The sequence below is a fragment of the Castanea sativa genome, chromosome 8 (assembly GCF_040712315.1).
Source record: "Castanea sativa cultivar Marrone di Chiusa Pesio chromosome 8, ASM4071231v1".
Taxonomy (NCBI): Eukaryota; Viridiplantae; Streptophyta; class Magnoliopsida; order Fagales; family Fagaceae; genus Castanea; species Castanea sativa.
The window spans coordinates 54460893-54532981 of NC_134020.1; the positions used below are offsets into that span (position 1 = coordinate 54460893).

At 33.1% G+C, this 72089-nt stretch overlaps 6 protein-coding genes across 11 annotated transcripts; 3 read left to right on the top strand and 3 right to left on the bottom strand.

Moving 5' to 3' along the window:
• The first annotated feature begins 3105 nt into the window (after window positions 1–3105).
• LOC142607750 (sulfhydryl oxidase 2) lies at window positions 3106–12844 on the top strand. Of its 2 annotated transcripts, none has more exons than XM_075779360.1 (12): window positions 3106–3570; window positions 4061–4085; window positions 4177–4269; window positions 6846–7027; window positions 7910–7979; window positions 8086–8154; window positions 8245–8318; window positions 8401–8551; window positions 10256–10296; window positions 11338–11484; window positions 11775–12209; window positions 12420–12844. In XM_075779360.1, exons 1-12 carry the CDS (start codon window positions 3308–3310, stop codon window positions 12439–12441), a joined length of 1572 nt encoding a protein of 523 aa, XP_075635475.1. In that variant the 5' UTR covers window positions 3106–3307; the 3' UTR covers window positions 12442–12844. The 2 variants fall into 2 exon arrangements, with proteins under 2 accessions (XP_075635475.1, XP_075635474.1); XM_075779359.1 differs by having other exon boundaries at window positions 11775–12257; window positions 12420–12696.
• Window positions 12845–13691: 847 nt separating this feature from the next.
• Window positions 13692–18113, bottom strand: LOC142606764 (uncharacterized). Of its 5 annotated transcripts, none has more exons than XM_075778096.1 (8): window positions 17856–18113; window positions 16903–17276; window positions 15393–15464; window positions 15160–15227; window positions 14895–15045; window positions 14551–14631; window positions 14372–14461; window positions 13692–14238 (listed from the first exon to the last, which is right to left on the bottom strand). In XM_075778096.1, exons 2-8 carry the CDS (start codon window positions 17152–17154, stop codon window positions 14146–14148), a joined length of 807 nt encoding a protein of 268 aa, XP_075634211.1. In that variant the 5' UTR covers window positions 17155–17276; window positions 17856–18113; the 3' UTR covers window positions 13692–14145. The 5 variants fall into 5 exon arrangements, with proteins under 5 accessions (XP_075634211.1, XP_075634214.1, XP_075634215.1 ...); XM_075778099.1 differs by having other exon boundaries at window positions 16903–17220; window positions 17856–17987; XM_075778100.1 differs by lacking the exon at window positions 17856–18113 and adding an exon at window positions 17750–17840 and having other exon boundaries at window positions 16903–17220.
• A 9987-nt stretch (window positions 18114–28100) lies between these two features.
• LOC142605517 (putative fasciclin-like arabinogalactan protein 20) lies at window positions 28101–29292 on the top strand. The gene has a single exon (XM_075776914.1). The coding sequence runs from the start codon at window positions 28101–28103 to the stop codon at window positions 29097–29099; it is 999 nt and encodes a 332-aa protein (XP_075633029.1). The 3' UTR covers window positions 29100–29292.
• Window positions 29293–31876: 2584 nt separating this feature from the next.
• Window positions 31877–37657, bottom strand: LOC142607748 (uncharacterized). Its single transcript, XM_075779357.1, has 9 exons — window positions 37321–37657; window positions 36522–36709; window positions 35390–35568; window positions 34487–34771; window positions 34333–34391; window positions 34194–34230; window positions 34012–34083; window positions 33396–33717; window positions 31877–32480 (listed from the first exon to the last, which is right to left on the bottom strand). Exons 1-9 carry the CDS (start codon window positions 37445–37447, stop codon window positions 32058–32060), a joined length of 1692 nt encoding a protein of 563 aa, XP_075635472.1. The 5' UTR covers window positions 37448–37657; the 3' UTR covers window positions 31877–32057.
• Window positions 37658–51989: 14332 nt separating this feature from the next.
• Window positions 51990–56248, top strand: LOC142606565 (LEAF RUST 10 DISEASE-RESISTANCE LOCUS RECEPTOR-LIKE PROTEIN KINASE-like 2.3). The gene is made up of 2 exons (XM_075777882.1): window positions 51990–52692; window positions 55083–56248. The coding sequence occupies exons 1-2, from the start codon at window positions 51990–51992 to the stop codon at window positions 56246–56248; spliced, it is 1869 nt and encodes a 622-aa protein (XP_075633997.1).
• A 6528-nt stretch (window positions 56249–62776) lies between these two features.
• LOC142607790 (putative ribose-5-phosphate isomerase 2) lies at window positions 62777–64409 on the bottom strand. The gene has a single exon (XM_075779420.1). The coding sequence runs from the start codon at window positions 63944–63946 to the stop codon at window positions 63092–63094; it is 855 nt and encodes a 284-aa protein (XP_075635535.1). The 5' UTR covers window positions 63947–64409; the 3' UTR covers window positions 62777–63091.
• Between the last annotated feature and the right edge of the window lie 7680 nt (window positions 64410–72089).

The window sequence follows — 72089 nt, forward strand, 5'->3', positions numbered from 1 at the left end:
TAAGCTCCTGTTTAATTTTTTCCTGTTAGTGTTGGATTTCAGAACCATTCCCCCCCCCCCCCCCCTTTGGTACTTATTTTATCCGACTCCTGAAGTTGAATTTTGTCTTTGCTCTACAATTCCATTACTTAGATCAAAATAATAGGCGAGTACAATGTTAGAGCGCCCAATCTAGATGCCTAAGCTAGCAGTTGGAGTGGCCCAACTAGGTAATAACCATATGTGCCCCCTGAAGCAGTGAACTTGTAAGGATGTGTGTTTTGGGAGCTGTAGTAATTGATTTGTGTTTCTTAGCCACGGACTTTAATTGTTGAATAGGTAGTCTATTTTTATCTTCCTTTAGGAGTGGGGTAACACATTTGAGAATTGATAACATAGAGAGGGTTTGCTTACAGAATTTGAAAGGGTTACCTCCCAGGTAGTGAAAATCATTGAAAATAATGCACTCTGACTCATTTGGTGTAGACCATTCCAGTGGGGTGGCCAAAGTTATCAACAATGTTTTGGGACTTCCATTTTGTTTCAATTTTCATTTATAGTTTATTAGAAAAATGCTCTTATCACAACAAATTACCAACCAAGTACTGGGGAGATGATTAGGGGCACTTAACATTTTTTTTATATAGTAGTGTGAATTTTAGCTTCAAGTGTTGTTCTTTCTACTAATTCTAACGTGCTTTAAACTGTGCAGCTCCTTTGGCTTGGATGATCAGAAATTTGAAAATCAGCATCTTTCATCAAATGTGTCAGACCCTCTACAGGTCGTTTAGGGAGCATTAGAAATAAATTTGTCTGCTTCTATTACAAATTAAAGTTTCTTATCTATAAATTAAGATATTGACTCTTGCAACTTGTAAGTTTTGTAAGATTGCACAAGCTTTGTACGATGTTGAGGAGGCACAAGGTATAAACTTTTGCTTTCTGGAATAAATGTATTTGAGGTCCAGATCATTTCTGTTACGTAGACTGTTTGAAGGAGAAAACAGCCAACAGTTATATCATGTGCTTGCTCATACTTGGCTTTATCTTCTTGTTTGATTCATCAACTTCTTTTTACTTTTATTTATGGGATAGATATTGTAGCTTTTTTATCATTAGCACAGGATCAGTACTCCAATTAGTTCAGCTAAAATTTTGCCAGCTAACCCAGAGAGGTAAAACCAGTACTGGACCAAACTATCTAGGACCAAACTAAATGCGAGCTATAATGTGTAATCAAATCTGACTAGCACTTTAGATTAGCGAAAGGCACTTTATTTTTTCAATGCCTCTCATTGTCTCTTCCTCATTAGTTTCTCACTCTCATCCTTGATGCTAATTTGGATTGTGACTTGTGAGAGTCATAAGGAGGTGTGGATGGTGGCGTGGTGCCATAAGGCTTAGGGGTGTGGCCTTTCAATAGCAATGATCCTGAGTTCCTGACGAGTTTGGTGATGGAATGATATTTTTGGCTATGCAGTGATTTTGTTTTGAGATTTGCAATGATTTGTTTCTTGGTCTCTCTCATTTCCAATTGCAATAAGGGTGTAGGTTTTTGGTTAAGGAAGAGAGAGAAGAAAATAAGAGAATAATTTTTTTTTAAGTAAAAAATATCTATCCCAAAGAGCCATGACTCATGAAAACTACAAGAGGTCAATTGCTTCTTATATGTGGAGATGTGCATGGTTTGAGTTAGTTGGATTTAGTTTAGGGTATTTTTTCATCTCAACTCGTTTACCTCGGATTGAGTAATCTCCAATCTAATCTAATATCTCTAAAAATCAATTCAACCTAACTTGTAGAGATTGGGTTAGGACCATTTTGTCAAGACCAGTAAAAAGTTTAATTTTCATTTAATTATTTAAGCACATTTCCTAATTGATAACAATTTTATAGATTTGAGCCCACTATTCCAATTCCATCTAAACTTTTTTTTTTCCTGAGAAAAAAATCTATCTAAACTAAATATCTCAACATACCAAAATATATATCCAAGTAACAACATATTTTTAAATTATTAACATTTATGGGTTGGTAAAAAGTTTAATTTTCATGTCCATTTAGGAACAACTTATTTAGCTTAAACTGAAAATTTTTTGCTAAAAATAATATAGACAAAATTAAAAGGTAGCTGAAATAGTACAGTAAAATCTATGAATAGGACCAAAGTTCAATAAAACCTATGAATAGTAGCAAAAATAAATTAAATAGTAAAAAAACTGGCTTTTTAAGTCTGGCTTTTTAAGTCAATGCCAAATGCATATTTAAGCTCATTTCCTAATTTGATAACAATTTTATAGCTTTGAGCCAAATATTTCAATTTTAACTAAACTAAAAATTTCAACATACCAAAATATATCCAAGTAACAACATATAATTTTAAACTATTAACATTGTGGGTTGGGGTGGGTTGAATCACGTGAGTTACACATTTTTCCAACTCGAATGTCCTTACCCAACCCAAGCTTTACAAAAATTTACAACCCAACCTAATCCATCAAACCCAAAAAAAAAAAAAAAAACTCTAGGCATTGTGGTTACGAGTCTCAATTTTACTTTTGAGCAATGTTAGAAACACTAAAAAGTCCACAATTTTTGCCCCGACTTGTCACATAACAAGTTGTGAGTAGTGGATATAAAATAGTGAGTCCACTCTTTCACCACTCACAACTCACCATTTGGCAAATTATAAATTATTTTTGTATTTCTAGCATTTTTCTTTCCTTTTTTTTCTCTAGAAATATACCTTAACAATTATGGATTAAGGACAAAATATAGATTTTCTAGAGCCTTGTGGCTCCATTGATTTCTATTAACCAAAAACAACCACTTGCTTTGAGAGGAATTGTTTGTATTAATGATTTAAATTTGCATCTTTAATTTTCAGTTTTTTTTTCTTTTCAAGTATATAACTTTTTCAAACAGCTAAAAATAAATTATATCAAACGAACATTGAATAAAATTGAAAAAACACTTTTTGAGTTATAAACTTGTCCTTAAATTTTGTCCCCCCAAAAAAAAAAAAAAAAAAAAAAACCTCGTGCCATTACTGTGCATTCATTCATTCAGTCAAGTCCAAAGGCCAATGGAGAGAGACAGGGACAAGACAACACAAGCACAAACACAACACAACTCCTCCAACCGGAAATTTCACAATCCTCAAACAAACACTGATCGTAAAACACTAGCTAATTTGCTTCTTCACGCAGATCTCAATTTATTACAAAACACACACACACACAATCTCAAACAAAACTACATAGTACACAAACCCTAGTCCATAAACCAAAAAAAAAAAAAAAAAAAAAAACAAGGTTTCATTCCCCACATGTCTCAGCTGCTGGTTTTGAATCTGGTTCTGTGTCTCCTGCTCTTCTCGATCCCAAAAACGACATCGTCGTCGTCGTCGTCGTCGTTGGCTTCGCCGTCTCGGTCGCTCCTTCGTTCGATCGAAGACAACAATAAAAACGACAACGTCGTCGCTGATCTCCACCCTCACGATTACGCTGTCGACATAAACGTCACGAATTTCGATGCTGTTCTCAGAGACACCCCTGCCACCTTTGCTGTCGTCGAATTCTTCGCTCACTGGTCTGTTTTATTTTAGATCTATGCAATATTAAATCATTTGTATAAGGTTTGTTTGATTATTTCAAATGTTATTTGTTTATTTTTAATACTAGATTGCAACTAAGACATGTTTTTTTTTTTATTTTGAATTATGGTATAAAATGAAAGTGAGAAATAGTGTTTGGTCATTGGTGGTGTTGAAATTTGTACTAAAAAGTAATTATTTTGAATGGAATTGCGCTATCTAGGTAGCTTATGAAATCGGCAATCCATATAAATATATTAGTTGATTAAATTATTTTAAATGGGTTTTTCTTTAATTAAGAAATGGTTTACTACTTTTCCAATTAGTCTGTTGAAGATCCATAGCCGAGCTGACCCCATGGTTTTGGGAATAAGGCTTTTGTTGTTGTAATTACGGGCGTTTGTTTAAAAACTTAAAACGAATTTGGATATATGTATGTCGAGTGGAGTTCAATTTTTATTTGACATGGTTGAATTGGTCTGGCAGGTGTCCTGCTTGCAGAAATTATAAGGTATGATATGCTAAAATTTGTGATCGATAATTCATAATGAGACGCTGTATTATTATCTGTTGTTGTGTTGATTGAAAATAAATTTGTGCAGCCCCATTACGAAAGAGTTGCAAGGCTTTTTAATGGACCTGGTGCAGTGCATCCTGGGATCATATTGATGACGAGAGTGGACTGTGCATTGAAGGTATTTATGCTGCCACTTTTCTTGATTACTTTCTTCGCAGGGTGTCATATTTTATTATTTTTTATGTGTGGGAAATGGGAATTACTTTCTTGATATTTTCTTTCTGTAGAAGAAATTAGTGCCTTTTTCCTATCCTGAGAATGACTACTGAATTTTTGGAGGACACAATCATAGAAATCCTCCATCTCTTTGTAAACCCTTGATATATTTTATTATGTATCTAGGTATCCCATAATTTCTTCAGATTTGGAACTGATCCCGCCCATCTACAATTTCATTTCACTTTGAAATCCTATAAATTGCAAGTATGAATTACACAGTTATGCTATTGTTTGATTGCTAGAGAAACAATAGAATATTTTCTTTTGTTGCTCTGACCAGGAAATTCAGTTTTGTACTTATCTCCTTTTAAAATCCAATTACGAACACTATTGTGGTTATTGGATTTTACTGTTTTTTCACCACGTTGGAATTGATTTCATCCATTAATCATTAACTCCAATCTGATTCCCCAATTACATGGAGTTGATGAATCATAAATAAAAAATGGATCCTGTTTTACAGGGTGCTAAACTATCTTTTATAAATGCAAGGTTAATTAAACTCAAACAAGTCCGGGTTAAGTCATTTTCTCCATTTACTGGCTTAAATTCAATACCCCTTTGACTTTTGCTGCCTGTGCTTCTTGGATTTTAGTGTGATCTTTTCATTTGTCCTAATGTGTCTGAAGGTCTGTCAAATCTTCTGATTGTTTGGAACAGATAAGCTTATTGATTGATGGTTATGACAAGTTATTCAGACTTCTTTGCATGCTCATATCGGTAAAGCCACCAAAGGAACAGAATAACCCTCTCTCAAATTACAGTTGTTTTAATCCAGTTCTATCAGAAAAGCTGTAAAGAACCCTTTAGAGGATTAAGATTGGTTGATAATCCTGTGCTAATAACTAAACCATCTGATAGACACCGCTCAACTGTAAACTAGATAACATGGAGTGGATCTCTTCTAGCAAATAGGCAACGAAGGATGATCTGCAGTGGTATATTTTCAACAGGCAGAAATATATCCTGCTGTAAATTTATAATACTCTCAACAGGGTTTGTCATGATTATAAAGAAATTTTAGATTGAAATTAGGGATAAACTCCTAGGTCTATTAGAAGGCAAAACAAGTGGTATAGGGCTTTTGAGGAAGAAACTTTGTGGCTTCTGTCACGCTTAATGGATGGTGGGATATTTTAGGGGGTGATTTTTGTGAGAAACATGAGAATGATTTTTCTGAATATGCTGGTTTTGTAGGATTCTATCTTGCCTCCTATGCTACATAAGCTCCTGTTTAATATTTTCCTAAAAGTTGTGAATTTCAGAACTGTTTTTTTCCCATTAGGAATTTCTTGTCTATGACTCCTGTAGTTGAATTTTGTCTTTGCTCTTAAATACCATTACTTGGATCAAAATAATAGGTGAGTACAATGTTAGAGCACCCAATCTAGAAGCCTAAGCTAGCAGTTGGAGAGGCCCAACTAGGTAATAACCATATCAAGTCCCAAACACAACCAATGTGTGATAACTTAATACCCCTGGTCCAACCAAAGCCTAAATCGAGATAAATGGGCCTGATGGCCTAATTAAAGATGAAGCAAAGCCTAACAAGCATGGCATGTCAAGTCCAAGAACAATCAAACCGGATTTTGATATTATGTTAGAGTATCCAACTTAAAAGTTTAAGTTAATAGGTGGAGATGTTCAACTTGTACATGAGCCCCCATATCTAAGTCTCAGATAAACCAAAGTGGGAATGTGTTGTCCTATCATGTGAATCTAGATCTCACTTGAAGAATTTCCTTCACTATAATGAGTGGTATCAGAGCTGATGGTTGGCATAGTGAGTGTGAATAAGAGAATGTAGCTCACATGATGGACCTGACTTGGTAGTCACAGATTCACAGGTTGATTAACCATGGTGAGTCCAAAGTCATTAGCTTAAAATTTGGTTTTATGCTCTGACATAAAGAAGACAAAAACACTGTGAATTTTTAGTTTGTAAAAAATTGCGGTCTGGAACAGAAAGAAGTGGGGTGGCAACAATACCTATAGTAATTTGTAATGCCTCCCTTTCTCAATTTTTATTTTTGTTTTATTTTTGTTTTATTTTGGAAAGATATTTTCCTTAGTCATTTTGTTCCTTGAAAATTGGATAACATTCATTAATATCAGTTATCAAATATTAACTTTAATGTTGATATCACTTATTTGAAAAAAAAAAAATTCAATATTGATATGACTTATGCTGTCTAGGATTGGGCTCTTTTTGGGGAAAAAGAAGGGAGGGAGAGAGAGAGAGAGAGAGAGAGAGAGAGAGAGAGAGAGGGAGGGGGAGGGGGGGTTTAACCATACCATTAAAGAAGGTAACTGAGCTTCAGACAAGTAATCCATAACCATGATTGACCATCAACAGTATATTTTTCTATGTTTGATTTATTGCATCCCTCTTATTGGGTTTCTTAAATAACACTTAACTCTATATATTTTCACTTGGTGGTTAGTCATTCTCCTTTCACTTTTTTGGCAGCACAGGTAAACAGTAAACTTTGTGATAAGTTTTCTGTGGATCATTATCCTATGCTCTTTTGGGCCCCTCCTTCTAAATTTGTATCTGGTGGTTGGAAACCTAAACAAGAGAAAAATGAAATACGTATTATTGATGATGCTCGGACAGCTGATCGATTGCTTAATTGGATCAACAAGCAAATGGGCAGGTATGAGGTATTTACATCTATTTCTTTTTTGAAGGTAATAATTCTATTGCACTATATGTTTTACTTGAAACAAGTATGATGTTAGAATTTACTATTTCAATGTTTGATTTTTGACATATACATTTAACTTTTTTATGGTGTGTTTTTGAAATTTCTCATACTTTGTATCTTTTTATTGGTAAGTTACACATGCACCTGCAGGTGTTAAACCCATGACCTCACCCTTCATCCCACTACTATAGGAGGAAGTTCCAGTTGAGCTATAGCTCATTGGTCTCATACTTTGTATATTTGTGGTGCATACATTCAATGCAAAGCAAATTTGTCCTTTAACTAATGCCTCCTGCACAAAGATGAGTGCCTTATTTTGCCTAGTTAGAAAAGTTTCTCATGTGCTACTTGATGCTAAATAAGGAAAGTTTAAAATTAATGGAAACTTCAATAAGAGATCCACAATATTATCAACCTTTTATTTATCATTTCCTTTCTTTGTTGACATATCTGGATGCTTAACAATGGGGTTAAGTAGGTCTTGGTTTTTACTTTTTCAACTATGTAAATTGTCAAAGGAATGAGTATCATCAGTACTTGGCCAAATATTTTGTTTGATTTTTTTAACCACTGAAATGTGCCCTGTGCCCCCCCCCCCCCCCCCACCTCTCTCTCTCTCTCTCTTCTTTTCTGTGATTGTGAGGGGAGTCAGAATTCATTTAAGTAAAACAAAAAAGAAAAGTATGAGATATCTAGAATTACTTATGAAGGTCATTTTTATAACCAGATATTTTAAAAAAGGAATTGAACAAAATACTTGTAAAGATGTGTTCTTATTTACCTTCAAGAGTTGTTCTTGCTACTAATTCTAATGTGCTTTAAACTTTGCAGCTCTTTTGGCTTGGATGATGAGAAATTTGAAAATGAGCATCTTTCATCAAATGTGTCAGACCCTGGACAGGTCATTTAGGGAGCATTAAATATAAATTTGTCTGCTTGTTTTACAAATTAATGTTTCTTCTCTACAAATTAAGATACTGACTCTTGCAACTTGTGAATTTTGTAAGATTGCACGAGCTGTGTATGATGTTGAGGAGGCAACATCAACAACCTTTGACATCATCTTAGAACACAAGGTATAACCTTTTTCTTTCTGGTCAAGCTTTATTGATTGAGCTCATTGGTATTAAGGAATACTACCTCTCTATTTTATACATTTGTTGCAGATGATCAAATCAGAAACCCGGGGTTCACTAATTAAGTTTCTACAAATTTTGGTGGCTCATCATCCTTCTAAAAGGTATAAAACTGAACTTTGAAGTAAGCCACTTATCTCTGCCCAGCATGCTACTTCATTGTTTCACTCTAGATATATATGGCAGGTGCCGTATGGGAAGTGCAGAGGTCCTTGTAAACTTTGATGAATTGTGCCCGTTAGACATGGACTTGACTAGTAAGCAGGAAAATAATGATGGAAAGGGTGCACTGGGGAATATTCAGATTTGTGGAAAAGAAGTTCCTCGTGGATATTGGGTAGACACTCAAAGGCCTTAATTTCCTTTATTAACATTTTTATTATGCTATTCTATGATTATATATAATGTATCAATATTATCTGTTGTACAGTGGTTTAAGAGATGCTTTTCTACCTAGGTTTTCATATTGGCTGATATAATCTTGATTCCTTTTTAGAGAAAGAAATATGTAACAACATTTTTTTTCCCAGTTACTTTTTATGATTTCTTTTACAATTGTCAGCATCTGGTTTAGTACAGTGGCATTGGCCAAGCTTTTATCAATTTTAAATGTAATAAACAATAAATAATGCACTTCTAACTATAGAGTCCCCCCCCCCCCACCCTTCCTCTTTATGCGAGTGCAAATATCATAAGCAGTAAGATTGCTAAGCTTCATTCATCATTGATGCAATCATGAGTGATGAGCAAATGCAAGATGCAAAAGACGGATGAAAGCGCATCAAAAAAAGAAACTCTGATGCTGGTTCATTAAAGCTAGAAGTTACATTAGAGTTTAATAATTTATTGACTTTTGGTTAATTACTACTAGGGTCATTTGGCTTATTCAAGTTAAATCTAGAATTAGGTCAGGTTTATGGGTTTTACCATGAAGGACTTTAGTTTTATGTTATGGGTCTGGTCTAGTTTTACGTTGATGTTCTTATAATTAAGGTTTGTTTGGAGTTATTCGAGCTTGGTCCACTTCATGTATTATGCTCAGGGATCACTAATCAAGGTTTTAAGTTTGTGTTGAAGGGAAATAATAAAAATAAAGTCTTTTTTGTTCCGTTTTATTGCTTCTGGAGGGTATCAGTTTCAAGCTCCTTGGCTTGTGAAATTCTATATCTCACTGGCATTAAAGCCTTTCCGGAAATTGTAGAATATTGTATCTGCAACATTTTAATCCATATATGTCAGTGTATTTGGGTCCTCCGGTACTTCTGGCTGTTCAACTTTCAACCTGGCCTATTACTGTTATTATTGAATACTGTTTCTTGAACTGTTGTATTTAAGCCAATGCAATTCGATTGGGTCAAACTTTGAGCTTGCTTATGAGCTTTTGGCCAGGACCTTTAACATAAGATAGTTCAAGTTAGATTTATAGAAATGCTCAATGTCATTCTGGAAAATTAATCAATATTTCATGCATAAAATATGGTCTAAGCCTAGCAGATTCTGCTTCTGATGTATTTCTCATTCTCTTGTCTCAATTTGAAAAAATAAATGAGATTCGTGAGAATATCATTTCAGACAATTCAGTAGACGTAAAATGTGTCCTGTCTAGCAATGAGTTCCTTTGATTTTGTGAAAACTCTTTTCACCCACTTATATGAAATTTTATGTGGTTGCTGATTTGATGATATTGAACTTGAGGGGGTTGAAACTGTATACAAATTTGATACGATTTGAGTAATAATATTGGTGGATTTTATTGTTTGCCGAGCATCAATGCTTAAGCCATTTATTGAGTCTCTGCTGAGGTGAGTGATGTGCCAAGTTAGTTTGGAATACTTAAATGCCTTTATAGTAAGATTGTCAGTTTTCAGATGCCTATAACTAGCTAGTAGTCTAATACCTTAACTTTTTTAGTGAATATATCCATTCTTATGTTCTATGGTTATATGTTGGCTAGCTCGGTTCAGTTTTCTTGTGATTTTATTTTTTATTACTGGAAGCAAATCCCTAACCATTTATATTGTCTTTGCATGTTCTTTCGCAGATGTTCTGCCGTGGCAGCAAGAATGATACTAGGGGTTTTAGGTAGTGGTTTGTTTTGCATACTCCAAATTTTGATTAACGGTTTGGTTTTCTTAGCATGTATCTTTTTCACATTTTAATATTTAGAATTTTACATGTGGTTGCCTTTCACAAAATTACAAGATCTCCCAGAGAAGTGAAAAAAAATAAAAATCTGTACAACTGCCCTTTCACAGAATTCTTCATCTAGGACATACCTGATTTAATGTGATAGGCATATCTTTCTGAATTGCTGTTATAAGTACACTTATCTCTATTTGTGTTATACATTGGAAGGAAGGATTAAAATAGACATCATGTGTGGAATGTTTCTTTTAGAAGCGCATAATGGAGATGTGGATAGTTAAATTTATTTTCTGCTCACTTATTTGAATGATTTATAAGGAAATGCTGTGAATTCATATTTGTGAATAGTATATGGTGGGGATTAGTAGTTGGCTTTACCGTTGTACCATTTCTTGATGTGTCCTAAGATGAAGGTGACGCTACTGCTTATTGCTTTCTGGAAGTTTCTTCAGGAAACAAGAAATCCTTTTTTGTCTTTTTAATTTTTTTGTGTTTTTTTGGGTACAAATGAAACGTAAAAGTACTTCATATTTAAGATAAAGTAGTGTGTTGTGTGTGTAATGTATAAACACATCTTAAAAGTCAACTTTAAATTTTTAGTATAATTTTTTTTCTTTATCATAGACAAAATGAGACAATAAATTTCTTTTTGCTGTATATGTTTCTCTTCTCCTTTTCTTGTATATAGTAAATTTTGATTTTGAGAGTAAGAAGGTGCTTATGAGATTGAGATGGTATCCTGATGGTGCTTTCCCATGATGTCATACACAGTTTTGCCTCCTGTACTACAAGTTTACAATTCCACTGATTACATGTTAGTTATATGATTACCTGCAATCACTAGTGCAAGTACAAATTTAAACAATAGCTGCTGCTTTAATTTGGTTGTTATAGCCTCACCACTAAAGTCTCCTCGCAACTATGGGAATTATTTTCAGTGGTATTCTTTTGACAAGAAGCTTTCTTCTCTCTCTGTAGTTGTGGATTATGGGTTTTGCTGCATTCACTCTCTGTGAGAGTTGAGGATGGAGAGAGCCAGTTTGCATTTCAAGCTATTTGTGAATTTGTACACAACTTCTTTATTTGTGAGGAATGTCGCCAACATTTTTATGAGATGTGTTCAAGGTATGTGCTTCTAATAAATAATGCATATTTCGAAGGACAATTGTCCTCAAAACCAAAGGAATCTCCTACAAACCATTATGTGGTGATTCATATGACCATTCATGTATATTTTAGTTACATGATTCATTATTGAATGATTAGAAGTACAAATGGAGGGTCCTTTCAATTGCAATGTAGTGGGTTGGAAGAACTTGCCTCCAAACCAGTTTTAAGGAAAATTTGTCCTATTTCAAATCCTTTAAGCTTCTTTCAGCTAACTTAAGCTAAAAGTGAATAGTTTTGATTTTCAGTGTCTCTGGTCCCTTCAACAACACCCGTGACTTTGCCCTTTGGTTGTGGAGTTCACACAACAAGGTCAATGAGAGATTAAGCAAAGAAGAAGCCACTCTACGAACTGGGGATCCCAAATTTCCGAAGATGATTTGGCCTTCAAAGCAGCTTTGCTCTTCCTGCCGTCAATCTCAAAGCCAGGGAAATAATGGAATTCAGTGGGACCAGGATGAGGTGTTCAAATTTTTGACTGATTACTATGGGAAAAAGCTAGTTTCTATATACAAGGACAAGAATAATCATGAAAGTGATAAGTCTGGTGCGGCTCTTGATGATTTGGTGGTCTCAACAAATGCTTTTGTGGTGCCTTTGGGAGCTGCATTGGCAATTGCTGTTGCTAGCTGTGCATTTGGAGCACTTGCTTGCTACTGGCGTTCACAGCAGAAAAGTCGGAAGTATTTTCACCAACTACACTCTTATAAAGAAATATGATAATTAGGAGGGTAATGAGCTCTTTCAAGAGGGTTTAAAGAAGCAAATCATAAGGAAAAAAAAAGGGGGTTGAGGGGGGAAAAAAAAAGAGAGCGAGAGAGCTAGAGAGAAGGGGGGGGTTGTTAGGAGGTTTTTTCATTTGCTTATTTTGTTTTTGTTCCGCAACTTTTCAGGCCAAGAAAAAGCTGGAACTAAAGATTGTTAGGAGGAAAAAATACATACAGGCAACAGCCAGGTTAAATCAGTCTCTGAATAGGGGGGGAGTCCAGATGAAAAGACTTGTACCAAATACCCTGCTTGAGGTCCTCTTCTGTATCCTCTTTCAGAATTTTTTTTTGGTTTTCAATTGAAATGGACTGTACAGATTTTTATCACAATCATAATTTTGACAGAGAATCACACTAGATTTGTGCCTTTTTTTTTTAATAAATTTTTTGAAGTTTACTTTTTGTTGATCATACGGACCTAGTCAAGAGGGATTAGAAGAAGAGTAATGACCTTGTATGTACTCTATTTGAAATATGGAGTCATGATTAGCAACTCCATAGGATTTGGAGTTTTGGACTTATGCAGACTTTGACCTGATCGTTACATCATCCACTTATTATTAACACTTCTCTTTCTTTGTTTTTTACTTCTCTTTACTTTTTAAGTAATGGTGACTTGTATTGGCGGCTTGAAGAAATAATAATCAATTCGAAATTATGTCCCCCTTTCACCATCTTCTGGAACACTGAATAAAGTTAAATTTCAGTGCAAGTCGGAAAATAGGGTGAATTACACCTTTATAAATTTGGAGTTATTTTCATTTGGATTCTTATTGTTTTATTTTTATCTTATATAAATTGGTCACCGAACTTTCGGATCATGTTGTATGTAACCTTTTTATTTTTTCTTCAAAACCAATCAAACTCGTACAGTATCCATTTTGTCTCTTGCTAAGAGAAGTAGCAAAGAAAAAGGAGAAAGAAAAGGAAAAAAAGAAAGAGTCTAGAATGAGTGCGGAAATAAATTACAAAACGACATCATTTGGGAGTGTTTAGGTCTTAATGACAATCCAGCTAACAGAAACAGACGGAAGTTTAGGTATGTGTTGAAATAAAGCAATACTTTATAGACCAAAGTCGTAAAGTGCAAGTTGAAAAAAAGAAGATATATTTCCATTTGATGGTATGTGATAGATTTCTAGGTAAGACGTATCTTGAAAAACAAAAGAAGTTCGAAACTTGTAATATCAAATCATTGGAATGGATGGATACATCATGTTTGTGGTATTTAAATTTTCACAATTGTTGTTTCTGAGCTGTGGCCATCTTTGGCTGTTGAAGGCCTTCATAGAGAGAAATAAGAGAGGAAAGAGTGCACTGAATTCTAAGAGGAGCATATCCAAATTTTTTTTTGTCCATTTGTCCGTTAATAGGGAAATAGTGCAAAATGAGAGAAGATTTTAAAGTAAAAGATTAACTTATGCAGCTTGTCTTGCTTCATTAACTTGGTCTACTGACTAATATCAGTCTTTGAGACATGAATGCCAACTGGGGTATTTACAATACAGACATACAACAATGATCTTCACCTTTAATACAATATTGGCTTGTATTCTTTTGGTATATCATGTGTATATACAGTTGGATACTTTTCTGACTGTACAAAGTATTCAGATGATGTGCAGCAAGGGAAGTGCATATGTTAAAAGCTACATCCAATAGAAATTTGCTCTATAATTGCTTCAAGTTTTGCCTATTGGTCTGAGAGATGGCAAAGGAGAATCATACTTGTCCTTTGAAAGTATCTTATCCCAATTTCCATTCATTTCACCTTGAAACAAGACTAATATAAAGATTGGAAGATGCTACTACTAATCACAAGCCAAGACCAAATTTTCTTCAATTGCAGCGGCTACACTTGAACACGAATGATATGAGGCTGGAGCTGCAAGGTTGAATCCTCAATTTCATCATCAGATGAAGCGATTGGTGAAATGGAAGGCTCCTAATGTCACCCACCAGAACAAGGAAATTGAAAAATAAACTTCACTGAGAATTGGCTATTAGATGGTTTAAGGTTGCAGAAAACTTTTAAAATTAGAAAAGAAGTGAAAGGTGATACCATAATAGGAACTAACCTGTTGGTATCTACGGCGCTGGAGAAAAGTTACTGCTCTCACCATAACGTAGATTGGCAGGATAATTCCAGCTGTTCGTAGAAATAACAACTGCAAAGAATGGTATGCAATTGTACTTATTTACAACTGAGGTTTCATCTTTGTTTTCATGAAATGAAATGGCAAACGAAGAAGCTTACCATAGAAAGCGGGAAAGAATAACCATTGCCTCCACTAATTATGAGAGGAAGAGTATGCCGTAAAATCAGAAGAACCATGAACTGCAAACAAGAAGCGCATAAGTTTGGAAGAGGCATTGGTCAAAATGATTGCAATGGATCAATGATTCTTTAGAGGACTTGTTACAACTATATCTAACCTATATATAGGTTAGACGTTACCATTTTTTTTTTTAAAGTTAAGGTTACCATTTTAAAACGTTGAATAGAATTTATACACACACATGCGTGCACAGAGAGAGAGAGAGAGAGAGAGAGAGAGAGAGAGAGAGAGAGAGAGAGAGAGAGAGAGAGAGAGTATGTACAATGAGAGCAACTGAACGGAAACACATCAAACTTCTTGTAGTAGAAGCCGAGTATTCATCATAGTCAGGCTCCAGGAAACTACGGTTAGCTGAAACCATTGCTATAACACGGGGACTATTTGAGTCCCTTCGATATATCTCCCAATTTCCCCTGGGAAAACCACCACAGAAGTACATTGGTCAGGTTGGAAAATAAAATAAATAAAACTCACATTCCAAATTAAAGGCAATGAAATATATATCAGAAAGTTCATATAAAGATTACCTGAAGTTCATTGGAACACGCCCAAATCGAAACAGTGGGGGAGGAGCAGTATAATCAGGCTTAAATTGCTGAAATTCAAGAATTCAATCTTAGTAATTAGCTAAATTTGTAATGATTGGGGAAATGTAAAATAGAATATTATGCAGATAATGAAGTAGTCGAAACTCAGTGTTCAGTGATGGAAAGGTGAAAATAAACTATTAAGAAGCATGACTAGAAAGAGTATAAATCACCTGGTGGCATATCTCACACATAGTGTCACCTTTCTCATTACACCACCTTTGTACACATCTACGGTGGGCATACTGCAACAATCAAGAAACAAATATGAACAAATGAATATGACAGGGACATTCTGCACTAAAACCAATAATCCAGTGGCAAAATCAAATATATAAGAAAGGCATGTTTTTGAACAAATCATACTTTACATGGTAAATGAAACCATCAGTTGAGTCCTCTAGTACTCTCATTCTATTGAGGTGAAATGGGACAAGAATTTCAAAAGAAGACAAGAATTGCCAAAAAGACTGGATTGATGACTAAAGCTAAAGGAGCATTATAGTAGTCACAGTGTGAAGTCTTCATTACCATGTTAAGGAATATGCAACATGACTTAAAGATTCAGCCACACAGTTACAAAGATTAGAAAAGTGATCTCCAATTAAAAACTCCCAAATTTAGTCCTTTCTGTTTCATGATCCACATCCAGACAATGCACCTCTTTCTAGTTCATGCTGGACTGTCTTAATCTACATCCAACACAAAGGCCCTATCTGTGACTCTGTGTCAAACCTCCCACCCCCCCAAAAAAAAAAAGAGATTATTTGATGCTGGTGGGGTTGATGTGTACATGTTGATTATGATGACAGCGTGCTAAGTCACTTTGATAATTGCATCTTTTGATATGTGAACAAGCTTACTTTTCCTACATGTGGAGAGGACTATTAAGTTTTTTTCCCCTCCTTTTTCTCAACAAGCATAAAAAAACTTGCGCATGCAAATCCAGTCTTGTGAATTTCTCAGAATCATTACTTGCATTGATCAAAAGAAGCCAAAAGCATAGCTTAAGCCCATCACGTTAGGAATTTTAGATTTTATATTGGTGATTTTTTTTTTCAGTCACGTGTTACATGTCAAAAACTAATCAATAGATGAAGAGGATATATATATATATAAATATATTGTGTGTGAGTGGGTTGGGGGTTTGACTTGCAGTGTCAAGTATATATCAAGATAATGAAGGTCCATCTTTGCCAAAAAAAAAAACTTGTAGGGTAGCACTGAATCGATTTAGTTCTCTGGGTAAATTATATTTTGGTCCCCCAAATTTAAAAAAGGAAACAATTTAGTCCATTCATCTATTTTCCCATTAACTTAATTACTTAAGGGACCAAAAATGCAAGCAAGAAATGAACGGAAAATAGATGGAGGGACGAATTTTTCCTTTTCTGAAATTTGAAGGACCGAATTAAAACTTTTTAAATCTAGAGTACCAAAATCAAACTTATCCCAAATTGCAGGGACGAAAAGTTTAATTTACCCCAAATCTTTTTGAGACTAATACCAAATCAATAAAACAACTCTACATACAACTTTGTTGTTGACACTCAGTTAAATTCTGGGATTGTACAAATCAACATGAAGAACATAAGGGATAGACTAGGAAACCCAAAATACAAGTACTTAAACATTATAAAACAAACTAAAGGTTATCATCAAAGGAGAGGGCAACTGACTAACCTTCAAGCTACCACAGCAAGAGCAGGGTGTCTCCATATTTGAATCTTCATCCTCATCCTGGCATATCCTGCATTCCACCACTTTCCCAGGAGATGCAAAATCCACCTTCTTGGAAGAGTGATCAATTTTCATCTCGTCAATGATTACCACTGAGGAAGTGGCTTGCAGAGACTTGTTTCTGCTCTCAATTGCAGCTTCTAATGTGGATTCAGTGATCAATCGATCCACCAGCAACACAAAGTGATCCCCCATCCTCAAATTATCAATACCCACCAAAAAAATTAGAACTTTTCCAAGGAAGTATATCTGTATCCAAGCCTGAAAAAAAAAAATCAAAAACTCCTTGAATAAGCTCTTTTCCTTCAATAGAGTTCCTGGAAAACAAAACCAGTTCTTATTAAAAACAAAGCAAGCTATTTGAATAAGTGAATCACCAAACAAAAAAGAAGAGACAACATGGAGTTCTTTTTTATATTCAAAACAAAACAGGAGAAACTGGACCCCTCAAAGAGAGGACAAGGAGCAGAATTTAAGGCTCAACAAAATTTGCAAAGAATAAAAAACCAATAAATTCAAAGTTTTTGAAAAGGAGAAAGGAGTTTGAAAGTTAAGGAGGGAAGAAAGGGAAGGATTTAAAAAAGTGAGGAATCTTTATATATATGAACAATAAGAGGCTTTAATAAAACTGCATAACTTATAGAAAGCTGAACAATGAAAGAAAATAAAGGAAACCCTATATAGAAAGCTTCTCCAAAAACATTCCAAAGCATAAAAACAAGGAGGAAAAAGTACCCAGAAAGTAGAACAGAGAGGGAAAAGGAGAAAGACCCATGAAAAAAGAGTTCACCTTTTTATGAAACAAAGAACATAGAAGACAGAAAGTACAAGCACAAGGAAAGGAATTTATCCAAAAAGATGGGTATTAAAAAGGAAGGAATAGAGAAGAGACTTACTTGCAAGAAGGGGATCGTATTTTCTTAAAGCAAAGAAAGCTTTCTCTCTCTCTCTCTCTATTTATCTATCTCTATCTTCTTTCTAAGTTTGTGAGGGAAATCTCTGTTTTGGAATGAAGCAAGAGATGGAGTGTTTTGTCTTGTCAAAACCCGATTTATATAACCAAAAGAAATTTACATTCATGGATAACTATTAAAATCTCTGTGTGTGTCTCTCTCTGGCAAGAAATGTAAACGTGGGTGTGTCCTATAATACATGTCTTGTAAGAGAGAGAGAAAGAGAGAGATTCCAACGGCAAGTCCGCGAGTGACACGATTGTCCCTGTACATTACCGTTATTGCCGTTAAGACTGCCAGAGAGTTGCTCATCTATTTCACATTCCTTCTCTTTCACTGTAATTAGTTTTTTAATATGTATTTTTTGCTTTATTCCCAAACTTAGGTTCAATTTAAGTTGTGTACCATAAATACGTTCTAGAATGGATACAGGAACTGGGTACTTGAATTAGGGATGACAACATGGTAAAGTGGAATTGAATTATGGGCGTCCGTCCCCTCTTTAGGATGTGAAAAATCCACGAGAGTATGACAGTTTAGATATGACATGTTAAAGATATTTTACTATTTCTAATGAAGTGGTTTGACATAAAATAGTTGGAGCCTTAGAGACAATAAAAATTAGAAAAGCTTTTGTAAGAGTACTTTAAAAAAAAAAAAAATGTGCTATATGGGAATGATAATAAAACATATTAAAAGGATTATATATATAAATATGATTCCGAATTTGGTAAGGATGGGGTGTTAAACTCATATTTTACACCATCCAATAAAAGATTTTGACATTAGTATTTTACTTAAAATTTAATACATCCTACCACATCCTACCACACCTAATAAGATTTCAATAAACTCCCAATTTGGTTGGATTTATATATTAGTATTAGCATTGATTAAGTGTGGTTATGTTTATTCTTAAATATGTAATAAGATAATGTGGTATATTAAAATTGAAAGGGTAAAACACGGGTTATACACACAGGTATGTGTATGTGAATGCAAAATTAAGTAAAACCTATTCTCGACCCGCTACATTCTTGAGGTGGGGAATCAAGAAACCCCACCTAGTGTAGATTAGAGATGGACAAATTCTTACCTCAAATAAATACTGTTCTTTAAATACATTATATTAAATTCTTCCATTAAATTTTATATTTAGATTTCTTAATTAAATTTAAGCATATACTTTTTATAACTTTTTTTCCCGCCATGTTACATTGTACTTGGTCGTTCTTTTTTGTTCACTGTAGTAAGACTGTGAGGCATTTGGCCAAGGAGAAACATTATATAATATATTATTATGATCTAGGATGATAGGCCTACATTATCTCTTGCGTCACAAATACAAGTGTATGATTCATGTGTATTTGTCATATACAAGAGTCCTGAATGACAGTTGCTATTGGTCATCAACTTGAAGTGCACTTTTAAATTTTGTAGCCATATATGCAAATTGCATGCTCTTTGTTTTTATATATATATATATATATATATATATATATATATATATATATAGTGCATAATAAGCAATAAAACTCTTTAACTCCAAGCCTACTTCAGAAAATATTATCCAGTACAAGTGATACTCTTCTTGATTGCTACCTTCAACAATGGGATTGTACAAGAGGTAATTTTTCAAATAATAATAATAATAATAATCTATTATTCATGCACTCGTGACCTCAATTCAAGTGGTAATGGGCCAGAGTGGAATGCATTTTTCTGGGCAGTGATTTGGGCTTTGCGTGGGTCCCTTTTCGAGTATTTTCTTTTTTACAAGATATATTATCTAACCTGTACGGTATGATAATTGATAGCTGCTTTACTTATTGAAAATGAATTGGATGTCCATTTTTTATAATGTAAAATTCAAATTTAAAACGTTTTCCTATAAGAAAAAAAAACTTTTATCTCTATTGGGCATGAATTATTATTTAATTACATGAAGGTAGTTAGCAACTTGCTAAAAGTCTTCAAGAATTTATTTCAGTGACTTTGATACTAAACCTTGTATTCATTAGAATTGGAGTTTATGGAGTAGTAGGGGACTCCCTAAGATATGCAGCTTTAAAATTTTCACAAATATGGGACCAGAGAAGATTTACTCTTGTTGAGGGTAAAATCTAATTAAAGAGAAACAGAAACCAATCCTTATTAATCATGTGACATCAATCACAATCATATTATATTGTCAAAAGTCTGATTTCTTTTTTTACTTTTTCTTTTTTGAGAATCTTGAAAACTCTGATTCAATCATGTCTTTCATGTGACTAAGGTTAATGTTTCATTGAAAATCTTTGTTGCTCTCTCTGTCTCTCTTAACCAGGTTTATTTTCAGTCATAAAGTACATACATAAGAGTGAAAGAGTAAAAGAATTTTCATATTTGTCTTGAATTTCGAGTTTAGAACTCCAAATTGGACCTTTGACTGCTGACTTCTCCAAAGAAGTTAATCTGTTTACCAAGTGTTTGGTTGACCCAATTGGATATGGTCTTATAAATCTATATGAGAGCAAGACAAGTTGACTTGTTCTTTGAAAAAAACAAAGAAAGTTATTCATTTCAGTGGACTTTTTATACCCAAAGGTTTGGTTGGTAACCCTCCCAATTAGCATCAGCTCATATGTCATTGAAGAAGTCAAAGTTCAACATCCCCACCTTTCCTGAGATGGTTCTGATTCTTTTCATTCTACAATTGCATCAGGAGGGGAAACTCCAAATAGCATCCTCACACCAATAAAAGACACGTATAGTACTATATATTAAGATAATACATACCATTTCATTGGTCATCTAGTTTGTTAGGCGTCACCCATTTTTTCATGTTTGAGTGGCCAGGTGCATATATAATGGCCACACATGAGTCCTATATGGTTGCAACATAGAATCGTCTTTTAAGTTTATTCTAATAAATATTTAACAAGATAAGGTGTGGTTGAGCAACCATTTTTAAAGTTTGCATGGGAGCATCAAAAATGGCATTGGCTGAGAATAAAAAATTAAAGCATAAAATATTATTTTAATCCCTAAACTTTATAAAAAATTTATCTTTCATCTCTATACTTTGAAATGTTCGTTTTTCATTTATAAACTATTAAAAAGTTCATCTTTCATTCTTAATTTATTGAAAAAAATTATTTACAAAATTTTTAGATGAAAAAAGATTTTTTTTTTTAATTTTTTTTTTTTAAATTTAAGAACGAAAAACAAACTTTTGGTAAAATTTAAGAACTAAAATTGTATTTTACATAAGATTGTATATCCTATTATGAGTGTTTTGTTTTATTATCCATCAATCCAAGTTTGTTATAGGTCACTTTCTTCTTCATACAAAATAATCAAAATTTTGAAAGGGAAAAAAAAATTTGACATGTGATATACAATAATAGATAGGGTCCTAAAATGACATACTCATAATAAAATAGAAGATTTTTCTTCATTGGCTGCATGATTATACCCTGATGATTAAACAATTACTACTGATTGCCTAATTTAGAACTAGGTAGATTTTATAGTAGGGAGTATGTAAAAGATGCACATTATAGAAACATAATAACTAGTTGGTGCAATATCCGTATGAAGCAGGTGAGTTGTTGATCCATCATTAAGCTGAAAGTGGAGTATTAGTTAGGCCTAACATTGTTTGTAAAATTAAAAAAATGACATCCAAAAATATTTTCTTGTGAGTGACGGGTATAAGGGGACACACATAACCTAGTGAGTCAACATACAAGAAAATTGATTTAAGCCCAAGGAAAGTACGGGACTCATAATAATTATACTATCTAATTTTGTAGCTTACCAACTGAATTTTACTCTGCAAAAAATTTGCAGTTGTTGAGGAATGAGGATCTCATAATAATTTTTTGTTGTTCCACCAAGAGCAACAAATTTTAACAACAAAAACCTTAATGATCAAGATCAACAATGATCACCAAAAGCACTCACACCCAACAAGAAGTTTAATTGTGTAACAAATTTAGCCCAAGTCTTTTGGAATTTGGTCATTAATTGTAGATAACCATTCTAAATACTGTGTTAACAACCATGTACAAAACAAACAAAATTAACATTTAGTCTATCGCATAATTAATAAAACTTAGTGACTTACTATCATTCAAGTTAAATATGTTAACGCCAAAAGCTTTTTAGCTTAACTAGTTAGTATTTATTGATATTTTTAAGAGAGATATATAGGATTTCATTTATTGCCCCTTCTTAATTGTAACTATTGAATTATATTTTAACTATTACAAAATTAAAAAAAAAAAAAAAAAGATACAAAGTCCTAAATATTCCAAAAAAAAAATTGTTAATTGATTTTTATAAATTTATAGCAAAGTTGTGTTTTAACCCGTTAGATCAACATGTCAAATTTGTAATACGTCAAGTTTCAAGTTTGACCAATTTTCCATGGGTCAAACATTCCTCTACTTATATCTTCTTCTTTTTTTATAAATAATTTTAGGAATTTTTTTTTGTGATAAATAAGTTTTTGAATATAATATAATTTTTTTTGCAACTTACTTTATGAGTAGTGGAAAAAATCTAATTAGTCCATGCAAAAGTGTTTGTTTACCGTTCACATTCGATTACTTAACAAATTATAGAAAAATTGTGTCTCTAAACTTTTTCTTTTTCATTTTTTTTTATTTGGGCATTTTAATGGATTTATGACTAATTTTCCTAGGTCTAGAAAAGCCTAATCCTAGGATGCGTGTAATCAACTGTCTAGTATATTTTGCTAGGTCTAGCGAAACCTAATCCTTGGATGTGTGTGTATATTCCTTTGAATCTTTGATTTCTTTTCCTTTTATAATTGCTTGATATTCTTATTTTCTATGTAGTAAGGTTAAAATAAAAATAATATGAGGTGCGGTAAATTAAACAACTATATTTAGGCCTGCATGGGAGCTAAGACGATGTTGACTAGTACTGCATGAATACAAATTGTCTAATCTCAATTATTTTTTAATTTGCTAGATAGGTTGTTGATGGAATGATTAACCTTACATAATCTATGAAGATTTATTTATTTATCATCTTCTAGTTGAGTAGTTGAGCTAAAAATCTATTATTAGCTATAATTGACGTCTTTGTTGAGCATTACATTGGTGATCATTAAGATTAAGAATTGAGTTCTTTCTATTTATTGGTCAATAGATTGCGGAGGTTAGTTAGGGGAGCAATTAGGCAATTATAGTAGGATCTACTAAGAAAAAAAAAATGTTTATTCATACAAAACAAAGATTTTGAAGGATACACTTTATATTTTATTTAATTCATTAACTACTCCCCAAGGGAAAAGACAAAGTGGAGTTTTTTCACATTAAACTCAACATGAATCTTACCTATTTTACTTCTAGGTAAGTCAGGGTTTTGTAATTCAATTGGTTGACACTTTCTAATGTTCCCAACTCAAATATCCAGGATTTAATAAATTCCACACACTCCAACTATCGATGTAAAAAAAAAAACATCTGAAATAACCACAAAAATTAAGGCTTTACTTGGATCATAAGAAAGAATTCATCCACACGCATGAGCGCATACATACACACACACACACAAAAGAGGAAAAACAAATGCCAATGCCATTCAAAATATTTTCATTCCATAATATGATAAGAGCAGCACAAATGACAATAAAAATCAATACATCGAGAAGAAAACTTTTATTCAATTTTCCCTTTGATTGCTATAATAATAAGACCAAATTACTCATAATCAAACACTACAAGATCAAAGAAGCAACACCTCTTTTTAATACCACGAGTTCATTAGCCTTCCACAAATTGTTGCTTCTCCATAATTAACTCATAGAAAACATAGAGGCCACCTCACTGAAGATCGCAGCAACCATTGCCATAATGTTTCCAATACTAACAAAGAAACAAAACGAACACATTGTAAACAACTGATGAGTAGTTTGCGATATGTCTAGCTGCTTTATAGGCAATAGAGAGGCACGCATGCATGGCTGGACTTTTGAGACTTTTGAGTTTCACAATTAATGGGGAACTCAGAAATTATTGATATGGCTTATGCATGCATTTATGCACAAATTCCCAGTGGACCTTCATCATTGGGGTGTTAAATTAATTAATGGATGTTGCATTGGGACAGAGGACTTGTTCTCAAAAAAATAAATGTCAAGTAAAACTGTAAAAGCCCATTGAGCTTCTGACCCTTTTTGCTGTATCTTCAATTATGGACAAAACTTAGGATTTTTTTTCTTCCAAATGGACAAGATTTAGTTATAGTTTCTTAGATATAATTCCTTCCATTATAATCATACTGAACAATTTGGGGTCTAATTCTGTAATCTCCGAAGAATTAATTCTAAAAATAAAAATAAAAATTGGACTAATCTTGTTTATAATGACTTAGCTCATTTCCGATTCTTTGAACGGTACAACACAATAATAGCGCCTTCAACCATTGCCACTATGTTGTACTACACCTGTACATAGTTTTGACTAATACTATGTTTTCACAGGAGGGAATGTGATTTATTTTTTAATAACAAATAAGAGAAAATTGTGTATATACGTTTGTACATGCACGTTGGTAAAAATAGTCTCAAATATTTTTTTTAATTTAATAGTTAGGGTGTTGATCTGATTAACTTGACATGATCTGTCAAGTGTACAGTTTATTTATCATCTTCTAGTATTTAAATTAACTCATACAAATAAAATTAACCTCAAAGACGGTCAAAATTAGCACTGTTCATATCATTCTATAATATAAACTTCTATAAAGAGAATTAGGCGTAACTACACTATTGATCTCCGAAGTTTACATTGTGTGCGTAATTAGTCCTTCAAGTTTTAAACTGATTTGTATTAGTCATTTTACTAACTGTTGTTCATGATGTTAATTACGTGACTAACAGGACAATAACTTGACTTTTTTTTTTAATGATGCGGTATGTTTTTAATTAAAAAATTAAAAAAAATTAGTTTCCACATTAGAAACAATATTCACAACCCAATACCAACTAAATTTTTTTTTTAAAAGTATTTTCTACCCTAGCTGCCTCTTGCTCATGATTGGACTATTTTGTTTGAGCTAGACGTACAGTAGTAGCTATTTCTGAATAGCTGTATTAAGATGACAACATCTCACATCAACAAAAATGTCAGACAAATGTTGTTGTGAATGTGTTATTGCATGAGCTTCCTATGGCATCAAATTGTCTTTGGTACCTCAACTATTCAACATCAACCACAAGTTAATAACCTGGGTGACCTTTAAACATACATGGGTCTTTGGTACCTCAACTATTCAACATCAACCACAAGTAAATAACCTGGGTGACCTTTAAACGTACATGGACCAGTAAGCCCAATTGTAAATAGAGCCGAAACCTTGAAGCAATGCCTTATCATATAAGGCATTGCATTGTGATAGTGGTCCAACACATGAGATAGTACATTGATAAAAAAAAAAAAAAAATATCCATGAATAAAAACACATCATTGTACTCCTTCACATCACAATGCGAGAGAATCAAGGACGCAAGTGGCTGTCGCCTGGTGGCGGTTAGGGCTTGGGTTGTCGCCAGCGGCAGCTAAGGCTTGGGTCTCCACTGGCAGAGGATCCATGTTTGGATTTCTTTACTCTCTCCCCTTCTCTTTCTCTCTCTCTCTCTCTCTCTGGTGGATTTGTGATTTTTTTTTTTGGAAGCGGTGGGTTTGTGAATCAGTTGCATATACTGGTTTTAATTTGGTACTAGTTTGTGAATTTCTTATGTGTAAATTTATTTTGTAATTTTTAATAAAAAAAGCCACACCATTAAAAAAATGTCAAGTTATTGTTCCATTAGCCATATAAGTAATACCACTAAAAGGACTAATACAACTCAGTTTTAAAACTTAAAAGATCAACATTATAGTTTCATCAAGAAATTATATATTTTGGATGGATGCATATCCCTGATCGTGAATCTTGTTGGACAGTAAGCTGTGAATCTTATGTTTTTCATCCATGCAAAAGCTAAATTAATATATATATATATATATATATATAAAAGGCCTAATTACGCTATCTCTCGCTATGAAGTTGTTAGTTTTATTTGTAATATTAGAAAATTTGTAATTAAAGTAGGATAGTAAGCTGTGAATCTTATGTTTTTCATCCATGCAAAAGCTAAATTAATATATATATATATATATATATATATATATATAAGGCCTAATTACGCTATCTCTCGCTATGAAGTTGTTAGTTTTATTTGTAATATTAGAAAATTTGTAATTACTTTAATTTGTTCTTGAAAAGTTAAAAAAAGATACGTTGAATTTTAAAGGGTTTTTAGCTTTCCAACTAATATACTGCTATTAATTTGAGTTCTAAAGTCATGCCAATGGCCCAATATAGTGGATATACCCGTCTTAATGATCATAGATTAGGCTCTACCATAATTAGCTCTTCCTAGAAAAGAATTCAATAATGAGTCCTGTTAGCCGGTGCAAACAATTTTAAAATTTAATATCATTTTTATGAAAAGAATAAAAAGTTATCAAAAAAGTCGGTTTTCTTTTTGAAGTTACTAAAAATATCTATCTCTTAAATTAATACCTTTTCAATATCTGTTAACTTTTCTCTTCAATAATTGAGATTCACATGGGAGATTCACAAATGTCCTTAGGTGGATTGAATCATAGTAGTTACATGACCCTATCTAAAGACTAATAGTTTTAAGCTATGGGAAGCAATGTCATACGCGTTGTCGCCTTGAGGCTTGGAAATTATGGTCTAACTCACACAAAAATCCAAACTAGTAGGCCATGAACATAGGCGGCTGTACAATACATGGTTATCATTTTAAAGTAGATAACCTCTTTCCCCCACTTCTTGCAAAGGAAAACAATAACAATAATAAAGAGAGAGCCATCATTAGTACGGAATTGCAATATTATATAAGAGAAGAAAAAAGGGAAAGCCAAACAAATACCAATAGACAATAGTACCACTCAAAACTACTAGTTCATTACTTAATATGACAATTGTAGCACAAGTGACAACAAAAAGTAAAAACCCACTACATCGATGAAAGGCCTTTTATTCCTTTTTATTCATTAGTATTGCTATCATTATAAGCCATTATTACTCATAATAAACAACAAGAACAGAGAAGCTCAGAAGCAACACTTTATTCGAATAATACAACTTCATTATTAATTAGCCTACAAATGCTGCCACTTGACAAATAAGCTCCACAGCCAATGCAAGAATGGTGACAAAATTGCAAATGAACCAGAACATTGTGAAGAACTGATTGTTTTGTAAGCTTGTGATGTCTTTTTTGGAATAGTTTGTGATGTCTATTTCTTTGGATGAATACTAGCTTGTAATTTCTGGCTGCTTTATATAGGCACGCATGGCTTGACCTTTGAGCTTCACAAATTTTTGGGAAATTCAGAATATGGATTATGCATGCATTTATGCACAAATTCCCAATGGACCATAATCATTGGGTTTGAAATTAATTAATTGTGGATGTTGCATTGGATAGAGGAGATGAATTTTTTAAGTGAAAGCCCATTGAGCTTCTACATTTTGCCTGTATAGTAACTGCGGGAGGATTAAATAAGAATTTTGTATTAGATTATGAGCAAAACTCGTTTATTTTAGTATTAAGTACTATTAACCCTTGCCACTCACATTACTTTATGTCATATTCCCTTGCTGTTAACCACATTATTCTAGTTTAAAATACTGTTACTTTTAAGCTTAGTCACATAATCAATTGACTTAAAAATTCATCTCGGACTTTGATTTCAACAATACCAGATTATAAAATTTAAGCATAATCATTCGTTTATTTCTTTTCTCATAAAAAATTTCGCATAACATTTTATAAGCATCTATTAAATTTTCTCAAACTAAAATCTTTCATTCTTTATCATATCAAATTGTATTTCTTTTATACAAAAAATGAAACTTTTTATTTTTCACTCTCTCCAAGACCCATTAGGGGGGACATATTAGTCATTTTAACACCAACCGCTCAACAAACCCCAAAATAACTACCTTCCTATTCCCGCCCACACCAACCTATCTCTCACTGACACGTGTCAATTCCTTCCCGCCAAAACAATCAACTCTTTCCCACTCCAAATTTACATCTCATGCCACTGCCACTCACAAAACAGAGCACTCTGTTTTTTTTTTCTTTCAATGGCTTCTTCACTCCTCTTCACTCTCTCTCTCCTCATATCTCTCTTTGTCTACTCTCTCTCCTCTCCTCTCTCTTCCCAGACGATTCTCGATGCCTCCGAGATCCTCGCCGACACCGGCTATCTCTCCATGTCTCTAACTCTCGAGCTCATCTCCGATACTCTGTTTCCAAACTCTCATTCTCTCACCATCTTCGCTCCCTCAGACCCCGCCTTCATGGCCACCGGCCAACCCTCTCTCCCTCTCCTCCAATTCCACTTCTCTCCTTTCCCAATGTCCCTTGAAACCCTCAAATCTCTCCCATACGGCACAGAAATCCCAACCATGTTTCAGGGCCACTCGCTCACAGTCACTTCATCTCCGTCCGACGATCGCGTGTCGCTGAACAACGTTGACATTACCCCATTGCCAATTTTCGATGATGGGTTCTTGATTATATACGGAACCCGCGAGTTTTTCGACCCGGATTTCGAGGTTCGAGCCCCAGAATCCAGTTTTGGATGTGGGTTTTTGAGGACTAACTCGTTCGGCAATGCTAGCGAAGCTTTGAGGTCTGGTGGGTATTCGTTAATGGCGGGGTTTCTTGATTTGCAAGTGCTTGAGACCAAGAAGAGTGCTATGATGACTCTGTTTGCTCCTACTGATCAAGTCTTGGGGAATAGGCTCGGCAATTTCAGCGAGTACTCGTCTATCTTTCTCCGCCACGTGGTTCCGTGCCGGCTTTTGTGGACTGATTTGGTGAAATTCAACGACGGGGCTGCATTGCCGACTCAATTGGGCGGGTTTTCGATAAATATCACGAGGTCTGGTGGTGGCATATTGATGCTCAATGGCGTGCCGGTTTACTATCCCAACATTTATATCAGTGACTGGCTTGTTGTTCATGGCCTTCGCCAGGTTCTCGCGGTGCCATGGGAAGGAACACAAGAAGGAATTGCAGGAGCTTCGGATGAATTCGGAGGCAGTATCGAAGACTATACACCAGATTACGAGTTCTAATATGGCCCTGATGTTCTTGCTAGCTTCTGCTTTCTGGTGAATATCTCTGATGCCATGACTTTCTTGAATGTTAAAGAAACAAATTGAACACCTTGAATTTGCTGATATTCTCTGTATCTCTTAGCATGTTACTTTCTATGATTGTATTGAATTGCCCGTTTTCTTAGATCAATGACAAGTGACAACATTGAGCCAATAAAGAAGGAAAGTTTGGAACTTGTTATAAAGATTTGGTATGGTTACTTTTGCTAATCAAGTTCGAGCTATAATAAAAGGCTTTAAAGTCTTCTGCTAATCAAGTTATTGACCTTTTTCTGAATTGCCTGATTTCTTAGTTGAATGACACAATTTCTTAGGAATCTGTTGTGTAAAGAATTGGTACCATTAGTTTTAGTGGTTAGAAATGTGGGAGGAATAAGAGGCTTTGGAACTATACTAAAATATTTTCAATGTTTGCTGCTAATCAAGCTCTAGACCTTGCACAAGCATAAGACAAGCTTGAATTGTTTAATAGTAGGGCATTAATCTTAGTGAAGGTTTCAAACCAGAATTAGCTTTCAGGTAAATCTACAATGCATGAGGGCTACAGCATTTTTCTTTTTTTGTCCTTGGACTCTTATTGGATATGAAAACATGCAAGATATTAATAGCAGTATATTAGTGTTGGAAATCTTTGATAATGTGTTAGCAGCCATAACCTTTTATGACTTTATAGTTTGCAAGCCAAAGAGCACCTGATTTTCTTTTTTGAGCTTGTGCATAGCTATCTCTAGGTGGTAAAAAAAAAACTTAAATTCTTCACCCTAGCAAATTATAGGAGCACATGAGTAGTATGAGGAGTCCAACTGCCGTGATGTAAGTTCAAGTATAACTGAAAATTGACCTGATTAAAAGTGTACATGGAATTAATACTTTAGTTCACACTTAAATGTCAAACTCTCTATTCTATTACTTTGTATTTAATCAATATTCATTTTCCACAAGTGGAATTGCCTTTCTTCTGGTGTCCGAAGTCTTTGAATGCTTAAAATATGATAGAAACTGGTTCTTCTAATGCTTAGGTAGTTAGTTAGGTGATAAAATGAAGAGAGATCAGGTCCCATGTTCCTTTCTAACCCCATTAGAGTCGTAATTCTAAAGTCTAAATAATATACAAGAAGCTGTTGATATATTACCATAGTCACTTCCTAGCGCTATTGGAATAGAAATATGAATAGTATCATTTACGGGTGCTGGAAGATTAAGAGCATAAATGTACCTATGTTGTAGGTTACAGGTATATAATAGTTTATTTTAGGAGATTGAAGTGGCTTTGTTCATCATCTTATAAAAAAGTTTACTATTGTTATCTAGGCTGCATAATGATAAATACTTTGACAGTCACCTCGTACTTGTTAGCTAGAAGATGAGAATTCTGAGCTACAGATTTCATGGAAGAGGAATTGTGAAGAATTGGTTTAAGAATACTTTCAACTTTAGAAAAATTGAATAGATTGCCATACGTGTTGATTGTAGACTGGGAAGAAGCTAACTCCAGTTTAGGGGTAGACTTGTAAAGCCAAAAGCTTATTAAAAGATGAGTTATTCCCTTTTCTTCCACAGTAATGGAAATGCTGAAGCACTGTGTCTGAGTTTTGCACTTCTAAGTCTAAAGTTGTCTCTGTGATTGCCCCCATTTAAAAGAAGGCATGATCTGAGCATAACAACTTATCTGGGATTTCATGGTGCCAAAACTAATGCATGATTAGTACTTTCATAATTTACATTTTCATTTTTATGGCAATTGAAAAGTGTAATTAAATAAATCTCTGATTAATTGACGAAAGAAGGGGGCTCTAAACTGGATTCTGTCTCGTCAGTCGATTGAAAAAATGTTGCACTGTCAAACAAACAAAATGATGGTCATAACATCACTGCTACCATTATAAGCAGCAACCCTGGAGTGTCAGTTGATGAGGATGCAAGTGAACCATTTTAAAGCTTATTGGCAATTTTTGTCAATAACAGACTTAATAATCCCCGTGAGAGTAGACTGAGGTGGTGACCAATATAAAATAAAAGAGGGAAGTGAAGATTATTAAAAGCATACTCTAACAACTTTCACCAGGGCCAAATCTTATTTCTCTGCTGCATTTCAGCAGCAGGTCAAGCAGGTTGAACACCATCTTCATCTACCATTTCCCACCCCTAAAAGTACTCAAATTTAGCTTGATTGATCCTAATAGAACACAACTACTTAATCCAGATCATGTTGGCGCATGTGGCAAAGCAAAGGTCATGACAGGTATTACTGATTTCAAATTCCTAACAATTTCATATGTCAGAATCGACCAGTGTTTGACTGGGAAAATAGAACTTTGAAGGATCATGCTGCGAGGCTAAACAAAATAGGCTTTAAAAAATATCCACAAGAGTGGGGAACAGATTTATGACTGTCGTTCTAAACCATTTACACGTGTTTCCCGTGTTGGTTTGGATTAAGCTTATTTGGACAAAAGTACAATTATACCTAAACAAAATAGACTTTAAAAATTTGTACATTGGCAAGGCCTCAAGGGTTTAGTATATAGCCATTAGCCGCCATAGTTGAAAAAGTTTCATACCCTATTTAATGCATATAAAGGGAGAGTTTTTTATATAGCCACCATTTTAGAAAAAAGTTCCAGACTCTATAATGTATACTAGTGGATGCGAGGCGACAGAAAAACGTAACGAGTTTTGGTACGCATGGGATCAACCTAACTTCCTATCACAATTACACAGGAGACGGTCAGAAATATCAACCAATTGATTTGCTTTAACTATATATATATAATATAAGGGAATACACTGTAATTTTAGCCCTCAACTCAAAATGGAGCTTCGCCCCACTTTGGTTTCTTCCCCTAATAGGGGTATAAGAAAGCTCAAGATATGGACCTAACTACAATACTGATTTTCTACTATACAGTCTACACTTCACCTGATGGGTGATTCAGAAATTGGTACATCATTCTTGATGCTATTGTTGCTAAAACAGTTCTTGTAACTCATGCTGCCTTTTATTGGCAAGGTCACAAACACTTCCTCCCTTTGGGGGCGGTTTGCGTAGAGTATCCAAAGAACAAGACAGAGCAAGACTCCAACTGAAATCATTCCCAATCCTGCATTCACTATCTTGAGATAGTGGCTCAATGGTGGACAGTAACTTGTGGTGATATTTTTGAATGTGTCCCGGACAAAATTGCAATCCTGGAGACTAAGTAAAGGTGGAGTGTAGTGCTCAAGTGCATAGCTCTCATTTACTGCAGCCACCAGCTGTGCATAGATGTCCGGTGTCACCCTCCCAACGGTGGTGCACAGGCCAGATGCTGAAACTTTACATGTGTAGTTCTTCCAAACCTGCAAAATTTTAGATAACCGAATAAGATGTCTTAATCAAATCTCAGTTGCACATAATCAAGTACAACCCATTAATCAAAGACAGTAAGAGATACTGGTGCAAACTTCATAGCGTTTACTCTCTCATCTACATTCCACCTTGCACAAACTAATGCTCTATTGAGAGTTTATATGTAAGAAGCCATTATGCTGCAGTATTAAGTAATTTAGACGGCTTTAATTTTCTGCTCCTTTAGCCATAGCACATAGGCAAGGTTTTTAAATTGTAGGAATGAAGTCTTTTTGTAACATAGCAGCTTAGGAAAGTTATCACCTTCACGTGGGGACTGAATGTGTTTATCTCTTCCTTCCACTTATCACACCTTTCAGGTACATGTGCAACACGAATACTCCATTTCAAGTAGAAAGCATATGTCACATATATCCACAGCTGTATGGGATATGTCAAACTCACTTTTATTAAATCCTTTACTATCATAATCTCTTCCATTGCCTAAAACTAACTACCATATTCTCTTTCATGAAATCTTTGATAAATGTTTAAGCTCACACTAATGGGCACTTAAAGATAAGATTTTAAGACAACCTTAAAACAGCTATTAGATGGTTAAGGATTGTATATTAAATTTTTTATCTACGATAAATTTTTCCTCAATATAAAACTTCAAAATATTATATGAGGTGATATTCAAATCAAAATTATGTATGAACCACCTGATGTTTCCAGCTGTGGCTCGAATGTATCAATTTTCTTCAATTATATTGTATAACTTGGCACATCAAAGGATCTTAAGTCAATCCTTTTAGAGTTTTACTCTTTTGATTCAATAATTTGGTAGTTTCCAGAAACATATTTAAGCAAGCAGATTTCCATAACAAAAAAGATACCAAATAATTAAAATTGATAAAACATACCTCTGAAGCATTTGCCACAGACACCTCTCGAGACTCACACTGGCGATCTTGCAGCTGAGAGTCATATGGATAACAGAGTGGCGGCATCATAGGACCCGACTGATTATAATAGTATGGACTTTCCTTGGAGGGATAAGTATCAGCATAGGTATAGATAAATTCATTGACGACAATTACAATTTGATTGACAATTTTTTTGCTCTGCACAAGTGTCTGGTTTGTTGTCCTATGGTCAACACATGGAAGGACGTTGCTAAGAGCTGTTTCTGCATGTGGATATTCTACCCATTCCTCCATGGCCATGCAGGTATCAGAAACTGTACTGAAATTTCGAGAAACAGACTTCTATAAGTAATGGCTTTAAAGGATGTTTTGCTTGTAGTTCTAATTATTTTTTTGATAGGTAGCTTTTTGTTCTAATTATAACAAAACGCAGCAGTGGATGTAGCAGAACTTTCAAAGGTAAAAATGCTATATCATAATCAGGCTCTTATTTTGTGAACATCACATGTGAAGGAAAATTTGTGATAAAATATTAAGTTTTCAATTCACTTAGATAAGCAAATACGTATATAAATGTAACAGAGATGTATCTGATCAAAATCCGATTTCTTACTTGTTGAGGATTACGAAAACTCCACACAGGACAAATGTAATTGCAACAAGCAACCATCCACTTATTATGAATCTGCAACATTATGTTGGTGGTGTCAAATACAAATATGAAAAGCATCCAGCATGTTGAAAGTACAAATAATATTGGATGTGGCACGTCCACCAAATGCAAAGACAACTTACATGTGGATTGCATGTTTGTGCCCAAGGATAGACAGGACTGCAACAACAAAAATCAGTAAGTTACAAAGAGGAAAAAGTCTAGGATATGAGAAAAATAATAAAAGATATCATTAATTAGGATCTTTTCAGCAATACATACTAAGACCAATCAGAGCCAGAAGAAGCATTACTGCTGCCACAGTTATCAAAGCAGAGCGCCTGCAACAATGAAGTGAATATTAACTAATTAGCATCATGAGTGTTGAAAAGAATTCTAGATATAGATAGTACTAAAAACGCTGGCATATACATACACAGCATTGATGGCTTTCTTTATTTTGACTGAATTTTGGCTTGTCTTCTCTGTCAGCGTATCTGCTGCGGTATTAAGATCCATGTTCAACTTGTCAATATCATCCATGACATCAGAAGGAAGGAACACCTGGGCCACACTAATGGTTTTTGCTAGGGAGAGATATTGAGTGACATTTTTTAGGATCCCCACGGTGTAATCTGACTGGTTAACAACGTAATTCAGAGTATGCAGCACTTCACCGTGAAATTTGTCCTGCCCAACCGAGAGAAGGATACAGCCAATCCTGTGTGACAAAAGGGTCAGGGAACATTAGCAAGAGTTACAAAAGAAACATCAATTTGGGGATTACAGAAGACATGATTTTTCATGTTAAAACTAGGAAATGCATGCAAGAAATGGGTTGAAATGTTGAGCCCAAGAGGGAAATGAAAGAACAAAGCATTGCATTTTTTTTGTTTTTTTGTTTAACTCAATGCATGATGAAAATGTCTAGTTATAACAAAGCAAAGGCATGGCATTTAGCACAAGGTGCAGAAACGTATTTATTTGGAAAGGACAACCTCTGACATGGAGGTAGCTCATAAAATGGTTCAAGGTGAAACACAGAATGATAAAATGCCTTTCTCAGATGACAAAATATTTGTTAACTTTAATCACCTCTACATAAACATAATAGAAATGTAATTCCAATCAACTTCAAACATAGAATCAAGTTGAAGAAGTTTTCAAATGATTGGAATAAAAGGACAGCACATGTAGATTTATACTGATAAGGTAAAGAAAGAAATCTAACTGCTAAAGTATTAGAGTTGAAACAAACAAAACAAAACAAACAAATAAACAAAACCTCCAATTACAAAGATAATAACTATTACAAAAAAATTGAGATTCAGAATATTACGCTGCAGCGCATGTGAAGAGTATAAGCAGTATAAGCCAAATCCTTTGTGAATGGTGTGATCCTTTCCCTTTTATGTTTATCCTCCATCCACAGCAATGATGAGCCGCAAGAGCCAAGCCAAAAGAGATAAACCATAGGACAGCAAGAATGAAACCAGGAGCACCTGTGAATCCAACAGACTGCAGATATAATGGTTAAAATACTGATGAATATATATTAGAATATCAACAACAACAAAAATAATTAATTATTTATCATCTCAGTCCAGCATGCAATCATGTAGGAAAATACCAACTGAAAGTACAAGGGAACAAAAGATTGAATGCACTGGATGAATCAATCACCAGTTGAGCACTGAAATAGAAAAATAAACGCCAGAAGCTAAAATACATTCATGCAAGACATCAAGCTCTGTTAAGCAGGAACAGGAATTTGAAATGGTACAAAAAAGATCGTCATTTCCCGAGCCCGCAGCTATTTATCTCACTATATATATATATATATATATATATATATATATATATATATCATACAAATAACAAGATATCTAGAGTATCTAGGATGCACGCCCTGATATTGAGCAGTTCACCGTGGCAGCACTTCAGAATGTATTTGATGAAGTATATAGATCATACTCATTTTTATTTTTTTATTATAATTTTTTTTTTTTTTTTTTTTGATTGGTAGGTTATGCGCGCACACACACACAAGTCCAGTGGGTGTTGATCCAAGCTATTTTCTTATAACCACAATCTGAGTTAAGCTTCCACAGGACCACAACTTTGATTCCTTCTGAAACTTTTCATTCAAAGGATGAGCTGATTGATGTAAAAAAATAATACTAGAAAATTGGGTATAGTGCCAACATATGAATCCCTCACTAATTTCTCTGAGGATATTCATATTTTTCATCAAAAGCTCTCTCTCTTTCTCACAAATCAAAAAACACAAAGAACATATTTTCTCCAAGTTTATAAATTAGATCTCAATTTCTCACAGACACAGAGAACAGTAAAAAATAAATAATCAACCACCCATCAGCTTGCTTGCAATTACATTTTAACCAAACCAATCAATCTAACAAACTAAAAAAAAAAAAAACATTAATGTGAAAAAGGGAAGCAGCACTTACGGCCCAGTAATGCCGATTGGTGATGTCCCAACCGCCATGGTAATGCCGAAGCCCGTGAAGAATGTCCGGCCTATTCGTCCGGTTTTCTGCCAAAACAAGCGTGCTCTGAGTGGCATCATCACTTGCAGGCCCTGGAGCCAGTGCAGCATCCGAGATTACATTCTTCCATGGCCCCAAGTTCTGCTCTCCTGCACCCACAATAACAAAAACACAAACACAAAGTTAAGAAAGTTCACAACTAAATCACACAGCACATAAGCTGCACCGACAGAAATTGATAACTAAAACGTAATCTTTAAGACTTTATAACAGATAAAACACATCTCTCCTTTGGCTGCTGAGAAAATGTGGAAAAATAGTGAAACCAAACAACAACAACAACAAAATTTTGCAAAGTAAAAGAAAAATAAATACCAGAACTTGTACACTGCCCAATACAACAAAAAGGTTTTACTTTTAATTCAGCTAAAGAAAGCCATTTATTGACACTCAAAACAAAATTAAGCTACATCATAATATTCACAATCTCATTTTCCTTCCCTTTCCTCAGGTTTCTCAGCAACCAAACAGAAGCAAAAAAAAAATGACACTTTCACCCATTACTCTTCTCCGATCATTGAACCAAGAAATGAGAACAATTAACATATTTATATATCCCTCTGGTTTCTCAGCAACCAAACAAACACACTAAAAAATGAAACTTTATCCAACCCATGACTCTTTTCTGATCAGTGAACCAAGAAATGAGAACAATCAACATATCTATATACGAATTAACATGCATACAAATTGTACGGACCTAGAATGAACTTGGCAGAAACGTGGTGGGGCTCATTGCTCACAGTCACAGTCAGAGCAGAAATTGAGCTGACAGCAACCAAAATGAAGAAAAAGGAAGAGAACCCAGAAACCAAAAACGCCTTCATTTGCCAACCTCTTATATCTCACTCACTCACTCTCTCAGTCAGTCACTGCAGCCATAGCAAACAAACCGAACCCAATTTCCAAGATCTGGGTTCGGACCAAAAAAACAAAGAAAGACTCAAACTTTCACAGTCTGATCACCATTTTTTTTTTCTCTTCTCCTCTTATAGTTTCTGATGATGAAGCAAAAATGAAACGAGAGATTATATAAGGAAAGAGACTTGTTGGAGCTAAAACCATAAAGATAGAGAGAGTGTGCGAATGTGAAAGAGTCACATGGTGGGGGCAGTGACGGTGATTAAGGAGAAGAAACGAAAAGGGCGGGTGTGATTTGGTTTTAATAAAGTATGATTTATTTTATTTTTTGCTTAAGCTAATCAACTTTCTTTCTTTTGCTTTTATATTTTTGTGTTTTATAATATATTTTTCTTTACACTGTTGATGAGTAACTGAGTTAAGTAAAGCATAAACAATTTTTTTTTTCTCTCTCTCTTTTTGCTTATTTCTTTTGGCTTTGCTTGATACCAGTTTGTTATTTTGTCGTTCTCTTCTTTTTCTTTGTTTGTTTTTTTGTTACTTTTTCTTCACTTTTGGTTTTGAGTATCATATTAGTATATCAATTACTTAAAAGCAAAAAAAAAAAATTTAGTTGAAGGCTCAGAATTTTATTTTTTTAACTACTTGTATGGTTTGCTGTGTTTATACATAATAAAGTTGTTTGGGTTTGGTTAGTGTGAGTTGTATTAGACTAGTGAACACAATACAAACATGACACAAACCTAATATGTGTTAATTGACAATGTTTTGATCTTTTATCCTACTTGTAACGATAGCTCCAAGTTATCATTTTATGGTGTTACCGATAATATTGTAAAAATAATATTCTTATAAAAGTAAAATAAAATTAGAGTTTTTAGATATATATTATACTCTGTTTGTTTTGGTTTAAAATTATTTAAAAAATAAATAATTTTTCAAAAATATATTCTAAAAAATTATCTTATTTTTTTATGTTTGGTAACAATCCTAATATGAGTTGAAAAATTATCTTTCAACTTTTCTTATTTAATTTAGTATATGATAGATTTGTTTTCCATAGAAGGAATGTCAAAAGATAAGTTTTTTTAGTAACTATAGATTTGTTTTTCCAAAGAAAGGAAGTCAAAAGATAATTTATTAATAATTTTTTTTTATAATTACTAAAATATCGATAAACACAAAAAAACATACCAGAAAAGACAAAAATCTGTCCAGACACTGCCTTGGGTTTTAGCAGAATGACTGACAGTAAAATGGAATGACAAGAATGCCATTGTTAATAGAACCAAATTACTTTTTCAAGTGCTTATTGATGGGGTTACTTCAAGCCTTTATGGGAAAAAAAAAAGGTATGTTGGATATTGGAAAGTGAGCAGTGGTCAGTGAGTCAAATGTCCGAGTTTTGGTGAGTTTGCCAAACGGGTTTTGAACTTTGTGTTGGTTTTCCCAAGTGAATAGGAACAGAAATCCGAAAGTATCTATCTTTTGAGTTCGAGGAAAATTCGGCTAAGTTGCTTTATGCACTTTTTCTACTATTTACTATTCCTTATTTGTTAATTACTTTTTAAACCGCGTAGAGTCTTTTTCAAAGAGAAAATCTATTGTTATGTGCATGCATCGAGGTCATTCTCCACCATGAAATTGTCGCTGTTAAGAGCTATCCTATCACTTATCAGCAATGTGGAAAATATTTTAAATAATAAATAAAAAGGTAATCACCTTATCAATTTTTGGTACAAATGTACATCATGGTGTGACTAAAGGGTAACATCTACAAATCCAAAATTAAAAAGGCAATAGTCACATGTGCCATCTTCTCATGAATCATAAAGATTTTTCACTCATCAAAAAATCTCCTCATGAATCATAATCACTTGTGTTATTAGCTTGATATGATAATCAATATACATGTGTGAAATAATCATAATTTTTTCTATTATAAAATGGCAAATAATAAGTATAAATCTCAAACTCGCTTTAAAAAACTGTTATAGTTTTTTTTTCTTATACTATAAAATTAGAATTTATGGCCGTCTCTAATTTTTTATATTTATCAATAGGAGAATTTATCTATTGAGTTAATTAAAACTCATAAAGTGAATACTTAAAAGCCAACATTTTTATATTATTACAATCCCTAACCTAATGCAAAAGGATTGACAAGGAAATATAAAAAGTTAAATATTGCCACTTAAAAGTTACCATCTTAAACTTCAAATCACATCAAAGAGTTTAAGGAATTTATTGTTGTTTATTGAATTTCTTTTATTTTTTATACATTTTAAGTAAAAGGGGAGGAATCTAAATTATATAGGACCTATTTGGTAATATTATTTTAATAATACTGTTTATATTTTTTAATAATATATAAATGATCAAATATATAAAAATACATGTAATATCGTCACATACCTTTTCAAAACGTGATTTAACTTATAAAGAAAATCATTATCCATAATGGAATTTTATGGAAACATTTATAACATGCACTCTTACATATTTGGTGCCTTTAATAAATGCGTGTTCCTTAGATGGGAAGAAGAGTAAAGAAGTAAAGAGCATAATTTTATCTGCGAGAAAAGAAGGAAAAAGCTGTGAGACTGTGAGGGAAAAAGCATATTCATTTCATGTCATCAATGAAGTGAAAGCATGGAAAATGTTGGAGCGTGATTGATTGGGCACGTGATAAGGGACACATATGCAGGGTCCACTTATTACAAATACATACAATATATACAAAACACACTACGCTCTTCACACACGGATCTGCACTATGGATGTGCAATATGCATGAAAAGTAGAGCACCGTTTGTGCAGCACCACCTAATCTCCACCATACACCTTTCGCGTTTGCTGATTGATACTATTGTTGCCTTCTTGCCCATATAAAGCTACACACCGATAAAGCCATGAAAAAGCAATAATAATAATTAATATGGGCTTTCATTTATAATATCATTATTTTTTCTACTTGCTTTTAGTGCTTTCTGCAACTTTTTATATGTATCACATATCAACTTGATCCATATTAACACGGCACGTTTCCAAAGATTTTCTTTTTGGAATTTCCTAGCTAAATCGCCATATATATATATTCACCACTTTTCTCATGACCCTTACCCATTAATATAGTAATCTACTATGTCACTGATGAATTAAAACCTTGACAAATTATATATAATAAAAGAAAAAAGGAAATTAGTTGTTTCTTGAACATTGTTATCTGGTTTAATTGGATTTGTCATATGCATGTTTAGAAAGTTCCCAATTGAAGAAAATACTTAAAGAAAAAGGCAGTAATATATCACAAGAGAAATTAATAGTCTCTAGCACGTGCATTTTATTGAAATTTTCATTTTCACTAGCCTTCTCCTCCAAATATCGATAACTTTTTCTGTTGAGAGATAAATATTGATAATTTTTTTTTAGTAAAGAGTAATACTTAATAGAATATACACAAAAATAATAATAGTGTTTTAAACCGGATTTATAATACATTACATAACCAGAATACAATTACAAAAATGTTTAACTTTTATAGTTGTAGATTTGGATTATAAATAGCAGACACTAGACACACTCAATTAATATAGGATAAACATCTTATTCTAAATTTATTAATTTGTTTCTTTAAAAAAAATTTCTCTTGCTTCTCGTTTGGTATGTTATCTATTTGTTAATTACAGTCCTGAGTAAGAATGAAAATCAAATGGGTTAAAGTAATATCTCAATTTTGAGGTAATTTAATAGTATATAAATTGATATAAAGATAAGAAATGTAAGAAAATGTAAACTATCTAATTATCAAAAAAAAAAAAGAATAGATTCATATAACCACAAAAAAAAAGTCAATAACTCACTTCTATAGCTTTGAATATAATCACTTCTTGGGAAAATATATGATACAAGTCCTTGTCATAAATAAATGCATATAATCTAAAATGACGACAAAAGACTACAAATTAATGACAGAGGAAAGTGGTGGTGTAAGACTCAAAAAGAAAGGCCAAGATCTATGCGTACGTTATTGATTCTGTTGGTTCGCTTCTAGCTTGGCTTACCCGCTTTAATTGGAGTAGTTTGTTGTCTACATCAAACGCTGTGTATCAAGCATTGATCACTCGGTTTTTAGTCCCTTTCCAGGTACAATGTCGACCAAAGCAGAAAAGATAAACTAATTCAGAAGATTATTACCAAAGTTAAGATTATCAGATTAAGTAAAAGAATGCAAAACTGGTACGTAACACCAATGCGACAGTCTTATCTTTGTTCTTCAAATCATAAAGGGAAAAGTGCATTAATGCTTTCCTTTGCATGGGAGTTGGAACAACAACTCCATGGATTAGGTATGTTTAGTTGTTTACCTATTTTTATTTCATTAAGTTTAGAGACATATATAACAAGTTTTTTTTTACTAAGATCGTTGAAATAATATTAGTGGTAGTTTAATGAAAATGGTATCGATAATGAGTATGTAAAAATGATATTGTTCCAATCACAGTTTCATATCTTTAATTGAATTAATATTCAAAGTCATAAAGCACTAAAAGAGTTTGTTTTCGATCTTCTCTAATTGTTTGTCATAGTTTTTATTTTATTTGTTTAGTCAAGTTTTATCATATATAGTTAAGCTGCACGCTTGTGCACATGACATTCAAATGGGTTCTCTATTCAGCAAAACATGACAAAAAAGAACCTCTATTAGCCACAAGTATATATAAGCTAATTTTTTCTAGTGGAGGATTATATGTTACATGTTCCATGTGCCAATGAGTTTGAACAATGTGACATTTACGCATCTTTTCCAAGATACAAGAAATTCAATTTCTTTAAACAAGATCTAATTATTAAATTATTTATTCCATGATGATAAAAAGACTCAAAGTACTGAATCTCAACGCTAATCGGCAAAATCAATCTCTTGCTGCATTAAAGAAGGGTGTGTGTATATATATATAAACACACACATATATAAACAAAAACAAAAAAGTATATATTATATAAAGATTGTATTAACGAGCACACAAAATTTTTACTTTTTTCTGACACAATTTAGGTCGATATTTCAGTTTTGCAGTACTGTTTGAATTTTTTTTTTTTTTTTTTACTTTTTCAAACAAATTTTTTTGCCTTTTTTGCACGTAACCAGCACCAAGGGGTGCTGGTTAACATTCTCCATTATATAATAGGAGTTAAATAAAATTCAAAGAGGCAGAGACTGAGAGACACCTAGGATTTTGTTTTATTAATGACTTTGTCTGATTGATACTAGTGTATACGTATCTAGCTTATATTATATGGTAACATGTGTGGAGGTGATGGCGTACTAATCTCAAAATTGTGACCATAAATCTGAATCACACAGGTAGAGACTTCAGACAAGAGACACTAGGATTTTGTTTTATGATTGAGACTCTCTTTCATTTGGTACAAGTGTATTCGCATATCTAGCTTATACGATAACATAAGCTAGATATTAAACTCAGAATTTGTGGCCATGTACTCAGTTTAGCATCTCTCTGTTTGGATTTAAACTCAGGATTGTGAGTCAATGACCATGGATCATTGCTTGGATTGGTCCGGCAGAGGAAATACCAAATTACCAATCCCATCCACCTAAAACATGAACACCTAAACATGTGGTGATTCTTTTTTTCTTTTTTTATTTACATGTGAGTGAGAGAGATTCGAACTTAAACATCTCAGTTTAAAATACCATAAAATGTTAGATAATTAATTACACATAGTAGTTCAAAACAACTCTCCAATTGCGGTCAACATAAATAAAGAGAGCAATGATGCATTCATGAGATCCTAAAAATAAGACTATAACTCTAGCTCTACAATTATGTGACAAACCCTAGTAATATGCCACCAAAATTCAATATAAACAGAATTGTATGCTAAACAAATGCAACAAACTAGATATTCATAATTTTTTTCTTTTTATAAACAACAATTTTTTTTTTTAAAAAAAAAGGTGTCTTCTTATATAAATACTAAAAACATTTAGGCCGATTTGATTTTCTTGTTGTAGGTGTCCATTGCTTATAGATCAATAATACACTTAACTTCCTCATCACATGGTCTTGAGTATTATAAGTTATCACTTGAAGAAAAAAAAATGATAAGATCACACACTGTACTTGTGCTGCTTATATTTGGTAGGCTCACAAATGTCAGGGAACATGCTAAATAGGGTGACCAGCTTGCTGGGCAATGTGTCCTTAGCTAGAATATGAGTTGTGGCTATCTGTGTGTGTCGTCATCTCTTAAATTGGTTGCATTCGGTTGCTCTTTTTTTCTATCCATGCTGTTTAGGACCATGTGACATGCTGCTTCTTTTTTTGACATTATTAAACCGCTCTCAATTTATTTGCCACTAATTAAAATGGCTTTTCAACCACTTTCTGTATAACAAACTTGATCGGACTTTGCAACAACCAAAATGTTCTTCATTTACAATCTACCCGTACATATATAGTTGAGCTTGGCAGTTGGCGGACTCCCTACACACTGGTGTCCAAAGACCCAAAAAACCCGATTCGCCTGATCCAACTAACTAGACCTAACTTGACACTTGACCTATCCGATTTTAGCCGTCGACGACAGATATTCACCTTTAAAACCAAATGCAGGCAAGTCTCCTCTTCCAAAATCTGACTTAACCTAACCCGACTATGAAAATCCATCTCCGCCTAAAACTCTGCCCAAATTGGTGGAGATCTCACGATCTCCAACTAGCTAGATCTATTGTTATCTCATTCAACACCATTTCAACCCAACTCAACCAAAATTGATCTGCCACAATGGTCAACTGACTTAACCCAATCTGTTTCCTCTCTTCAATCAAAGACAAGTCCCATATTTTACCACCCAATGGAACTGGGTTAGGTTCAAATTAAGTCCAAACCCAACCCGACTCATGAACACCTCTACTATATATGTTGTCAAGAAAATCAACTAATAATACTAGTCGAATTAACCTGAAAACTAATTTTGATATATTAAACTAAAGGGAAGTTAAGGCCAACAATTTGCATGTTAATGCTTCAACTAAAATTTGTAAAGTTGTGATTTCTAACTAGCTTTTTTGGCTTTAATTCCGTGCTAAAATAAAAAAGTATGCAATGAAGATCAGTGCAGTGTCACAACTAGCTCGCAAGAAACTCATGAGTAAAGGACTCGCAAAAAGGCCACGTGTGAAGCACATGACTAGAAGCTAAAGAGTCATGTCAGCCTATGAGTACTTCGTGAGAAAGGTCATCTTGCGAGGTACCCGCAAAACTCTTTGTTTGAAAAAAATAAAGAGTGCTTTCCTAAATTCTTTGTACACAATTTATATATCCTCATTACCCACAAAATTGTAAGGAGTCTTTTCCAGAAAGAAAACTCTAACAAAATACTTGAGAGTTAGAAATTGTCATACCCACAGTCATTTACACAAAATTCTTTTAGTTTTCCTCTACTCCTACCTCTCCATCTTCATATCTTTGAGAGGTTCTTAACTCAAACACTTACCTCACCCGATCTGAAAGTTGAGTGAAGTTTTGGTGCGTGTGGAAAGCATTAGAAGAAGCCATTAAATGGCGGATGCAATCGGGCGAAATTGTGGGATCCGGATAACTAGTGAAGACAAGACTTTTAGAAGTCCATTGGTAGTAGAAACTTAGAGAGCTCAAGTACATTGGGTGGATTAGGCTTGGAGGGTCTTTTTGATATTTGTATACTCTAACTTATTCAATAGTAGATTGATTTTGGCTTAGAAGGCCGCGGAGAGGTTTTTTGCTGAGTTTTTCGATTTCCTCTTTGATAACATTTCTCGTTGTTATCTTGTGTTTGCATCTCTCTTTCCTACTCTTTAAGCTTTACATTTATCACTTTTTGTACTTGCTTATGGGTTAGAGTAGTATTCCGGTTTATTGCACATTATTTACTCTTATTCCGCACTTTATATAAGTTAGAGTAAAAATAATTAAGCCGTAATTTAAAATTGGAGTCTAAACAAGCATTAGTGTTTTCACAATAATTGAGTTTTCAAAACAAATACTATTTCTATATAGACTAAATTTAGTGCAATGAAAAGGACATTGCCATGAATAGGACAGTTAAGAAATGTTCAACTTACCATTTTGTCTTTTTCCATTGATAGTATCATAATAATAATCAAATGATTAAATTTATTATTTCTAACTGTTTAATAATACTTTAAAACAATTAGGTTATGTTTGGTAATCATTTTTGTTTTCTATTTTCAAAAACTTGTTTTTGGGATATAAATAAAAAACAAATTTTTTTTTTGAAATAAAAAACGTATTTGGTTAGTTGAAATTAAAAGAATAGTTTTTTGAAGAAAAAAAATAGAAAATACTAAAATATGTTAACTAGGATTTGAACTATAATGCTAACTCATTAAATGAGACTGATTTATTAAATTAAATGCGTATTTTCATTAACTTTTGGGAATTAGAAACTGAAAACAGCCTTTTGCATGTTTTCAGTTTTTTTTCATAAATTGAGTTTTGAGAACAGTTTTTGTTTTCTGTCAATTTTAGATTGCCAAATAAGTTTTTTAGTCTCAAAAATAAAAAATTGTTTTTGGAAACAGAAGATAAGGGAAAAAATTGACTTGAATTTGAACTATTGAAAGGGAATCTGAAAATTTCTTAGCAGTTTCAAAATCAATAATTTATTAGATAGGTTGAATCCTTAATTTCCTCAAATTTGTGGCTTTGGTCGTTTACGTGTTAATTAATTACAGTCAGAACCCAAAGTACGCTCCAATATATTCAAAGACTGAAAGTTTTCAAACAATGACTAAACATAATATTTTTATTCTGTGGCCTCAAACATTTAGCATTCCCTTTTCATCTTTTTGACTACAAGATCGAAGTTGACAAAATGGATTCCTACTAGGAATAAAGCAAAGAGGAAAAAGAGGGTGCAAAAGCGCTGCCTTTATTAATTTTCGTCGGCTATACAATTATTTCTAATATTCTAGTCGGCCCAATTACAGGTTTTAATCCGAAGAACAGGAAATCACTAACTTCTTTCTTTCCTCCACATGAAAAAGAAAATGAATCAATGCTGATTTTATGTGGGTCCATTTGCCATAGTTTTTTTTTTTTTTTTTAATTATTGAAAAAAAATTGATTTCTTCTATTGGCCATATGAACAACTTTTCAAATATTCATTTTTCTTTTAGTTATGGATATACTTTGACCTTACTTTTTTTTTTTTATCTTCAATAAACCAATAAAAACAAATTCCCTCAAATAAAAGCTTGGTCAAGGGAAAGTTATATTGTTTGCGTCTATAAGAGGAAGGAAACACAATTTTTTCGTACTCTGAAATACTTAAGAATTTTCTTTGTGTGAGTATTTCGTTGTAAAAGACTCACTCCTTTATTGAAATATATTAATTAGCTAATGCATTTTCAGGTTCAAGTATAAGTTTAGCAACACCACATTTTTTTTTCCAACTGGAAATGTTGTGATACCTATCCACACAAATAAAAAGCAAGACTGTTCTTCTCAACCCTTTTGGTTGTATTGGCCTGCCAATTTTGATTTACTAACTGGCAAGCCATGGCCCATGAGGCAGGGTTTACTGCTAGCCTAAGATAGATCTGAGGATCACTAGAAAATGAGCCTATTGATATTTTAGAACACTATAAAGCCCAAAAGAAACCATACAATGTTGACATTTTAGATTTAGGCCCAACCTCCCTTGCAATCCAATGATTGTTTGTCTAACATATATTTTAGTCCCAATATTGGTGAAGCTTCACAACTTGCAATTAATACCCCGGAAAATTTTGAATTTCTATTGTTTTGATCTCTCAAATTTAAAATTTTTAATTAAGATTGTTATTTTGATCCCTCAAGTTCATATTTGTTTTAGTACGTGATTATTGAAACTTGATAGGAGGGTCAAATTAACAGTAATTTAAAATTGAAGGGATTAACTACAAGTTTTGAAACTTCCAATTCCAAAATAACAACAATAAAGTTAGAGGGAGTATTAGCAATTGGTGATCATAAGCAAACAATCTGAGAAAGAATGTTGCTATGTCCAGGCTGAAAAGTTTTACTAGTGAATTAAAGACCATAGAAACATCTCCTTCATTGACACACTAAGGTTTAGGGTGTGCTTGTGAGCTTGTCCGTCTATATATAATTAAAGAGTGGAAAAATAAGTTACTAGTTCAAATCAGAATTCAGACACATACAACACATGGCAAATTGGCAATCCATATGATATATTAGATGTAGGCTTGCAGCCCATTAAATTGATCACTCAGGGCGGCTAAACTTATAGGCCATTTAGGCCACTACCTAAGGCCCCCACTTGTAAGAGGCCCCCAGTACTAATATATTATACAATGATGCTTTCTCATCTAAAAAAACAAAAAGCAAGGCCCGTCCAAATTATCTAAGCTTCTAATTGAAAATTGAGAAGAAACAAGTTATTTCTAATTATTTCTCACAAAACAAAAAAACTGAAATAACATGAAGTCCGATCAAACCAACAAATTTAAAAAAAAAAAAAAAAATCAAATTTAGTAGTATAGATGGATAGTGGGCTGGTCTTAGTGGATCAAGTTTAGTCCTACATGTTTTGCTAAAAAAAAAAAGTTTACTACTACAATCCTACACAAAAAAGAGTATTAATAACAAAATTATAAAATTAGAATAATTTACTTTGTATTAATATTAATATTAATTTATTTGTGCAAGTTTAAAGTGTAAAGTGATCATATTAAGTAAAGCTGAAATTGTACTTTTGATAAACTAGGTTCTATTATTTTATACATTAAGTTTATATTATTCTAGTTAAATTATAATATTTTTATTATAGATTATGTTTCATTTATTCATAAATATTTTTTAATTACAAATGTCTACTAGAAAATATCCATTTGGATATGAAAAACTAATAATTAATTTTTTTTTTTTAAAAGCCAAAGTGAAGAACTAATTGAATCTCAAAAAGGAGCTATGGACAAATTTATTACTAGTAAAAAACAAAATCTTGAATGTTTTCTCACACATGAAACTTATTCTAATATTGATGGCTTAGATTTATTTTCAGAACTAAAAGTTTTAAAAGAAGTTTGGCAAATAAATGAAAACTCCAATTAATGTACTAAATTATATAAAGAGGCCAAAATCTTTTCCAGATGCATGTATTGCTTTAAGAATATTACTAACTATACCTGTTACAGTTGCATCTGTAGAAAGAAATTTTTCAAAATTTAATTTAATAAAATCCTATTTAAGATCAACTATGTCACAAAAAAGATTAAGTGAATTAGTCATATTATCAATTGACAATGAAATTTTAGCGGAACTTGAATGAAATAACTTAATTAGTAATTTTGCCTCTCAAAAAGTAAGAAAAATAAATTTAAATTGAAAAATATATGAATTTATAATTAAATATAATAAAAGGCCCCGTTTAAAGTCCTCCCTTTTGTTGAGTCGGCCTTGACTCTCTAGGCTTCAATATCACACCAATGGATTTATGACACAATCATGGTATAGAGAACAAGATACTCGAGACACAAAAAGTTGCAGCATTCAACTCTATACATATTCCTGAAATTCCTGCGCAACTTTTAGCTATTAAATCCAAAAGACTGAATTTTATCTGAGGATAAACTCCCTATGATCATTTAAACTTCCCAAGGCTCCCCATATCAAAATCATCATTGAATAAAGTGAATTGTGAGTGGCAAAACTACATCACTCAGACCTTCCAAAGCTTCTGCACTTTCTCAAAGTCCAGAATATGATACTTACTGTATGGAACAGTGCAGCAAAAAAAAAAAAAAACCTCAACAATCTTCTCCCTAAGTGAAACCCACATCAGCCTTGTACCAAATAATTTGTTTGGATGAGCTTATTTTCACCTCAAAAGAGAATACAGCTTTTTAAAGCATCACATTTTTAAAGTATGGCTGTACTCATCACAATAACAAAATAAACTCATCCATTAAGTGAACCCTGCCATTCATACCAGCAGATAGCTTAGTTCCTTGTTTAATAAGTATATCAGCAGATAACTTGATTCCTAATTTGAGAACAACCCCAGGTTCCACAAACGTGGGGGTCTTATGCATATCAAACTACTATAGCTCATTCTTAGACAAAATATAAATAGATGAGTTGGAGACATAAACAAAATGTGTTGTAAACTGAGAAGTCACCATACCTGTCTCATTGCTGATTTCCTAGACACAAGAAAATTGGAGGAGAAAAATATAAGGAATTGCATGGTTGAATTTGCAATGAAGGTGCGTATATGTTAATATACAGTTTAGGTGAGCTACTCAAACTATGAGATGGAAAAAAAGGCTTGCCCTACCCCATATAAATAGGAGGGAGAAAAGGAAAGTCAACAACGATATCAAAGCCTTTGTCCCAAATTTTTGGGGTTGGCTAAAGAAAAGTAAGATTTAGAAAAATGAAAACAAACAAAGCTAAAGAGGCATGTTTAGTTAAAAAGGAAAAAGAAGAAGGCATGGCCTGTGATATGTGCAATACAATTATACAAAGTGTGCTGAATCATTTGCATACTGCAAGAGAGGCATCCTCTAAATGTAATTTCAGAATAACAACAATATATACTGTCGAGATATATGTTACACTGATGAAAATTCCATCATAGGGAGTTTGCTTCCAAGGATCAAACCAATTTCATCTGCTCAACCATGATCATCCTTTACTCCAACATGAAAATCAGCACTCAACAAAAGCTTGAGACACATTATAATGTAGCAATGAAATGATCTACAAAAGCTGACAAGCTGTGTTTAGGTATGAGAATTTAAATAACTTTTTCAAGTATAAATTGCTTCATATGCATTGCAAAAACTGCATGATGGTTTAAATTATGAGAGAAAAAAACAGAGGTTTTACTTATTTAACAAAGAGACATTTTGTTTTCATTTGAGGTTAATCTTGGGTTTTGTTGTCTTTGGTGGTGGCGTGCGGTGGTGGCTGGCTGTGGTGTGGCGGTGGCTGTATATGCTGAGAGGAGAGAAAAGATAGAGGAGAGAGAAATAAATAAATATTTAAATGAAATAAAAAATAAAGTATTGAGTCTAATGTGTATGCATAAAAACATGGATAACTATATGAAAAAACTGATGTGAATGCTCTTGTAGTTCCGCATGAGAATTTCATAGACAATAAAATATTACCAATAATTTTTACTTAATTCTTTTTTTCTGCTACCATTAAAAAATAAAAATTCCAATCACAACTTGGAGCCAATAGTTTTTGTATTGTGGTAGTGAGTAGGTTTTTTAAATTTGATTAAGAGGATAAGTTATAATTGTTTATGACTTCTCAAAGAATTCCAAAAATGCTAGGCGCCTCTTTTGGTAAAGAGCAGATTTTTTGTATGTGTAATTGAAGATTTAGACAGTATTCCAATATTTTTGAGAAATTTATTTAAGTATAGTTTTGGATACTTATACAATTTTTATAAGGGAGTCAAGAAAATAAATAATATTCCCTTAAAATTTTGAGTTTTTGAAACAAAAATAGCAACAAAAAAAAATTCTAATCATGGTTTAGACATTATCTTAGTAAAGAAAAAAGGCATTAATATTTATCATCATAATTGGTGGAGATCCTTCAAAGATATGGAATTTTGAAAATAATAATAAAAGCATGACAGATTTCAAAGGGCAAGTTTAAAAACAAAGACCCGAATATGCTAAAAAAAAAAAAAAAGTGACCCGATTGATACCTGATTACCTGACCTGACCCAATACCTAAGGGTCCGTTTGGTACATGTATTTAAAAACTGAAAATTGTTGTTTGAAAATATTTGTAAAAATACGTGTGAGTGAAAAAATGTGTAAAAATATGTGTACTGTTGTTTAAAAACTAAAATTTGTTATTTAAAATACAAACCAAACACCTCCTAAATATTCTTGTTGGGTCGAGTTCCTTCCTATCAAATCTGATTTTTATCGGGTTGGGTTGCAAGTGGTTATAAACCTAACCCGACTCAACCCAGCACTAAATATAAACATATAGAAACACCATTGAAGCCTTTGAGTTTGGATTTAACTATGTTATATTAAGCATCTATTCTAGTCATTATTATTCAACACTTCACTCAGTTTCTTGGTAGACAATAGCTTCATTTTTTCTACCACTAATCTTGACGTTTCAAGCAAGCTGCAAACTTTGCACAAAAAGTCTTCTTGGAAAGTCCAAGAGCGAAGACTCAAAGAAGTATCAAGTCTTTCTTAGATTCTCTACCGTCCACGGGGAAGCTTGGATGAAACACCCATGAGATATTTTGCGGACCAATTCAAAAGGATAATTCAGTGAAAGAGAGGAGTATTCACACCTGGTTTCTTGTCTGTTTCCTTAAGTTTTTCACTTTTTTGAGTATCTCTTGGAAGCCAACTATAAGAGCGTTAGCCTTGGAGTGTGAACCAACCAACACTCCAAAAATCAAGTTTATCCTGAGAGTTTTGGGATGGCTTCGGTCTATCTGTTTGTTTTCTTTGTTCTCTCACACCTTTTGGTTCACTCGGCCGAAGAAGGGAATTTGAATCACCCATATTGTACACCCTTTCATTGTGGAAAATTCGGCAGCATCGGCTTCCCATTTGCCAAAAGCACAAACTCATATTGCGGTTTACTCACAGTAGACTGTAACGAAACAACTCCGATGATCCAAGTGGGGAGAGAGGGAAGGTCATATGATGTCCTAAACATCTCTCAGTCTAACACCAGTTACGCCACCGTACGTGTCAAGGACCAAGTGTTTCAGGAGCACTTAAACCTCCGTAGATGCAGCTTGTTAGGCACTTTGACTTTTCCCAACTCTAACCCTTTCTCTTTTGAAATCACCAGTCCCAAGCAGACTCTGTTTAAATGCAAACACACTCTCAATCTCACTGCACCTAGAAATTTTAGAAATACGAGCTGCGATGACTATAATATCTACTACAGTAGTCACTCAAACCAAACTTCTCCAAGTTTTCCACCTGAATGTTCAATTATTCAGCTCCCAAAAAATGGGACTTCAACTGATGATGCTGACCTGTATGCACTCTTAACCGCTGATTTCAACCTCGAAGTGCATGTGTCTCGTTATTGTATCAGTTGTGATAATAGAGGAGGTCAATGTCAGAATTCTAGAGGAGGAGAATTTCAATGTTCCTATGCAAAGAAAGGTATGTAAATTCGAATAACCCAAAAATATATGGATGCACGCTCATATTAACATTCATGATAATGCATATAAGTTTTTTGTATCTGGGTTGTAGATATTCCTAATTCATGATATTCCTAATGTAGAAGAAGGGATAAACCTCTCAATTGTCCAGCCTTTCATCGTGGAACCTTTGAATGTGGAAAACTCAGCAAGAATGCTTTTGCATTGTCCAAATGCTTTCCTCTCTAATTTAAACGGGTTTCTACAGTTTTTTTTTTCCCTCATAAGATCACTATGAGTTTTTTTTTTTTTTTTTTTTTTTTCCACATTATCCAAAGTTTTTCTACTGCTGCTCAATTGAGAAAGGGAGTGGGAAACTCCCCTCAGTAGATTCTCTAGCCATAGATATAATATGAAGGTATCTCCCGATGCACAGATCATGATTCACATGAACCCCAACAATGCCCTTTTTACTTTTACCTATTTTCACTAGTCTTCCATATCCAATTTCCAAGCCAACTACTGCGTTAACCTGAAAAAAAAAAAAAAAAATATATATATATATATATATATATTAATACCACGTGGTTTTAATTTGGATTAATGGTTCATTTGGTTGGGGCGAAATAGAAATAATAGAAAATAGATAAAGAGAAAAGTAGGGAGAAAACTGATTTTATAAGGGTTTGGTTTGGAGAGAATGGGAGGTTAAAAAGAGAGGTGCTACGTTCACAACATTTTTACAACAAATCATAGGTGGTTAGTTGTTATTGGTTCAAATTTGAACCTAACACTAAGATTACTTTTTTGCCACAACAATAACAACCAGTAACATCCTGCCACTTAGGATTTGTTATAAAAATGTTGTGGATATATCATTTCTCGGTTAAAAATTGATGAGAGTCCTGTGTTATAGGAAAAAATAGAAGGGAGAGAAATATTTGCAGTCAAAGACTAAACTACCATTTTCTTTTTCTTACGTATTCAACATGAAGATGTTATTTGCCACTTTTCTTTTTTCTTTTTCTTTTTTTATGCTTTCTTGGCTACGAGCGTGACTCTTCTTTTCTTTCTTTTTTGCTTATCTAGAAGTGATTTTTACTTTTTACTTTTTTTTTTCAGAGCAGGATTTTTTTTATAATAAATTTGGGGGATTGCCTTTTTCTCTTTTTTTTTTTTTGCCACTTTTTTGGTTTTAAGTTGGCATCATTTTTTTAACAAGGGCATATGAGTCAATTTGTACAAATTTATTTTTTTCATCCCTCTACTTTTTCACTCTCAACCAAACACAAAAGAGGGAAACTAAAATTTTTTCTATCCTCTCACTTTTTCATTTCTTCCCCATTTTCTATCCTCAAACTTTTCCAACTCTCCAACCAAACGGATAGAAGATTTTTCACAAATAATTTTAGTTTCGGTTAGTGATTAAGAATCCTGGGATGGCTTCTGTTTCTGTCTCTTTGTTTTCTTTTTCCTCTAGTGCCTTGTTAGAATTGTGTGGTTAAATCATTAAATTTACCATATCTCAATAACTAACGCTTTTAAGACAATCAATAATTTAACATGGTATCAGTATGCAAGATTTTAGATAATTTAACTTCGTTGCAATCAAAACCATATAAGATACACAGAAGCAGGTTTTAATAATGCTTGTGTAAGGCTGTTAGGATTTCAAAGCTTTAAGTTTATTTTGATCTTCACTGTTTAACTTTAACTAACACAATTTTTGTTTGAATCTTACTATAGGTACATGGTGATAAAATTAGGTAAGAAGCCTCTTCAATCATATATTAATTCTTGAAGCAATTCATAATCACTTGTGTGCTTGGACAGCGTACTGAATTTAAATTATTCCTTCTTTAAAATGTGACGTGTTTTTCTTTTCAACACATCTAAGGTTACAAGCTATCATGATTTTCTCCTTGATAGGCATGACTGGGTATGTGTATAACTAATTATCAAATCTTTACGGCACTAATTTATATCTCATGCAGTGATAACTTTTCAGTTTTCAAATTACTGCTAGCAGTTTTTTTGTCATGGCTCTATTTGCCCTCTTTTTTTATCATTCTAAATGATGCTGCTTGTATTGTATGTACAGAATTCATTATAAGAATTCTAAGACTTGTCCTCATTTTTCACTTATCAGGAGGAAAAAGAAAAGGAAAAAAAGAAAAAGACGTCGTTACTTTTCAACTTCAATTATGCGTATTTGTTGACCTACAATAGATAATCTTTTAAAGTTCATGCCAGGTCGTACTTTCATTTTTCTTATTCATTTTTAGTCTGGTGTCACCATAAAAGAATGCAAATTTAAAATGGTTCAAGAGATTCTCTAACTGATAATTAGAGTTGCTTTATTTATATTATGCACCACATAACTTTGTAATATCTATTCTTTGATTACAGTCACTTCATTATCTGGAATTGGAGTTCTAGTGGTCATAATCTGCTACTTCTTGGGAATTCTCTCATGTAATAAAAGATCGAAGAAAGCAAATCCAACCTACCAGTACGTAGAAGACTTTCTAAGAAATCATCGACTACTTGGTATTAGAAGATACAAATATTCAGATATAAAGAAAATTACTAACTCCTTTAAAGATAAATTAGGCCAAGGTGGCTATGGTGATGTATATAAAGGAAAGTTACAAGATGGTTGTTTTGTGGCCATGAAAGTTTTGAAAGAATCAAAAGGTAATGAAGAGGAATTCCTTAACGAGGTTGCAAGCATTAGTAGAACCTCCCATGTTAACATTGTTACACTTATGGGTTTTTGCTTTGAAGAATCTAAAAGAGCTCTCATTTATGAGTTTATGCCAAATGGATCTCTTGAAAAGTTCATATATAAAGAAAATCCCTCAAATGTTGACATTCAATTGGGATGGGAAACATTATACAAAATTGCAATTGGCATTGGTCAAGGATTAGAGTACTTACATAAAGGTTGCAACACACGAATCTTGCATTTTGACATAAAGCCTCACAACATTCTTTTGGATGAAAACTTCAATCCAAAGATTTCTGATTTTGGCCTCGCAAAAATTTGCCCTAGAGAAAAAAGTATCATATCAATGGTGGGTGTAAAAGGGACTATAGGATATATAGCTCCAGAAGTATTTTGTAGAAATTTTGGAGAGGTCTCTCATAAATCAGATGTTTATAATTATGGAATGATGGTTTTAGAAATGGTTGGGGTAAAGAATATTGATGTCAGTGTTGATTGTACTAGTGAAGTATATTTTCCACATTGGATTTACAAGCGTCTTGAATTAAAAGAAGAACTAGGACTGAAGGGCATTCTGAATGAAGCAGACCAAGATGGTGCAATGAAGTTGATAATAGTAAGTTTGTGGTGCATACAGACCAACCCCACAAACTGGCCACCTATGAGTAGAGTGGTGGATATGTTGAAAGGGAGCCTAAACTCTTTGCAAATCCCTCCCAATCCTTTTTTGTCTTCCCCTCCAAGATCACCGATTTCGTCATTACAATATGATTCCATGTCCTCAAATACATCTCTTCCTTCAAGGCAAACTTTGAGTCTAGGCGGTAACGAAATTTGTGAAATGTAATAATTCTGAGCTTGTCAATGATGACTCTTTCTTTGTTGCTTATTATATGCTCTAAAACCAGGTTTTATGGCTTTCTTTATAAATTAGTAATGCTGCAAGTCCAGTAGTAATTAAGAGATGTAGCATGATATCTACTTCCCATAGAACTTGAGTACACTTCAAATGAAAACACAAATTATATTATTGGCATTTGACAAATCTTGGAGGTATCTGCTCTGTGACTTTTCTTTTTACATATCATATATCATGAGTTCATTATTGAATTGAGAACATAATTATATATCTTTGACTAAGGTATTGAGTGTCCATGTTTATTTGTCAAATGATGGTTTTATCGTTGGCAAGCTTAGAATATTTGAATTAATTTTATTAGTCCTTTAAAACATCAATAAAAGGCCAATTTAGATTGGTCCAAATCATGAATATGAGTAAACATGTAAGTACAAGAAAATCCCAAGAGACATGTATAATTTCTTGAATTATTTAAAAAAATTATTATTTATTAGTAAACAAATGATAATCTTGATGATTTTGAAGAATAATTTCAATTTGAGATAACATGATAAGAAAATAGTCCATGATAAGATTAAAATCCTGATTTTCCTTTGAAAAATAGTAGAAATTCGCAATAAAATCAAATAAATATTAAGAAGGAACAATATGCTTCTGAAAGATATTGTTACCCTCTCTCCCCCTCCCCCCTCCCTCCCCGCCCACCCCTTCCCTCAAGAAGGTAAGTAGCAGTCATAAATGAAATTCAATCTTTTCATGTAATATTACGTATTCAAAGGTCACGTGAGTTGTACGTGACATGTTTTTCCATCGAAATTAATAGTCTAATTGACAGTAAAGTGCAAAGTGAAACACAAGTTATAGTTTAGGTGGTTATTGTGCATTCTGAAAGTTCAGGGTGATAAGTGTAAATGAAATTTAGTTTAAGGTGGTAAAATGTAATTACTTCTTTGTTTTACACTCTTTATCTCCAATAAGCACTTTAACATCCATGAGTAGTAGTGGCTTTCACAATATTTAAATAGACATCCCTTTATATAAATCACACATCATAGTAGTTTCACACTAAATCAAAGGTAGTCATTTTTACTATCATTTCAAAAAAATGTGAAAAATACGAAATTGTTCCAAGATTTATATCAATGCTTTAAAAGTTCAGGGTGATAAGTGTAAATGAAATTTAGTTTAAGGTGGTAAAATATAATTGCTTCTTTATTTTACCACCCTATATCTCCGATAAGCACTTTAACATCCATGAGTCGACCCAAGATCTATCCAACTTTAGAGGTCAACAGTGGGTGTCCACCTTCAAAACCTGACTCTAGTAGGTCTCCTTCTCCAAAATCCAACTTGGCCTAATTTGACCATAAAAACCCATCTCCGCCCAAAACTCTGCCCATATTGGTGGAGATCTTGTGATCTCCAGCTAGATCTACCCCCATCTCCTTTATCATCGTTTTAACCCTATTCAACCAAAACTAATCTACTACCATAGCCAACTAATTTAATCCAATCTATTTCCTCTCTTCAGTCAACAAGAAGTCCCTTTTTTTGCCACCCAACAAGATCAGGTTGGGTTCAAGTTGAGCCCAAACCCAATCCAACCCATGGATACCCCTACTATATATGTTGTCAAAAAAATTAACTAACACTAGTTGATTAACATGAAAACTAATTTTGATATCTTAAACTCAAAGGAATGTTAAGGCCAACAATATGCATGCTAATGCTTCAAATAAAACTAATAAAATTTCAATATGGGCCAAATTTAGTGCAATGAAAGGACAACACCATGAACAGGACTGTTAGAAAGGTTTAACTTACCATTTTATATATATATATATATATATATATATATATATATATATATATATATATATATATTTCAGTGATAATATTAGAATAATGATCAAATGATTAAATTTATTATTTCTAACTGTCTAATAATTTCTTGACACAATTAATAATTTTTCATGGTATTAGCACAATTTAACTTTAATTTGAACTATTAAGAGGGAATCTGAAAATTTCTTAGCAGTTTCAACTTTGCGGAAATTTGTGGGTCTTGGTCGTTTACTTGTTAATTACTTTTACAACCCAAAGAACGCTCCAATATATTCAAGATTTAAAGTTTTCAACACATGACTAAAACGTAATATATTTAGCATTCCCTTACACGCTTTTTGACTACAAGAATGAAGTGGACAAAATGGATTCTTACTAGGAATAGAGCATGAGGAAAAAGAGAGTGCAAAAGCGTTGCCTTTATCAAATTTTCGTCAGCTACACAATTCTATCTGATATTCTAGTCGTCCCAATTACAGGTTATTAATCCGAAGAACAGGAAATCACTAACTTATTTCTTTCCTCACATGAAAAAGAAAACGAATCAATGCTGATTTTTTGAGTCCATTTGTCTTTTTTTTTAAAGAAAAGAAAAAAAAATTGTTTATTTCGTTTATTTGCTATATGAACAACTTTTTAAATATTCATTTTTCTTCAGTTATGGATATACTTCAGCCTTACTTTTTTATCTTCAATAAACCAATAAGAACAAACTCTCTCAAACAAAATCTTAGTCAAGGGAAAGTTATATTATTCACTTTGGAGGGAGTATAATTTTTCCGTGCTCTGGAAGTACTTGAAATTTTTTCTTGTGAGAGTATTTCCTTGTAAAAGACTCACTCCTTTATTGAAATATATTAATTAGCTAATACATTTTATAGGTTCAAGTATAAGTTTAGCAACACCACATTTTTTTCCAACTGGAAATGTTGTGATATCTATCCACACAAATAAAAAGCAATAGATCTGAGAATAACTAGAAAATGGGCCTATTGATCTTTCAGAATACTATAAAGCCCAAAAGAAACCACACAATGTTGACACTCTAGATTTAGGCCCAACCTCCTTTGCAATCCAATGATTGTTTGTCTAACATATATTTTAGTCCTAATATTGGTGAAGCTTCACAACTTGCAATTAATCCCACTGAAAATTTTGAATTTCTATTGTTTTGATCTCTCAAATTTTAAAATTTATAATTAAGATTGTTATTTTGATCCCTCAAGTTCATATTTGTTTCAGTAAGTGACTATTGAAACTTGATAGGAGGGTCAAATTAACAGTAATTTAAAATTGAAGGGATTAACTGTAAGTTTTGAAACTTCCAATTCCAAAATAACAACAATAAATTTAGAGGAGTATTAGCAATTGGTGATCATAAGCAAACAAGCAGAGAAAGATTGTTGCTATGTCGAGGCTGAAAAGTTTTACTAGTGAATTATAGACCATAGAAACATCTCCTCCATTTACACACTAAGGTTTAGGGTGTGCTTGTCCATCTATATAATATAAAATTAAAGTGTGGAAAAATAAGTTATTAGTTCAAATCAGAATTCAGAACATACAACACATGGCAATCCATTTGATATATAGATGCAGGCTTGCAGCCCATAAAATTGATTAGGCATTCGATTCTCTGGGCTTCAACATCACACCGATGGATTTATGAAACAATTATGATATAGAGAACAAGATACTTGAGACACAAAAAGATGCAGCATTCAACTCTAAACAGATTCCTGAAATTCCTACCCAACTTCTGTTACATCCCAAAGACTGACAATTTTCTTCTGAGGATAAACTCCTTGCTGTATGTAACAATTTTCTCCCTAAGTGAAACCCACATGAGCCATTTACCAAATAATTTGTTTGGATGAGCCTATTTTCACCTCAAAAGAGAATACAGCTTTTTAAAGCATCACATTTTTAAGGTATGGCTGTACTTATCACAATAACAAAATAAACTCATCCATTAAGTGAATCCTGCTAATCATACCAGTAGTTCCTTTTTTAATAAGTATATCAGCAGATAACTTGATTCCTAATTTGAGAAAAACCCCAGGTTACACAAACATGGGGATCTTATGCATCTCAAACTACTATAGCTCATTCTGAGACAAATTATAAAGACATGAGTTGGAGACATGAACAAAATGTGTCGTAAACTGAGAAGCCACCATACCTGTCTCCTTGCTGATTTCCTAGACACAAGAAAATTTGAGAAAAATATAAGGAATTGCATGGTTGAATTTGCAATGAAGGCATATGCTAATATACAGTTTAGGCGAGCTACTCAAACTATGATGGAAAAAAAAGGCTTGCACTACCCCATATAAATAGGAGGGAGAAAATGAAAGTTAACAACAAAGCCTTAGTCCCAAATTTTTGGGGTTGGCTATAGGAAAGTAAGATTTAGAAAAATGATAACAAACAAAGCTTAAGAGGCATGTTTAGTTAAAAAGGACAAAGAAGGTGGCATGGCCTATGATATGTGCAATACAAAGTGTGCTGAATCACTTGCATACTGCAAGAGAGGCATCTTCTAAATGTAATTACAGAACAAAAACGATATTTACTGTCGAGATATATATTACACTGATGAAAATTCCATCATAGGGAGTTTACTTCCAAGGATAAAACCAATTTCATCTGCTCAACCATGTTCATCCTTTAAATCCAACATGAAAATCAGCACTCAACAAAAGCTTGAAACACATGTTAACCTAGCAATGACATGATATACAAAAGCTGACAAGGTGTGCTTAGGTATGAGAATTTAAATAACAATTTCAAGTATAAATTGCTTCATATGCATTGCAAAAAATACATGATGGTTTTGATTACGAGAGGAAAAACTGAGGTTAACAGAGAGAGACGTTTTGCTTCAAGAAATTACATATGTCAAAATCTGACAAAACATCCTACAGTTTGTCATTTCAAGTTAACATATGAATATAGCTTACATATATCCATATATTTCATCAGAAGATCAAATTTGTACCATACAAACTTAATTCAAGCCATTTGAACTAAAAGAAATCCAAATCTTCTCTTCAACTTACATTTAAATGAAACAACAAAGATTTGTGTAATTTTTTTTATTCATCCCAAAAAAAAATTGTAACTTGATATTCGTATCTGTAACTTAAACTATGGACAAAGAATAAAACATACTCATTTGGTAATCAAGATAACATTTTTTACACTCTTTGACATTGTTTTATTACACTTACATGATGGAAGCAGTTAACCACTGACCACAAGATGCTAAAACTGCACACAACAACAAAATGTTATTATAAATAATACAAAAATGTACAAATTTGATTTTTTTCAACTCAATGTGTGCCAAACTGAAGAGAAACGAACCCACACACAGATTTTGCTCTCCTTTGACAACACCTACACAAAATAAACGTAAGCTTTCACAAAAAGTATTAGAATAGAAAAAGATGGCTCCATTAATAGGACCAACATATTGGTTCCAACTACACTCATGGTAACTAAGCAGTCCATACATGTATTACCTTCAACAGCCATGGACATCTCAGAATGACTACAATAGAGGCTCAATAGTGCTTGAAGAATCTTGAATAAGAGCACCACAACAAATGTGTTGAAATAACAGCATAAAATACAGTTATTAAATCACATTGCTTCCCAAGCAACAACCAGAAGCCTAAAAGTTTTTCAAGACTGCAAAGTTAAATGTTGAAGCAGTCATAAGACGTGCAAAATCCATAATCACAAAGGTGTGGGGTTGGAACTACAACTCCCTCAAGCATTAAACTTAAACAGAAGGTTAATTCCAACTAGTTTCTATATCAAGAACACCAGATTATGTTGGCTACTTACCCATGAGAAGCAGAAATTGTGAAAATCTTTCATTGCTGAGCACTCTCTTGGTATTCAATTGACAATAGTAAATACTCAATGGCCTGACACTCAACATTATAACCAGTACTAAGTTAATCAGATAGCAGGAATCTCACTAACAGAGTATGTCCCAGAGCAAGGTTCCATACTGTTATAAGCAAACCTATGCTCGTCAAGGAAACAGAAAAATACAAATAACAAATCCTACAGAAAAATTATTCTCTGTGACAGTATACATAATGTATAACCAACATATCGCATAGACTCATTCCCACTACCTTCCCTACTCGTCTCCACCTATCTCCCTCCATCCAAACATAGGTGAGAGTTACATAGAATGTGTTAGATATAGCAAGATAAAAGGAATACCGCTTTTCTCAGGTGACAGAGGCCACATTACATATACACTTTCTTCTCTTCTTTTCCTTGTTTTTTGTTTGAGCATGTAAAGATTAAACAAGAATTATCAGTGTAACATAGTTCATGTCCTTCATAAAATCAACAGTTAACGAACCAGCTTTCAAAGGCGAAATGTCTTCATTGATTCCAAGTTCAATTAGTAAACAACACACACCTATTCCGAACACAAACATGCCACCAACTCTACCAAGTTCAAATACATATCAAAGACACCATGCAGACTACACATGTAACCCTGCAAAGTCACAAGCAAGAGCAAGAATTATGCAATTCAATAAAAACCATACAATTTTTTTCATTTTTTTAAAGGTTGCACCAGTCCATTCCATCAATTGAAAACTGCATTCATAAAAGCATAAAAGTTGAAACATCCAATAGACAATGAAGAAGATTTCATTTCCAAAAAAGGGCATTACAGCCTCAACATTCAAAAGGCTGCTCATTCAGCTGCCAACAAAGATAACAAATCTCCTAATCCTTCCTTGCTAATTATTTATCTGAGAACGATAACAAAACTTGAGGAAATCCTCCCCCCACAGATTCTACTATATCAATGATCCTAAAATAAAATAAAACAAAAACCCTTCCTCCCTATTACATTAATCATCAAAATTTAACCTTTCCCCCCTATTTTTGCCTCAAAAGCCATAAATTTATTGTTAGATAAATCATCATGATGATAAAAATGAATTAAGACTTATTCTCCACCCTGACACCAAGCTCTCCAGCTACAATCACAGTGGTTGCCAAGCCAAGAAACATCCCATGCTCCACAACACCAGGAATCCTCAAAATCTTATCGCTTGCAGTATTCAAATCCCCAATATCCTTCTTGAAAAACAATTCCACAATGTGATTCCCATTGTCTGTAACAAAGGGCACCTTCCCATCCAAATCCAAAGTCCTACGCTTTGCAACACAACCAGAGTCCTCAAACAAAGCCTGAAGGCTTTTAGCAACGGCCAGATCACCATATGGCACAACCTCAACAGGCATAGCTAGACCACTCCCACCCAAATGCTCAACCTTCTTTGACTCATCAACAATCACAACGAATTTCTTGCTCGAGCTCTCCACCATTTTCTCTCTCAAAAGCGACCCACCTCGGCCTTTAACAAGGTTAAGAAAAGGGTCAACCTCATCAGCACCATCGATTGACAAATCGACAACAGGGTGAGAATTGAGATCAGAGAGAGGGATTCCAAGAGAGACAGCCTGGTCATAAGTTTTTTTCGATGTGGGTATGCCTATAATGTTGTGAAGCTTACCTTGGTTCAAAAGCTCAGCGATTCTATCCACAGCGTGTTTGGCTGTGGAGCCAGTACCAAGCCCAATAACCATGTTGGATTCAACATACTCCACAGCTTTATAGGCTGCGATTTTCTTGAGCTCGTCTTGGGTGAGAACTTCTGAGGACATAGATGAAGAAGGAGGAGGAGGAGAAGGAGAAGCTTGAGAAGCAGAGGAGGGAGAAGAAGGGACTACAATTTTGGCTTCCATGGGTGATTTCTCCGAGACAATGAACTGGGGATAAGGAATTGCCATTTACGGTTGAATATAAAGGAAACCCAGAAAGGAAAAAAACAAAAAAGTTTTGATTTTTACAATAAAGTCTTGATCTTTTTTTTAGAATACCCAGAAAGAAGAGAAAAATGAAATCTGGGGTTGGGATAAGAAGCTATTCAAGTCCAAACAAAGGCTTCAGTTTTGGTATTTGTATGTGGAATTTTGAATAGGAAAAAAACAGAGAAAGATGAAGAGGAAGATTGATTGATGCAAAGGGTTATCTTGGAATGTGTGGTGGTGAGAGAGAGAGAGAGAGAGAGGTAGGGTTAAGTGTAGTAAGGAAGAGGAGGCGCAAAGGCAAGCACACACTAGAGAAGGGTTTGTATTGGTTTGCTTTAATAAGGAAGAGAGAAAGATTTTTGGCGTGAGAAAAATAAGGGAAAAGGAGTTCCATATATATTGAGTGTTTGAAGGGAGAGGAAGTAAATGCTTTTACTTCTCTCCCTTGACGTTACAAGGAAACCTGAGAAAGAAAAGATATTGGATTTGTGGCGTAATTCACGCGGTGGGGAAAAAAATTTTGGATTGAGTTTTGGGAAATACAGAAATAGTGAAATAAGATTCCTCCAATGGAATAGTGTTTTGAAGGTTTACTTTTTCTTTATTTTATATTTTGTTTTTGGGGGTAACAAGTATGTTTGACTAATTTTTTGGAGTGTTATTGTTTTCTTTCTTCATAGAATATATAATCATTTTATTCTTACTATATTATATGATAGAGAAAAATTAACAATCTTATATTTTGCTGCCGTGGAAGAAGTGGAATTATGACCACCGCCTTGTGTAGGCGAGTTGGTACTCAGGCAATATATAGACCGATTACTCGGGGTTCAAGCCCCCGCATTTACCTAGCAAAAAAAAAAAGAAAAGTGGAATTATGCATGGGTTTGGCAACACTTATTTTTATTAATTTATTTTACTATTCAGTTTATTTTTGTTACTATTTATGGGTCACACTACACTTTTTGATACTATTTATGAGTCTCACTTTATTATTTCAGTTAAATTTTACTTTAATCTGTAGTACTTTCAAAAAAAAAATTCAGCAAAATAAACAGATCTCAAACAGACTTTTATATATATATATATATATATATATATGTATGTATATATATATATATATATGTATATATATGTGTGTGTGTGTTTAATTATGTCATTTGCTAGACTTTACACTACTTTCAAATAATGAAAGGTGGGATTGTTGACATCAAAAAAATATTTTGGGGGTTGTCAATGATGGTTGAGATATTTGCAATCCAATTTATATGGGATAATAATATATCATATGATAGTTGGATTATGAAATAAAATAGCGTTAAGATTAATTAAAACAACCCCCTACCCTCCTGTTCATGAGTTTTTTATGATCTAAAAATGTCATTACGTGCAAGGAAACTACAAATAATACATGTTTACACAATTCTTCACTATTTTCTATTTTAGAGTTTAAATTACATTTGACATAACTTTGCGTTAACATCACTCCCACTTAGTATCTTTTATATATTCTTTTTTTGAGAAGAATATCTTTTGTATGTTCTATAAAATAAAATAAAAAGCATTTTTATATTGAATTAATAATTTCATAATGCCATTGTTGAATTACAAGTTGTTTTAATTTTATTTATTATAGACTCATATTTCGTTATGATTTTAAAGTACACAAATGACAAAAGTTAAAATTTTAACAATTTAAAATAAATAAATAAAACTTACAAAGCGTTCATATTTGTCCACACAATTGCATCAAAGTTATCATTGTATTAGAAAAATACAACTAAATGAAAAGAGTTATTTTCAGATTTTGCTTAAAGGATATTCTCTTTCTCTTTTGGATCAGCACATCGTTTTCGTTTAAACTTAAAAAGCTCAAAGATAAAATCCAGAAAGGAACTAATGATATGATGAGCTTATCTTGATTGTCAACAAAAAGAGAGAGATAGAGAGATTATCTTAACCTTTCCTGAAAATGACTTTTTTTTTAGGTATATCTTAAAATGAAATACCCCCTTATATATACACAAAACAAAATGGTAATGTGAGCCTTTGACAAGGGGTGGCCTTTTTATTTGGTGTCCCCTATTCGTGATGGGGATGGTATTTTCATTTGCATGAGCTCTCCACTAATCAAAGATTATTTTGGACATGAAAATTAATCACAGATGACTCAGTTTATAGTTTACATCAAGCAGATTTCATTGACATTGGTTGGAGTACCAGACGCCCCATGTTCAGGAGCCAATATTTGGATTATAATTTTTTTCACTAACTCATTATATATGTGCGATTTTAAAAATTAGATATATAATTATATTTTTATCTACCTTTTAATATAAAATCAATCTAAACACACTGCGTTTCTCATCCGCTCGTCTTTTAAAACTTCTTACAATGTAAAATAAAGAACAATGTTCACCAAATATTGCAAAATTACCTCCACATTTGATACTCTCTCTCTCTCTCTCTCCAATTAGACCTACATAGAAAATACGTTGGGCCAGCAATGGCAGAGATGAGGTTTGGCATTGTGCAAGGGTGAGGGCTTCCAACAAGATTGTGGAGACACTATTGGGTAGTCTTTGATTGATATTGTGGAGAAAACTTTACACAAGATTGTGGAGACACAATTGGGGAATCTTTGATTGATATTGTGTTTGGGGGTGGAGTCGATAATAGTCATGTTGAACCCCAATATACATATGTGAATGGTAAATAATATTGGATTGATATGAACATTAGCATGCATATTAAGAATATAGAGAACATGAAATCTGACTTTATATTTCTTATAATGTATGAAGTCCTTATAATTGATGACTTCAAAACAAAATAATTGGAAAAAGATATAAGTAGAAAACCTAAATGAAAATTAATAAAAATTTGTCATAGCAACAATTTATAAAAATGTTAGAAAATAATTTTTAAAGGTAAACATTAGTTGTAATAAAATATATGCAATTGAAATAACAGGAATCTTATTAAGAATTACTTTTGTATATAAGCTGAGTAGAGAGTTGTGTATAACTGTAATCTGTACATATACTGCATAGTGCATGGGCTTTGAATGAGAATATAAAATACAACTGGGATACCCATTTGACCAAAAACTCAAAAGCGTCGAAGGCACTTTTTGAAAGGGTGTGGGTGGCTAATACTATTATAGCATCCAAACATCATGAAACTTGTCCTTTTGGACAAAGGGCCACATATGAATGGAATCAAATTGATTTGTTATTATCTTTTCAGGAAGGTAGTGGGAAACAAGGCGTGAAACTTGCATGCTTTTACCACAATTCTCCGCATATTCCCAATCTCTGGATTTCATTTCCCTGAACCTTTTTTGTACGCTAGATTTGATTTGATCTTTCAATTTATTAATTAAAACTTTATTTGTTTTCACAGTTGTTACACTTAATTACATCGGTTTTCCTCTATATGTATTTAATATTTTTTTTTTAATTTATTGGGGGCACTATAGAGGGCTGTTACTTGCCGGGATTTGATTATGACAAGTGACAAGCAATTTGTGAGGCCCATGTTCAAGGTTTTTTTTATAATCCAACATCACTTTTGTCCTCTTCAGCTTCTGAAGAGTTTAGAGTTTTTAGTTTTACCAGGATATGGATATCTTCTTGGGATAGTCAATTGTTTGGTTCCTCAGCTTTGGTCCCATGTTGTATCCGTGGGCCATCTTGTCCATTTTGAATCAAGAATGGGAAATCTGGATTTGAAGACTTTTAAAACCCAAGGAGAAAGAGAAATTTTTGCACTAAGGATGATTTGCAATTAGGAAAGACATTTGGTCCAGTCGAATGTGGACGTGGTCAGATTATGGATGTCCTGTCCACGTTTTAGGATCAAAAAAATTTGTGCAGCATGGGAAGGATCATGGATGTTTCATTAGTCGCGATTTTAGGAATATTTTTTAGGGGTTATTAAGATACTTAAATTATATAAATTTTAATAAAAATAGAACTTTATATATTGACCATAAAAAATAGAAATAAAAAAACACATACACACAAAGACATAAATCTTACAATTTCCTTCTTGAATTTTTTTATTTTGAAATTTTTGCATGATAGTCACATTATCAATGCTACAAATTATATCTTTTTTCAAAATTTTAGTTTCATAAAAATTTTCTTGGGCTTTTGCTACAATTATCACTAAAAAAATTAACAGGGTTACATATTTTGAAAATTTAAATGTTAAATTGTATACTCTTTATGTTCTTAAAACACATGCCAAATTTCATGTCAATTAGAAGTTATTTACTATTTAGTCTTTTTTTTATATGTATAATTTTATACAACAAAAATTTGAAATTTAAATATTTGAGTGATGACATAGCTATTAACATTTGATCTTTTTGAAATTTTGCAAGTATAAAAGATTTAAGAAAAAAATTTAATCCAATGGTAGATTTACCAAAATTCACATTCAATAAAAAAAGATTGAGTGGAGTTGTAGTCTTAATCCACAACCAAGTTTGTTGCTAAATTTTGTCCAAATATATAATTATGTTGAGTCTAAAAAAATTTAGGGTGGTCCCAAATATTTTGAAAGGATAAAAAATCATAAATTTTTTAAATTTTACATATAATAATTAATTTTTTTTCCAAGTGAGGGTGGTCCTATGACCACCCTGCACTCTACATGGAGCCGCTAGTGTGCTCTATCCTCATTTTAGGATTGAAAAAATTTGTGCAGCATGGGAAGTGTGACAATTGACAAGTCTGTGGAATTATTTTATTATTCTTAATGAGGTGGTTTTGACATTAATGAAACGAATTTCATAAATAGATAAACAAGTATTTTAAGCTTATAATAATAGAATGAAGTAATGAACATAAAACTTTCACTTTTGTGAGGTACAAAAAAGATGATTGGTAGATAATCTTCTTCCAAATTTTGCTTTGATGGAAGGTATTTGTTATCTTCGGTCTACTCTCTTGGTATAATTATGTATTAAAAAATTAAATTTATATATATTTCTTCAAAGCATGACAATATGAAACAGGAATGGAATTTAATTAATTATTTAATTTATACATAAATAATTTTTTTAACACATATTCAGATTCGGTTAAACAAGCAAAATTCGCTTCCATCCCATCTTCCTTCCAGGAAAGGAAAAACTGAGAGGAGAAGTGGTTACAAATAAGAGAGGGTGACCCACATGTCTTACATTGAACAAAGGCATGTTCTAGTTTGTGGTGGTGATTGATTAGTACTTCAAGACAAGGGAAATTGTTAATTCTAAGAAATTAAGCATGGCAAGGATCATAACACGAATTACTCAAGTTGGAGCGAAGAGTCAATATCAAGAAAGTTTAAACAAAACCCACCTCTAGTAGGCCATAGTGTAGTTCATATCATTTTGTGTGTGATTCGTTATAACCCAAACCACTTGACTAAATGATTAAGACTGTCTTTGCATTATAAGTGTGAGTTTGGATAGTGCGTTTGCGCATTTTCAATGCGTCTGCGTTTTTTTCTGTGGGTCTCATGCACTGTTCACAGAACCCTCAAGTACAGAAAAGTACAAATCTAACTTTAAAACTGGATTCCACGGCACTATTCACACATTTTAAAATTATTTTGCTACAGTATTTTCAGTTTTTCGCTTTCAACAATTAGTAGTATCCAAACCGACCCTAAATAAGTTATCCCACCAATCTTTTTACCATTCAGATGAAAATAATAAACCATGCAGGCCAAAAGAAAAAGGTAAAGATAATAAGGTAAAGACAAAGACTAATTAGGCAAGGTTCATCACTAATTTCTTTTTCCTTAATAATAATGTTATTTAAATGATACCTAGTGTAATTAGATTACATTACAATAATTATGGTCAATGAATTTAGACCATAAAAATCCAAATTCAGGATAAGAGTTTGTGGAAACGCAAGCTCTAAGAAATAACCAACTTCAATTTGACCAAGCAATGTGAATAGTCTAACATGCTTTCCATGTGCGCTGCTCCAAAATCCAAACAAGATATATCATTCTCGGATTTGAAAGTGAGTCATAGTTTTGAATTTGATCAACAATAAGCTCAAGGGTCACTAAAACTTTTGAACTAATACCGTGACTTATTGCGATTGATTCATAATAGAAAGTTGTATCAATGATAGATATATGTGAAAATACTATTACTCTAATCACAATTTATCACCTTAACAAATTGAAGAAAAAAAAGTTGTTCCCTTAACATTACTCTTTAAAGTTTGATCAACCTTTTGATTATAAGAAAAGTGAAAGGTCAAAATGCATCTTATTAGAAGTTTGAACAAAAGGTGTAAAACAATGTTTGGCCAAGAATTACCCACCTTAGGACAAACTTACTTGACCATGCAAAAAAATTAGTAATTTCAATGTAATAAACATGGACCAAACCTTTGAATTGACACAATGGATTAAAAATAAAAACACCCTCTGAATTGACACATTCCAGCCAAATACTGTGCCAATTTTTTTGGGTTCAACCTTTGAAATTGAAACAGATGCATCTGTTGTTATTGTGACATAACTATTAAGTACTTCATTTAAATTTATAATATATATAAAAAAAAAAACTATTAAGACTTCATTCAGATATTACATTATAAACTTTTACTGTAAATTTCACAAATTCATAAATCATTAACAAGGCAAGAATATTAATAGTAATTACTAAAATTCCATACAAACGATTATGTGTGAGGACTTAGCCATCATATCTTTTTGACATCCTTGTTTTTTTATTCTCAAGTTTATATAAAGATCTCTCTAAAATAGTCCTTATATTAACCAAACCAATTCCCCGTTCCGAATTTAATTTTTACAGTCCCAAAATTTGAGGTCCAAAGTATGTAGTTTTGCTCTCACATGTCCACCATCACATACCAATAACTTTCGCATAAAGGTAGACCCTACTAGTGAATCACATACATGAATAACACACACAATATTTGGTAAATGAGATTCACTTTTTATGTGAAATAAAAAGGGGAAAAAAAAAAGAATAGTACACAAGTATGAAATAATTTTTCAGACATAAGCCACCACAAAAGTGGAGCCAATAGTATAGATGCTTTTCTCAGAATAAGCATCCACCTAAATGGTGTCGTATCAGTACATGTAGCCTACAACAATGTCATTCAATATAGCCTAAAGGTTTGGACAAGATTCAATTTTGATGGTGGAGTATTTGGCATCAATGCATGAAATTTCTTTTTTGATAATCATCAATGCATGAAATCTCTGGCATGATCAATTGGATTTTCTTATATAAGGCCCTATTATATATATTTTTTTTCTTTTGTTAGTGATGAATGCTTTACAGGCTATCACTTCTCCCCTTCAGAGCTGGCTTATTAGGCTTGTATATAAGGTAACTCCATCATCACTAATTTCCTATAAAGTGATCATTTCCCCTTGAAGAAGATCCACTCTATTTGATTGCACAATGAAAACACACACACACACACACAAATTGAGATGCATTAATCTCAAATACACGTTTTCACCTACACCACCAACATGAAATGGAAAACACAGAGAAGTGATCCCCATTCTACATGTTACAAACAGGAAGATGGCAGTAATCTAATAGAACATACCAATCTTTTTAGTTATTTAGTTACCCAAGCATTTATGTGCCAATCACAGCAGGCCACCAACAAAGGTGCATAGATGTATGTTTCCAAAATCTACCAACAGATGCACCAAATAACCTTTCCACAGTTAGAAAAACCACAAGTGTAGAATTATTTGGAGTCATGGCAAGCATGCCTCAAAGAATAATATCAGTAACCATGCCTCATAGAATAATATCAGTAAGCATGCCTCATAGAATAATAATAGCTAATATGTCATCTTCTTTGATCAATATGCTGGAGGGATAAAGACAAGCACAATTACCATGAAGACAGAAGGTGACAACTTTTAGAATACCACTAAAATCCATATTACATTGGTGTTTGGGACTAATCCAGATGTGAGAAACAAGTATGTTTTTTAGAGTCGTATAACTCCATTACTCCCAATTTGAGAGTAAAAGAAAAATTATTCAATGCACTTATTGTACTACATTTTCCGTTTTATAGAATATCTTCTCTTTATTCTCCTTATA

Coding starts and splice junctions, on each gene's coding strand:
- LOC142606764 (XM_075778095.1), bottom strand. CDS start 17,360: ATGTTGTCTCTTCTTTTTTGTTTG. Junction 15,465..16,902: donor CTTGCTGTGGTAGCTTGAAG/GTTAGTCAGTTG, acceptor TGATTGTTGCAG/TATGCCCACCGTAGATGTGT. Junction 14,462..14,550: donor ATTCTTTCCCGCTTTCTATG/GTAAGCTTCTTC, acceptor CATTCTTTGCAG/TTGTTATTTCTACGAACAGC.
- LOC142607748 (XM_075779357.1), bottom strand. CDS start 37,447: ATGAAGGCGTTTTTGGTTTCTGGGTTCTCTTCCTTTTTCTTCATTTTG. Junction 33,718..34,011: donor GTTTTCGTAATCCTCAACAA/GTAAGAAATCGG, acceptor TCGAAATTTCAG/TACAGTTTCTGATACCTGCA. Junction 32,481..33,395: donor CTGTGGCAAATGCTTCAGAG/GTATGTTTTATC, acceptor AAAATTTTGCAG/GTTTGGAAGAACTACACATG.
- LOC142607790 (XM_075779420.1), bottom strand. CDS start 63,946: ATGGCAATTCCTTATCCCCAGTTCATTGTCTCGGAGAAATCACCCATG.
- LOC142607750 (XM_075779359.1), top strand. CDS start 3,308: ATGTCTCAGCTGCTGGTTTTGAATCTGGTTCTGTGTCTCCTGCTCTTC. Junction 4,086..4,176: donor CTGCTTGCAGAAATTATAAG/GTATGATATGCT, acceptor AAATTTGTGCAG/CCCCATTACGAAAGAGTTGC. Junction 10,297..11,337: donor AATGATACTAGGGGTTTTAG/GTAGTGGTTTGT, acceptor CTCTCTCTGTAG/TTGTGGATTATGGGTTTTGC.
- LOC142605517 (XM_075776914.1), top strand. CDS start 28,101: ATGGCTTCTTCACTCCTCTTCACTCTCTCTCTCCTCATATCTCTCTTT.
- LOC142606565 (XM_075777882.1), top strand. CDS start 51,990: ATGGCTTCGGTCTATCTGTTTGTTTTCTTTGTTCTCTCACACCTTTTG. Junction 52,693..55,082: donor ATGTTCCTATGCAAAGAAAG/GTATGTAAATTC, acceptor CTTTGATTACAG/TCACTTCATTATCTGGAATT.